Source organism: Cornus florida, unplaced genomic scaffold (genome assembly GCF_030987335.1).
Source record: "Cornus florida cultivar Cherokee Brave unplaced genomic scaffold, ASM3098733v1 CherokeeBrave_3.0.0_Hap2_Chr07, whole genome shotgun sequence".
In the NCBI taxonomy this organism is placed as follows: domain Eukaryota; kingdom Viridiplantae; phylum Streptophyta; class Magnoliopsida; order Cornales; family Cornaceae; genus Cornus; species Cornus florida.
In genome coordinates this window covers 48,270,499-48,342,587 of record NW_026775577.1, presented here as the reverse complement: position 1 = coordinate 48,342,587, position 72,089 = coordinate 48,270,499, and the positions used below count along the sequence as shown (strand labels likewise).

Here is a 72,089-nt window from a genome sequence, read left to right as displayed (position 1 = left end):
TGTTCTTCTCATTGGACATGCAAGGCTACAGGCGACCTTACCAACTTTGGTCTTGATCACATTAACGAAGAATCCCTTGTCTCGGAGGCCTTGATATTAAATTCTCCACTTCAAGAGAGAATAGTTGAGGAGAACCAGTTTTCACTATCGGGTCACAATGTTCAAGCGAAGAAAGTGTCATGGAGTATTCCCTGTACACCTTCTGCTGAATTGCCACACACCGAACTATATTGGGAATGGTTAGAAGATGTCTTGGCGCGCTTCCAGGACTTCTTATTAAAACAAAATCTATATGGTGCTCTATTCGCCTCCCTATTTTCATATGATCACCATGAAGAGGTATTCAAAGCATTCCTCAACTTTTGGTGCCCAGCCACTAATACTCTTTATTGTTTTATTGGCGAGTTGTCTATTTCCCTTCGAGATTTATATGCGCTAGGCGGTCTCATCCATCAGGGAAGAACTTCTGATGAAGTCATTCCGTGTGCAGATGAACATGCGAGAGCTGGCATCAACAAGCGTTCTCTCCCCTTGAGTTGTCAACATCTATTTTTGGCTTTCCACAGACTCCGCAAAAAGTACAAAGGAGAACAGAATGTAAAGATATCTGACTGGATTAGTTTCTGGTTTCAAGGTGCATCAAGGCATGCCAATCCCTCAAAGAAAATGAAAAAAATAAAGTTTATCGTCCAAAAGAGTGCAATCCCTCATGTCCGGCCAATGTCCACCAAAGAGAATGGAGTATTTATTAACCTTGGTGTAGATGAAGCATCGAGAGGCACCACTTATCTAGTTGCTTTTTTAGCATGTTGGCTCTGTAAATTTGCCTTGCCTGCACACCCTGGTAACGTGATTCGTCCTGGAACCTTCAAGGTTGCCAGCATGTTAGCAGATGGCTGCAACATTTGTCTTTCCATCCCAGTTTTGGCCAGTATTTACAGAGGTTTGAACGAGATTGTTTCCTCACCAGATCCTAGACGTTGCTCTGCGATATTTCTTGTACACTATGTATTCAGATGGTTGAGTGATTATTTCCAAACTAATTTCACCGTTCCCCATACCAAATACTAGCCTCGAATGACATTATATGCAGGAGAAGGAGGAGCAAAACATTTTGACGTTTTTGAAGCACAAAATTTATTCAGATCATATGAAGGAGTAATTTTAACTCATCTGTCTAAAAGATCTTTAAAACAGCGACTCATTGTGGATAATGGCCAAATGATAAAGCCTGACTCTGACTACCTAATCAGTCTTCGATAATATTATTTGACATTGCACTAAGATGACCGTCTTATCATTGAGCCATATAGTCCACACAGATTTAGTCGACAATTTGGATACCACCAAGATGTTCCTGGAAAATTGAAGAACGATATTCGTAATTGTATCTTAGAAGAACTCTTAAAGTGTTGAACTTCCTCCGTTCATTACTCTTCTGGTTTCGAAGCGTTACTTCCTTCAACATCTAGTCACCAGAAGTCCTCAATTACCAAAGCATATGCTAAATGGTGGTCCAACGTATATGTTGATCCATTTAAAAGACTGGTTTCATTGTCGACTAAGCGTACAATTTCTCTAAAGGAATCGCCAGCCAAAGTTAGAAAAGTCATTATTAGTGGACTCAAGTCGAACTCTCGTTGCAGACAAGAAGTCATTGAAACTCACAAGATCAACAATATCAATGCAGACCCGCCAACGGGGTAATTTCTATCACCAATAGAATCTCAACAACATTCTCAATTGTTAGTCCATTCAGATAAAGAAACTGACAATGAAGACCGTAACTGGAAATATATAGGTGTAAATAACATCCCATATGATCGGGTTGTTATTCCTCATAATTTAGACCGCTTGTTTGAAGGAGTTAATAGCAGTTCGGAACCCATCCAAGTAAAGATTTTTTTTTTTTTATCTCAAATTTTTTTTTTTCAGACAAAAGGCAATGAAGGCTTTCTTGGAGAGGATGTTGTTATGGTTACTAATCATGTATGCAGTGGGGAATCTACTTATGGACCCTATGCATTTGATTTAGCAGCTAAAAGAAACCGTACAATTACTCAAGATGAGAATAACCCTCTCTTACAAGAGGTGGAATCCCTTGAGAGGCATTCACAATCCCAAGCCTCTTTGATTGAAAAGGACATCCAAAGCCAACAAATGATTATGAATATTGAAGAGATTCCTACAACTGTTACTGCATTATCGACTAAGAGTCATCACCTTAGGGATGCCCAGACATCTCACCGAATCACACCCTCTGCAACTACTTTTGACCCGAGGAGTGCCATTTTTGAGATTAAGCACATGGCGGCCAAAGCATTTGGGAATATCATTAAGAGTAAAGTAAGGTGTACACCGCTTTCGAAGATTTCATCTCTTAAACCAAAGTTTGACGAGATCTTTCTTGAAATTTCTAAACAATGTGTGGATTTTCTGGAGTTCCGCCATAGAATTGATGCATACATTCAAAGTGGTGAAGAATATAACAAAGTTCGATTCAAGCGTGATCATGCCTTATCTGAAGAAGTACGCTCTCGACGTTTAGCCAATGTTGGTTCTCACCTTAAAGAAGCTTTTGCTTTAGATTGTGCAATAAGCTCAAGAAGTTCTGCATAATTGTGGGAGAGAAATCGAACTTTTGCATGCTTGTATGGAAAGACATAAAGCCACCATTGAAGAATCTAATAACCGAATTCTCCAAAGAAAAACTAACATTGCAAAATTCAAGGAGGAACAACATTCAATCGAAGAGACCTCCATTGTCACTGATGATGATATAAAAGCCTTGAATTTCATGGAGAAACTGTTACAAAATGCTCAAACTGAAATTAAGGATCTCCCTTTGTTGCCTTAATGAGAAGTTTTTTTTTTCCCACATACCTTGTAATAAAATATCATTTTATTATGACAAAGTAATGAATTTGATTTGTTTATTTTGCCATTCACAGTTTATACTCTTGCGGGCCAGGAGTGAATTTTTTTTATATATCACACTAAACTTAGAATGAAATTCTAAGCTCCCTACGTACCCCCAAACGAGGGATCAAGTCATCACGTAGTTCAAAAGGGGTATGAAATTTTTTTTTTTTTTTTTTTTTTTTTTAGGCCGTACACAGTTTTAGCTCATGCCGGCCAGGAGCATAGTGCAGTTTAAGCTCGTACGATCAGGAGCATTGCCTTCATAGGTAGTAGCACTTCAGGAATTTGCCATTAATGGGCCCCACTCTTACTCTATCTTCATCAATAATGAGATATGCACCGTTAGTATAAACTTCACGAACAACATATGGTCCATCCCATTTAGACACAAATTTACTTCCCTTGCGATTCATGATAATTGGTCTCCGAACAGCTAATACTAAGTCTCGAACTTGAAATGACCGAGGTCGAACTTTCTTATTGAATGCTTTAGAAAGTCGAGCTTGATAACACTCTAGCTGTTGTTGAGCTTCTAATCTCTTCCCATCCAATGCTTCCAGTTCTTGAAGACAAAAGATGGCATTTTCTTCACTTATAAGGCCTTCCTGTATGGCAATCCTTAATGAAGGGATCTGTTGTTCCAATGGAAGAACCGCTTCTACACCATAGACAAGAGAATACGGAGTCGCTTGAGTAGCTGTACGATGTGTAATGCGGTATGCCCACTGTAATACCCCTAATTTCAAAAGGATAGTCCTGGTATTTAATTTATGTTTTAATTGACTTTTTAATTATTTGACTTACTTGACTTATTTGTATTATTTGAATTAATTATTTGGTTTACTATTAATTATTTGAATTATTTACATTAATTGTGATTATTTGAGTTAATTGTTTTAATTATTTATTTGGCTTTAATTTTCTTTAAATTGTATTTTATTTTTTGTTTTACGTTAACTTGGAATTTTATTGTTTCTTTAATTGAATTAATAATTAAATATTTTAATTAATGACTAGGTATAAAAGTGTGGTTAGGGTTTTAGTTCTGTTTAGGTTTAATTTAATGAGCCGACAGGGTTTATAAACTAGGTTGTGTTTATGGGCCGAGTTTCAGACTTTGGATATAATTGGACTTAGGTTTTTGGTTACCTATAAATATATAAGATAAGTCTACTTAGGGTTTTAAGGAAAGTAAAACCTAAACACGTATGTGGAAATAGAGATGAGGAACAGAGGAAGTTTGCAGTAGGAATTGCCGGAGATCGTAGAAGACAACGTGGAGATTTTTAACAAAAATCTCAAAAAGGCAAGTTCTATCCTCACTCTCTCCCTTAGGTTTCGTGTTCTTTGCATTCTTCAACAATTTTAGGATTAATCAGATCAATTAAAACATTCTTTGTTTGTGCTTAAACCGAAACTGGTCTGTAAGTTTTCACGCTTTGTAAAACTGTTAAGAACCTGTTGTTTGCTTGCATGAATCTCTGTTTAAAGCAATGTGTGTAATGTTAACTGGACTTAAGCACGAACTGGGATGTACTGGGAGTGGGTTACAGTCTCCAGAAATCATGGCGTGAGGTAGCAGAGGCATAAAAACGAAGATAGAGGGCGAAGAGATGAGACAGAGAGGGAGAGAGCCGGCTCTCCCTTGGAGGGAGCCGGCTCCCTTTTTAGGTGGAGGCAGCTCCAAAAAGTGGAGCCGTCTCCAAGGTCTAAAGGAGACGGCTCCACTTTTTGGAGACGTCTCCTTTGGTGAATTTTTATTTTTTCTTCGTTCTCCAGTAAGTTTTGCATGCTGTAGTTGTTTCCGGAGTATTCAGTTGAGTGCAGGGTGATTATGGAGGGTCTAATTGATATATTTGGTTAGATTAAAGTTTCTGTTGTGGTGTTAATTAAGTCTACTTGCTTAGATTAGCTTGGACAGTAGGGACTTAATCAGGTATTTAAACTATGTTTAATTCTGTGAAGCTAGTAGTGTTTAACTCTCTCTGTAATAGAAATCTTGTGAGATAGATGATATAACTGGAACTTGTTAAACTCTATAACCTGAGCATGTATCTGGATTATACTCTTCTGGGATGTGTTAGAGTTGAATGAGATTAAGTCTTAAACTTGGCACTAAAGGGAATTTTGTAAAATAACTTAAATTAAGCATGTTTATATAGATACTGTGGTTTCTGTTGTTGATGTTTATCTTAGCACTGCTAGTATCACTTAGTGGAGGAATGGACATAGTTAATGGTTATCTTAACTGATTGTAATACCAACTGCTGGATGTTGGATGCTAATAAAATTTAAACTTAACACTAGATCAGATTTTGTGGAACACTATAAACTGAGCATGTGTAGAAAAATAGTTTAACTGTGTTTAATTGATAGTATCAGTAATGGATATAAAACTGAGTCTGTTTATGGATATGGTTGATTGTGTTTATTGATGCTTAAAATATGACTGTTAGTAACATAAAGAGAGATATGGATTGAGTTGATAGTTATGGTAGTTGTCTGTATTATCAACTGTTGGATGATTGGATTGTATACACCGGTATGGGACGATGGTATACTAGGGACGGTTTGGATTCAAAATGCCAAAACCTACCGACTCTGGATTAAGAATTGGATTAACTAAAAGTTAAGTCCTATTGATTGTAGTGTCATGGCAACAACTAGTTGAGCGGCACTACTAGGATTCAGGATGGATTCTAAATATATTGTTATGGTACCCCGATATGAGCTTGAGTCTCAGGATTGACGGTTAGGGAGCGTATATGCATTGGGATGCATAGCTGGATACGATGGTTAGAGGTGTACTCTGTTTAGGTTTAGGTACACATGCCGACTTCGTGTGCGTTTTTAGTATGTTACCTCTATTCAGGTTAAGACCGGCCTGTAGTCCAGTGAGAGTCCTTTAGTGTGACTATATATATATACACTTACGGACTATTAGCTATTGTTAAATTATTTAGGATGTACATGTTTATCGGGCCTCTGTTTGGATTGTAGTATTATAGAACTTGCGCGTGGGCCTGACCCACTTCTATTTTTCAGGTACACGACAGTTCCAGGCTTAGACGTGTTCGTGCTGAGCAGAGGTCTCTATTCACTTCCGACGATGTAGGGCTCTCTCCATAGTTTTATTTCTGGATGTTTATTACAGTTGTTTTATCTTCCGTTTGGATGTTTAATAGGGGTCTACTAGAGATGGATTCCCGAGTTGTAAACTGATGGAGTTTTGGAGTTTGGGTTTGATGGATTTTAATAATTATATTATTTTGTGGATTCTATTTTTAGTTCCTTTCAGCTTTAATTTCATTTCTTAATTCATTTTGTATTCTGTGTTCATTATAAAATATTTATTGTTAGATATTCCCTCGGGTTTGGGCCTGGGCCTGATCAACCCGTATCTCGGATCCGAGGGGTATCACACCCACAATGCTTCTTCCATTCGCTCATGCCAATCTCTCTTTGTCTAGTTGACTACTTTCTTCAATAACTCACAAAGAGTTTTATTGAATGCTTCCGCGAGACCATTTGCAGGGGTATTGTACATGGAGGATTTACGTTGTTTGAAACCAAACTTCTCACAAAGGTCAGTTACCCAACTATTTTTGAAATTCGTCCCATTATTAGTGATAATGTGTCGAGGAACACCATATCGATAGATAATGTTAGACTTGATGAAATCAACCACTGTTTCCTTTTTCACATGTTTATAGGGTGCAGCTCCCGCCCATTTGGAAAAATAATCAGTGGCAGCCAAGATATACGAGTGGCCCTTTGAAGACTTGTCTAGAGGACAAACTACATCTAATCCCCATGCATCAAATGGCCATGACGTCACAATAAGGTGCAATGGTTCCGGTGGTTGGTGTATGAAGTTAGCATAGAATTGACAGGCTTGATACCTTTTTGCATACTCCAAGCAGTCCTTGACCATGGTGGGCCAATAATAACCCATTCTTTTGACATGAAAGTGAAGTTTTGGTCCAAACTGATGGGCTCCATAAATCTTAGAATGTGCTTCCTTCATTGCATGGGTGGCTTCATCATTTGTGAGGCAGCGAAGGAAAAGGCCCTCATATGAATGCCTATATAACGTATTATTGTAATAGATGAATCAAGGTACTCGTCTTTGTATTTCAGTCTTGTGGCGTTGATCTTCAGGAAGCTTTCCATGTTCAGATAATCAATGATAGAGAGTCTCCAGTCTTCTTCCTCTTGTGTCCAACAAGAAACCAAATTACTTTCTTCAAATTTATCTTCCAAGACTTGTGGCAAGACCCATCGTTGACATACAGGAACATCAACCAAATCCTCAGCAGTTAATGCCAATGTTGTAGCTAAATTTGCCAAAGCATCAGTTATCCGATTTTCTTTCCTCGGAATGTGTTCTAGCATGACGCTATCAAATCGTTCCAACCAATGAGAGGCATAACGATGGTACGGCACTAGATTATCTTTTTTAACCTCATATTCTTGAAGAAGTTGGTTAATCACCAACTTAGAGTCTCCATATACTTCGAGATCCATGATCTTCATCTCATTTGCCATTTGAAGGCCGATAATCAAGGCTTGATATTCAGCTACATTATTTGAGCAGTTTTCAGTGAGTGCAAAAGAGTACAGAATAATATGTCTTTTTGGAGAGACAAACACTACTCTTGTTCCGGCCACGTCTACTCGTGCTGCCCCATCAAAAAACATCATCTATGGAGGGAGGATGTCCACAAGGAAGACTTCTTCATCAGGAAAATCTTCAGAAATTTCCCAATCGGCAGGAATAGGATGGTCAGCCAAGAAATCTGCCAGGACTTGTCCTTTTACTGCTTTTCGTGGCACATAAACAATTTCAAATTCGTTGAACAAAATTGACCACCTCGCCAAGCGTCCGGAAAGGATCGGTTTAGACATGACATATTTGAGAGGATCAGCCCTTGCAACAAGATGTATCGTATGAGCTAAGAAATAATGCCTCAATTTCTTAGAGGCGAAGACAAGTGCGAGGCATGTTTTTTCAATTGGAGGATAATTTCGCTCCGTTGGGGTGAGTCTGCGACTTAAGTAATACAATGCCTTTTTCTTTATGTTCTTCATTATTCTGAGCAAGTAAGGCACCCAACGATTCTTCTTGCGCAGCACTATAAAGTATGAACTGCTTTCCAGGTACATGTGCTCCCAATACCAGAGAATTGAGAAGGTACTTTTTGATGCTATCAAAAGCATTTTGGCAAGATTGGTCCCAAATGAATGGGGCGTCTTTCTTCATGAGTCGGTTAAAAAGCTGACAACGGCCAGCCAAATTTGAGATGAACCTACGAATGAACGTAAGTTGACCTTGTAAACTTCGAAGCTCGTGTAAATTCTTTGGTGGCGGCATCTTTTTAATGGCCTGCACTTTATTAGGATCAATCTCAATACTACGATGACGTACAGTGTATCCCAGGAATTTCCCTAAAGTCACACCAAATACACATTTAAGAGGATTCATCTTAAGTTGAAATTTTCGGAGGTGATTAAAAACTGTACGTAGATCCTGTAAATGATTCCTTTGTTCTTTCGTCTTAACCACCAAGTCATCAACATAACATTCAACAATCTTGTGGAGTATTTCATCAAAGATCCTTTGCATGGCGCGCTGGTATGTTGCTCCCACATTTTTGAGTCCTAAGGGCATAACTTTGTAGCAATATATGCCTTTAGGAGTGCGAAAGGCAGTTAGTTCCTCATCTTTCGGAGTCATTCTTATCTGATTGTACCCAGAGTAACAATCCATGAACGAGAAAGCTTCATGCCCTGTGGTTGCATCTACAGTGAGTTCAGGGATGGAAAGAGGAAAATCATCTTTTGGGCATGCCTCATTTAAATCACAAAAATCCACACAAATTCTAATCTGTCCATTTTTCTTCTTCACTGGAACAATGCTCGAAATCCATGTTGGATATTTGACCTCACGAATGAACCCTACTTCAATCAATTTGTTAAGTTCTTCCTCTATCCTCGGAATTAGCTCTGGACGGAAGAAACGTTGAGACTGCTTAATCGGACGTGTCCCATGTTTGACAGCAAGATTGTGCACTGCAATTTTAGGATCAAGACTAGGCATCTCTTTGTATGTCCAAGCGAAGACATCCTTGTACTCAGATAACAATTGAAAGTAATCATTTTCTTCTGAGGGCCTTAGGAATGCACTAATGAAAACTGGTCTGGGTTGATCATCAGTTCCTAAGTTGATTTCTTTGAGTTGATCAATGGTAGCCTGCCCCCCGTCTTCTAGTGTTGCTGGTGCTTTCTCGATGTCATCTAGTTGTTCAGCGTCAGGTTCCTCTTCAATAGTGATGTGGTATGAAGTAACACAAGATGATTCGCCAATGTCTTCCACTTCTTTTGCTTGATTAGTGAATACAATGGTTCGCTTTCTAGCTTTTAATGTAACATCATTGGTGACATCTACCTCTGTCTTACGTTTCATTCGCGAGGACACTAGGCTCTGAACTTCACTATTGTTCACCACGTCAATGCTTATTTCCTCTGACTTCCCACTCTTACTACTTTTTAGCGGTGCATCATTGATAGTACTAATTTGAGAAAATACTGACTTTCGAGGTTGAGGTTTTAGAGATTTTCTTCCTTGGTCATGAAAGCTCATTCTATTAAAAATAGAGGCACGAGGCAAACTGCCGACATGAGAACTTGAAACATTTGATTCTTGGCTTGACAACCTATTGAATACAGATATTCGATCACATGGAGCTCCAATACGATCGAAGACCGATTTTTGATTTATAGTCTGTTGATCTTGTTCATTCGCAACTTCTTCAAACCCAATGTAAAAAGTGTTTGACTTCTTATCTTTTTTTGTGATGTGAATTTGAAGTGGCTCAGAAAGTACGAAACCGATACCAGACTTGGGTGGAATGATTTTATGCCCTTGATCTTTCAACTTCTTCTGTGTCTCATTGAGGCCATGCATTTTCTCACCGGTGACCTCTGAATTTAGTTTTCTAAGGTTTGCAGGATTTGTAAAATCATACCCCGACTTAGCCATGAGTTGGTATGCTTTAGGATCAAATCCTTCATCAGTCCTTTGTTTTGGAAGTGATCCATGATTGACCAGAGATTGAGAAGGCCGCATGAATCCTTTTAACGGAGACTTGGAAGGTGAAGACTTTTGAATCTTGGGGAGAGGAAGAGTTAACTCTCCTTTCAGCTTTTGCATATCTTCTTTCTCTTTGGTTTGTGACATTTTCAATTTAAATTCCTTGGTTTCAAGTATCTCAATGACAGGTGACTTCCCTTCTTGTCATTGAGATTTTGGAACATACTTTAAAATAGGTTTCGTCCGATGTGCTTTTATTGAGACACCTCGTGTTTTAGCTACCTTTACAATGTCTGTCACTGAAACATCTAATGGATCACTTAACGCTTCTTTTGTTTTTGTAGATTGAACCTCTTGTGTAGATGGATGGCTTGGGATGGGCACTTCTGAAGGTGTATCATGATCGATATAGAACTTGGCATCAGCAAAATGAGATTCTGCTTCTGTAAATGGTTTATGGTCCGCCACAACTATTTGTACGCCATTCTTGTAGAATTTGAAGCACTGATGAAGAGTCGATGGAATGACACCATTACTATGTATCCAAGGCCTTCCTAACAACAAATTGTAGGACGTCTTTGCATTAATAACATGGAATAAGGTTTCAACTTGGAGCTCGCCAATAATTAGTTTTGCTCGAATCATGCCAATAGCTCTCTGTCATCCTTGGTTAAAACCTTGAATAATAAGACAGCTACGAGATAACTCGTCGACTGTGATGCTGAGATTTTTCATTGTAAATTTTGGCATGAGATTCGCCGTTGATCCACCATCAACAAGAATTCGAGTAACTCTTTGTTCCTTTACGTAACCGGAAACGAAAAGAAGACAATTGTGCGGCTTCGAACCCAACTGAAGATCTTCTTCAGTGAAAATAATTGGTGCATAACATGAATCCAGCGTACCTCCAACTACTTCATCGTCATCGAACTTTTCAATGATGGCTACATCCTTTGCGTAATTCTCCACAGTCTGGGCTTCATCTTGATCCTTGCTATTCTCACCATCGGGGCTTCATTTTAGTTGAAACCATGTAAGCTATCACAACTTCAGCATCTAGATATCCTTCTAGAAAGAACTCTTGCAAAGTAATGGGCTTCTGGATCCTTTTGCTTATAGAGGCGTATTTAGTTGACTGTGTCTTCTTGACCCATTTTCTGTTATGGCCAGACTGCTTATAGTGATATTGAGGTTTCTTCATCCTTTACCCCCTATCAGAATAACTAGTCTGAAAAATGTCAGCTCATTGCTTCCGTGGTTTCTTTCTTATCACCAAAGTCCATCCTTCTTCATCATCCTGAGGAAAGACCCTTGCAAAGGTTGAAACGTCAAGTGCACTCCCTTTGCAAAGAGAGATGGGGATTGGTTCCAATGAGCCAAACTGGATGGTTGTGTAATACATCTCAGAAGTTGAAGGTTGAGAATGAGCACTCCCCACGACAGAGGTTGTCACAGTAGCAGTAGTATGATTTGAAGTTACAACTTTGTCCGTATCCAACAGTAGCAGTAGTATGATTTGAAGTTACAACTTCGTCCGTGTCCAATAAGATTTTTCCTTGTTTTGCCAGATTCATCACCACCTCCTTAAGATAAAACACTTCTCAATTGGATGACTGACAATACGATGGTATTTGTAGTATTTTGGATCGTTGAGACGTCCCATCTCTTGAGGGCGTTTGCATTCAGGGAGTTCTATAACTTTACTTTTGAGTAAACATTCCAAGATGCCAGGGACATCGAAATCGGGGAAGGGGTATTCCTTCTTCTCTAACTCCTTTAGCGTAGGACGCTGTTTTTCCCTCTCTTGAAACTGGCGAGGCTTTTTATCATCTTTCTTATCATCTTTAACAGATATCTTGATTGGGGTGGTTAAGATAGCCATGGAATCTTTAACAGCGGTCTTTAACGACTTATCACCCTTCTTCCAATCTTTCTTATCCTTGCATGGTTCTATGGCCACGGGACTTTTGCCGTCATGGGATTTCATACTGATCTCCATGTCATGGGCACGCGTAGCCAATTCTTCAAATGTGCAAGGTTTTATACCTTGCAAAATGTAAAGAAGACCCCAATGCATTCCCTGCATACACATCTCTACAGCAAAGGTTTCTGATAATCGGTCCTTGCAGTCAAGACTGAGTGCTCTCCACCGATTAGTGTAGTTGATTACAGGCTCATCCTTCCATTGCTTCGTGTTAGTCAACTCTATCATACTAACAGTACGACGAGTGCTATAGAACCTATTCAAGAATTCTAGTTCCGTTTGGTCCCAACTATCAATTGACTCTGACTTTAGGTCGGTGCACCACTCAAGCGCGTTTCTTTTAAGGGAGCAAACAAACTGTTTAACTAGTAAGTCCCCCTCTGTTCCGGCATTGTTACAAGTCTCGACAAAATGGGCAATGTATTGCTTAAGGTTACCTTTCCCGTTAAATTGCTGAATCTTCAGAGGTCAGTATCCTACATGCATCCTCATACTGTCGATTCTTCTTGTTTAGGGCTTTGAGTACATGAGAGTACTCTATGAGACGCCTCCATATTGGGCTCGGATTGTATTCGTTACCATATCTTGCAATTGTGCGACAGATAATGAAGAGACTGAAGAAGAATAATTGGTTTGACTAGCTGCATGTTCTGTCACCGACGTCTGGTTTTGATTAGCCACATATTCTGTGACCGGCGTCTATTTGGGGTCCTTCATATGAGTACCTTGCACGGTAGAATTAAGATTCTCCGTCGGTATAGCTGTGGAAGATGTAGGATTCCCAGACGGTGGTGGTGTGAAAGTTGCACGATTCCCAATTGGCGGTGGTGTGGAAGATGCAGGATGCCCAAATTATACTGGTGATTCACCGAAGGTCTAAACTTCCAATTTGTTCATCAACGTAGTGATTTGTAAGTCCTTCTCTTCAACAGTCTTTGTGAGGTTCTCAATGGCACGAGACATAGTTACTAGTTGTTCCTCCACCGTGGCAGCTCCAGTCATCATAGCAGCGACCACATCTGAGTATGATAGGAGTTGAGAGTCAATGTTTCTTGAAGTGATTGAATACTCTAAAGTCTGACGTGGTGACTCTGGGGGTGAACCGACACTAGAGCGAGCATCATGGATGGAATGAGGTGAATCTGGTAGCGGAGTCTCCTCTGGAACAACGTCAGGGTTCTTGACATGTTGGGTTTTCACGTTTCCCGACTTTGCAAGATTGGTTTTCACCAAGTCTTGCTGATGTTTGGATGAAGCCATCGCCTGGGACTTGCTATGTGTCACAAGGCCCGCCAAGGTACTTCCATCACTTGATTTGGCCTTCGTGCCACTTTTCATGGTGGCTTTGGCGTCGACCTTTGTGGTAGCGATGTTCTTTTGGGCTTTTTTGTCTGTTGGAGTCTTAGGGGGAGCCATAGAATCTGACAGAGACGAAACCTAATGGTAGGAGAAAGAGATGAAAGGCAAAAGAGGTCCCACCGGGCGTGCCAGATATTTATACACAAATTTTGTAAGTCTGTAATAGAAACAAAATATAAAGCAAATAATATAATTTTATTAATTTGAGAAATTGAGGTATAATCCTCTGTAATATTCTTTACAAAAGAAAGAACTGATCCTCTGATTAAATCTCCTTTTTTTTGTTGGTTGGTTGGATCTAAGGGCTGTATGAGCTTGATCTTGAATCACCGTGGAATTTGGATGACAAACGGCACGACTTTGGATGTGCTTATTGTTGATTACCGTGGAATTTGATAAAGACCGGCACGATTTGATGTGTTTGGTGTTCTTCGCCTTTGGGTTTGGTTGTTGGGGATGAGAGCTTTTGTATTTCTCTCTGGAATTCTGAATTTTTGAATTCTGAATTTGTGTCCCCCTTCTTCTTTCTCCAGATCTCTATTTATAGGCTTCTTGGATTAATAGGATGATGACACGTGTCATCTCCTGATAAAGATAAAATTATAACTGGGCCGGGCTGGTTATATTGTGATAATTATCCTTAAAAATAATTATTCCAAATATATTTTATTAGGAATAATTATCTTTCCATTTAATCATCTGGGCTGGGCTAATTAAATAATTTAAGTGGACCAAGCTTAGGCCAATTAAACAATTTAATTAAACATTAAACCCATATTGAATGGGTTAATTTGTCAACACCAAAGTCCATTAAATTTTTAGTGTCTACACTTGTAAAAAGTCAAAATTTATTCGTTTTGTTTGCTTTATGTTGCTTCTTTTGTCGTATATCCGTTTTTTGTTGTAATATCAACAGTAGGGTGTATTGCCCCCTATTATGACAAGAGAAGTAAGGCCCCACTCTACTAAAGAAGTAAAGATGTGCAAAGATGTGCATAACTTCAAGAAACTTTTATTAAATAGGCCTATAGGCAGCCATACTTGGATAAAAAATAGACGTATGTAGTCTGTGAATAGAAAGTAAACAAACTATATCATCTAATTATAGTACCTTTTTAAGTGTATTGCATTCCATGGACGCGCAATTGGACGCCCATCAGCTTCTGCCAATTGGTAGGCTCCTTTTCCCACCACTTCAGTGACTCTGTAAGGTCCGATCCAATTGGGTTGCAACTTTTTTACATGGGCCGTTTCCTGTTTCAGCACCCAATCTCCTTCCACAAAACATCTGAACTTAACGCGCTTGTTGTAACTGTTACGCAAATGTTGCTGGTATGAAGCGAGCCTAATGGTCACAACATCCCTTTTTTCTTCCAAGAGATCGAGGCTATGCTCGAACTGCTGGTCATTATTACCTTCGAGTACCAAGTAAGTCCGAAGAGTCAGAACTGCTGATTCCGTAGGTATGACAGCCTCTGACCCATAAGCCATGGCACAAGGGCTTTCTCCTGTTGGTCGGCGAGGGGTGGTTCGATATAACCAAAGTACCTGAGGTAGATTCTCGTACCATTTGGACTTGAGCTTTTCCAACTTTTTCTTCAAACAGCTGAAGATGGTCCGATTAGTTATTTCTACATGTCCAATCCCCTGAGGATGGCTAACTGCGGCCAACTTCTGCCTAATCCCATGCTCGGCAAAGAACTTTCTTGTGCTGCTGTTATCTAAATTTGGGCCATTGTCCATCATAATCACATGTGGCACCCCGAATCAGCAGATTATATTATTCCATAGAAAACTCTTTACTTGCTCATAGGTCACACTTGAATAGGCTTCAAATTCTACCCATTTAGTGAAATAATCAGTGGCTAGCAACACATACTCTTTCTTCTCCACCGTTTTGGGCAATGGCCCAACCATATCGATCCCCCACTAAGCGAATGGTCATGGATTCACCATTGCGTGCAAATCTTCAGCGGGTTGATGCTTTATTAGACCATGTCGCTGGCACTTATCACACCTGCTAGCATACTCTTCAGTATTCCGAGCCAAATAAGGCCAGAAATAACCTTGAGTCAGAACTTTATACGCCAAAGATCTTCCTCCGGAGTGATTGCCACAATCCCCATCATGAATTTGCTAAAGTATCGTGAGAGCCTCTGTGGGGCTTAAACACTTCAGGTAAGGACCTGAGAATTATTTTCAATACAATTGGTTATTGATGATAGCATATTTGGCTGCGGTGAGCCTTAGTTTTCGTGCCTCGGCCTTCTGATTCGGGAGAGTCCCCTCCTTAAGGTAAGCTTCCAATGGATCCATCCAGCATGGTTCGCGTGGGACAATTGGGATCACCGTTATCTCCTATCGAGGGCTTATACTTGGTTCGTCCAATATGTCGATTGGTACAATCCGGACCAAATCTTTATTTGAAGAAAATGTTGCTGCTGCCAACTGATCTGCTTCAGAATTCTCCTCACGAGGTATTTGATGAAACTCGATCTGGTCGAACCCTCATGAGACAATCTCCACAACTTCTCTGTAAGCCTTCATTCTATCCTCCTTAGGCTGGTACTGGCCTGTTACCTGATTCACACTAAGCTGAGAATCACTAAAAACTTTTAAGCACCTTATCTGAAGCTGGTTTGCCAACCAGAGTCCTGCTAGCAGGGCTTTGTATTCCGCCTCATTGTTAGTGGCAGGAAAAGTCAGCCGAATTGACTACTGCAGTTTGGTGCCTTCGAGAGTTGTGATAATGACTCCTGCTCCAGCACTAATCAAGTTCAAGGAACCATCTACCCAAAGCTCCCATTGTGGTTTGGAAGGGCCTGGCTCCTCAGATTTATCTTCATACTCCATGAGGAAATCAGCTAGCGCTTGCCCTTTGTGCGACACCTTCGGTTCGTAGGATATGTCAAAAGAACTAAGCTCAATCGCCCATTTAGTTATTCTTCCGGACAAATCCGGTTTAGAAAGAATGACTCGCATGGGGTAGTTGGTAAGAACTTTGATGCTGTGTGACTCAAAGAATTGTCGAAGTTTCCTTTTTGCGTATACTAATGCTAGTATGGTCTTCTCGGCTTTGCTGTATCGCAATTCTGCATCTGTCATTGTCTTGCTGGTGTAAAAGATTGGATACTGACTCTTACCTTCTTCTCTGATCAATACTGCACTTATAGCTATGTTGGAGATGGCTAAATGCATGATAAGAGTCTCACCAGGCTTCGGAGCTGACAGAATTGGAGGTTTCGACATGTAACATTTCAGTTGATTGAGAGCATCTTGCTGTTGTGGTCCCCATATGTCTTTGTTTTTGGACTTTATTGCATCAAAGAATGGCTTGCACTTATCGGACAATCGAGAAATAAATCGACTGAGAGCTGCGATTCGGCCAGTTAGAACTTATATATCCCTGCGGGTCTTTGGTTCTTGATTTTGTATGAGGGTTTAAGCCTGAGCCGGACTTACCTCAATTCCCCCTTTGTTCACGATATGGCCAAGGAACTGTCCTGAAGAAACTGCGAAGGAACACTTTGAAGGATTTAACTTCATGCCATATTTTCGTAAAGTATCAAAGACCTTTTGGAGGTGTCCAGGATGCTCATCCTTCTTCACACTCTTAACCACCATATCATCGATATAGGCCTCGACCGTCTTTCCCAACATTTCATCAAAGATCTTGTTAACAAGGCGCTGGTAAGTTGCTCCAGTATTTTTGAGCTCGAAGGGCATCACTCTGTACCAGTTAGTACCCTTCTCCATTATGAAAACAGTCTTCTCTTCATCCTCCGAATTCATAGGAATTTGGTTATAGCCGGAGTACGCATCAAGAAATGTGAGCCTCTCAAAACCAGTAGTGGCATCAACCATTTGATCAATCTTGGGTAACGGAAAGCTGTCTTTAGGGCAGGCTTTGTTGAGATTGGTAAAATCTATGCAACCCCTCCATTTGCCATTCTTCTTCTGAACTACCACCACGTTGGAGAGCCATTGTGGGTAGTACACCTCTCGGATGAAACCTGCTTGAAGGAATTTGCTTACCTCTTCAGCTATTATTTGGTTACGCTTTGGAGCAAACCTTCTGTGCTTCTGCTTGACTGGTTTGTATGCTAGATCCACCTTTAGGCTATGACATGAGACTGAAGGATCGATCCCTACCATGTCTAAATGCTCCAAAGCAAATACATCTGCATTTTTTCGAATGACTTTGATTTATACTTCTTTTTCTTCGGCTATAGAGGAAGAACCTATGTAGGTGATTTTCTGTGGATCACCGAGGATTACCTCGACAACTTCTAGAGATTCCTCGGTAGGCTTTTCTACTTTGGCCTCATCCTCTACCCTCAGATACCTAGGCAGAGGATTCTGTAATTACTATTTGGATTTGCTTCTCAGAGGTGTGATCGGTTGGGACTGTTTCACTACCTTCTTTACCTTACTTTGTGTTAACATATAGCACTCTTTAGTAACTACTTGATCTCCCCTGAGGTCTATGACCTCTTCCCATCTGGAGACAAACATCACATCACCTGGTGAAGGGTAGACGGAACTCCATTCATTCAGTGGATCCAACCTCTTCCCATAATAAGATTATAGGAAAGGTGGATCTCTGTTAAGACAAAATTTTCCTTCAGAGTCCTCTTTGCCGCAGTTACAGATAAATAAATCACCCCAAGGGGATCCACTTTTGTACCATCGAACCCCATCAACAGCTGGAGGTGGGCCGAATTGATGATGACGGGATCTCTAGCTGTTCAAAGACCGTTTTTGTGATGATGTTGGCATTACTTCCTGGGTCTATCAGAACCCTCTTAATCATGCACTTTGCCACAAGGAGACTGATGACCAACGGATCTTCGTGGGGAAGTTGAACTCTGGATAGATCTCCATCACCGAACCTGATGTTGATGCTTCCCGAAGCAATAGTGTTTACCGAGGATAACCTCCTTAGCTTATGGGCTGTTCTCAGTCGGGATCTATAAACGTCCTCTGACTCCTGATCATCTTCCGATCTTCCATGTATTGCATGGATGACCTTTACTTGGTTACCTTCGACTCTCCGAGGGTTGATCTCCCGAGGCTTCACGTACTCCTTTGTTGTAAGGTAATTTGCCAATTCACCCCTCAGTATCATGTTTTCCACCTGTCGCCTAAGGGATCTGCAATCATTGGTCGTATGCCCATAATCTCTGTGGTAAGCGCAATGCTTGGACTTATCTCTCTGTTCCAACGGTTGCCTTATTGGCTGAAGGACTACAAACTTCATTTTGTTCTCTTAAAATAACCGGGCCAAGGTTGTGCGAAGGGGCGTGATTCTTTCTTCTGTTTTTTACCGTTTTTCGGGTATTTGAATGGCTGGTGCTGAAGCATGCTGGCTTCTTCGACCTTTTGAGCCTGAAACCTTTTCCTGAGGCTTGTTCTCCACCGTGACGAGGGTGGCATGTTAAGCTCGGTGAGCCACATTCTCCTCCTTAGATGTAGATCTGTGCTTTAGCATTGAGAGTCTGCATGTCCGGAGGAGAATACTTAATCAAGGACTTATGAAACTTGGTTCCCTGAATCATTGCAAGCTTGAATGTTTCTATTACGGTAGCAGGGTGGCAATCTATTATTTTCGAAGCCTCCATATTGAATCTAGACAAGAAGTCTTGAAGCGTTTCGCCCTTCTTTTGCCTTATAGTAAAAAGGCTAGCAATACTCTTCTTTTGCTTCTTATTACAACAATACTGCGCTAGGAACATAGCGCATAGAGTTTCGTAATCTGGTATAGACTTGTGCGGCCTATTCCTAAACCACTCCAACGCAGCCCCAGTTAGACTGGTAGGGAAGACTTTGCACATCCATGGGTCATTGTGATCATCCAGAGCCATATTTTACGCATAGTGATCAAAGTGCCAGGAAGGATCTCATGTACCATCAAACTGGGTAAAGGATGGCATAGTGAATTTCTTAGGTCTCTCGACGAGGTACACATCGTCAGTGAATGGAGTCTTCACGAGAGAGTTCTTATGTTCCCTGGCCATCTCTGCAGACGTCTGAACTCTCAAGAGTCTCTTCTCGTTAAAGGCCTCATTTACTCCTGATCCATCTAGAACACCATTAGACCATACCGTGAGTTTACGGCTGGATTAGGCATGTTCATCCTGCGTGCGACGAGGAAGATTGTCCGAAGCTACAGCCTCGGATCTGACCCTCTGGACTTGCTGAACTTCTGTGGGTCGAACTTCACTAATCCGAGCCCCGTTGACCTGGGGCTCGTTTTGATTGGGATGGGGCGCAGCTCCATCAACTAGTGGTGGTTGAACTTCATTGGGCCGAACCCCATTGTCCTGAGGTTCGATTTGGTTGGGAAGAGGTGCAGCCCTGTCAACTGGTGGTGGCTGGGGTGCCAACTATGCCATAGCCATTTGAAGGGTGTCGTTCTGCTGTTGAAGCAATGCAATCTGGGCTACGTTGGCTTCATTCGCCTGACGAAGCGCTTCGAACTGGTGCAAGAACTCTTCTCCCATCTTTTGCATTAACTCCATCTGTTAATCTGCCACCATTGATTCTCCGTTTGACATTCCGGATCGTGGAAACAAAAACAACTTGAAACAAAAAGTGGGAGTATCTTTCTATACGTTTCCCACAGATGGAGCCAAAATGTGGGTGTGAAATTTCTCTCTATTATAATAAATAAAAAGAAAAATACAACTCACTCAAAAACAAGCAAAAATAAAACTCAGAATAAGTATATTATGCTTGATGATTTTATTAGAGGTTTAGGCCTCTATTTATAAGAAATACAGTGGTGAATTTTGGTAGGATTCGCATAGCTTGTCCTCTAATTCATTCCATATATGATTTTCTTTACATCTATAATCCTTTCCTTTGTACAATTCTTTCTATGTTGAATTTTCCTTGTATAGAACTTGCTCTCTTTTGTGATTCCTTGGCCTAGCAGGACATGACTTCCCTTTATCAAGATTGGGCTGAACGTGGGCTGGCCCTAATGATTCGGCTAATGGGCTTGGATCTCGCTATTGGTATGACGAGCTGTCGCTGCCTGGGCTTAGAAGTTGGGCCAGGTGGTTCTGGTCTTCGATCAATGTGGGAGCCGAGGCCTTGTCTGGGCTTGCTCTGGACTGGGCTGATCTAATTTGGGCTTGGTACCGGTTGGGCTATTGTGGTATCTTAATCAACTTCGTAGTGTGATGACGTGGATGATTATTACTGGAAGGGGGATTATTTCCCTCCACAATGATGATTATTATTAGTAGGTTCTGGTTGTTGACAATTAAATAGATTGATATTATTATCATTGATGTATATTAACATCAATTGGTTGTTAATTTATTCATCTTTTTCATTCTTCTATGTTGTTGCTGTCAAAGTTAATTATGGAATTGTAATTATGGAATTGTAAGAATTTCGTTGTATAATCACTTCATACAAGCTTTATCTTGAAGAATTTTGATGATAAATCAGTCCAGCCAACATAATTTTTTGTTCTTTTAATCTATAGATATATGTGTTCAATTTGTTTTTTAATTTTTTTTGTAATTTTGCGTTTGTAATCTTGTATAATTCTTGACAATATTGTTCATTACCGTTAATTTTCTTTTTTCTTCCTAGTACTCCACATTGAGTATTCAAGCTACCCAGTTTATTTTATAGACAAAAACCATAGTAGTATCTATTTCCTTTCCTTCCATTGAACCAGAAAAGAAAAATAGAGATATTTCCTTCCCTCGGTCATGTCTCACTCATCCCTCCTCTGTCACTCTTTCATCCATCTTTCTATTCATTCTACCAAACAAGTTAAATTTCGGAAGCTTAATCACTTCATTGTGGGATGTTGATTCCTATTTCAAATCGTTTAAAGCAAACAATTGTTTGCTTAAACATGTTCGAATTTTGGATTCGTATACTCTTAGCCTAATGGTATATTGTTAATCTTTAGATATTTCATACGGTTAAAAAGAATCATAAACTCCAAACTAAGAAATAGAACAATTTATTTAGTAGAGATACCAGTCCAACTTAGGCCAAAGTCTCGTCAATAATTGAAACAAATAGTTGAAAATGGAATATATATTTGGTTGAACAAAGAATTTTTTTTTTTTTTTTAATGAATATTGAATTCTCTGCGTCCAAATCGTGGGACTTCATAAATAGGCCTAGAACGTCTATAAGTAATGTAGGGGCAATATTTAGGCACCTAACAACTTCGATACAATTTTAATTTCTTCTTAGGTTATGTTCGGTTACATAAAATTGAAATTTTAAAATTGAAATTAGTAGAATTGGAAAAAAATCAATTCAGAAAATTGAACCCAAACTTTTTCGATTCCAAAACTCCGATTCCAACTTTATGCTCTGTTTGGTTGGAGGGATGAAAAATTGGAGGGAGAGGAAGAGGGGGAGGGATGGATGAAGCATCCCTAGGGAAGGAAAGGTTTCTCTGTCACTTTTTATTTAGCTGAACAGAATGGATAGTAGAAAAAATGGATATGGTAACATTTTTTTCTTATTTAGTTGGAAAGGAGGGAAAGATAGTTTTTATATTCTTTTTATTAATATATTATTTATAATTATAAAAATTAGATATTCATTTTAAATTTTTAGAAAGGTTAAAAATGTAAATTACTTAATAATTGTTAGTTATCTTTTTTTTCCTCTCCTCTTCCCCCAATTTTGGACAGGATAGAAAATTACAAAAGGGCAGGATGGATGCTTCATCCCTCCTTGATTCCTCTCTCTTCCCTTTTCTTCAACCAAACAGGAAAACATTATTCCATCCTTCATCTCATCCATCACTCCTTAATCCTTTCCTCCAACCAAACATAGTATTAATGTCATTTACAATTCTTTCTATTTCAATTCCTATAATTTTAATACAACTTTATATCAATTTCTTATTATGTTTGGTAGACAATCAGAGGTTTAAGTCTCAAAAGAGAAGTGTATATGACTACCAACTAAAAAAAAAAATTAGAATTAAAATTAAAAAAAAAAAGGTAACTTAGTAAATTGGACCAATTTTTTTTTTAATTTCAAGACTCCAATTTCAATTACAATACTGGAATTTCACTAAACAAAGTCTAACTTTACTTGCCCTTATTCTTTTTCTTCGAGAACCTTGGAAATCTTGTTTGATACTTTGAGTCTTCCGAAGACTCTGGTATGCTTGCGTTCTTTCTACAAAACTTTTGTAGAAAAGTAAGGCATGTGATTGATTTTCTAATTGGACCAATTTTTTTTTTAATTTCAAGACTTCAATTTCAATTACAATACTGAAATTTCACTAAACAAAGTCTAACTTTACTTGCCCTTATTCTTTTTCTTCGAGAACCTTGGAAATCTTGTTTGATACTCTGAGTCTTCCGAAGACTCTGGTATGCTTGCGTTTTTTCTACAAAACTTTTGTAGAAAAGTAAGGCATGTGATTGATTTTCTAATTTTCACCTTTTTTATTATTATTATTATTGTTTTTTATGCTTTTCTTCCTTAACACAATTTCCTCGAAATTCTTGAGGGGAGCACCGTGATGATTATTCTTAGTTGGTTTGGTGTTGACAATTAAACAGATTGACCGAACTAAGTTATTTTTATATTTTGTTACGGGTTTTGTTTTAATAAAAAATAAAATAAATATTTTGAATAGTAAGTAATTAAAAGTATGTTTGATAGCGTTGATTTATTTCAAAAATTTTGAAAGTAAAAATATGAAAACATATTTAGTAAAAAAAGTGTTACAAGTTTTAAAAAATATAACGTTTAGTTTTAAAATATCATTTATTTATTTATTTTTTTTTATTTTTTATTTTTTACTATTAATCAAGTTTTAACAAATAATTGGGTGGGCAAACATATAAAAACACCATATGTTTCAATTTTTGACAATTATTTACGAAACATTTCATGAGCAACCATCCCATCCTTAATACGCAATCCAATTGGTGCATGACACACTTTAGTTCAAAAAAAAAAAAAAAACAAAACCTTCTAATTTTTAACAAAATTTGTAATAAAAAAGAAAAATATTAATTAAAATTTCATATAGTGTATGCTTTTATTTATTATTATTATTGATTTTGAAAAAGGAAAATTTTTTATTGAAACAGAACAAGAGGATAACATCAATCCAAAAAGGAGATTCGAAAAGCTCCTTTATATTATTCTATCATGTAATATGGTACCAGCTTTATTTTAGTCCAATTTAATTCTACTAAATATATGCGGTCTCTATCTTGGCTTTTTTATATTATAATTGATCTATCTTTTGTTTTCGTAAAACACAGTCACTCTTTGAGAGTTGACAAAAATATATTTAGAAAAAAATTTACTTATTTTTTGGATAAAGATACCCTCTAAAAATTAAAAAAAGGACAAAGACACCTCTTTACATTAGAAATTGACCAAAATACCCTTTGACCATTTATGAGACTTTTTTAACTTTATAATTTAATAAATTGGACCTAACTACCCTCATGAATAATTTATGCATAAAGATAAGTAAAAAAAATAAATAAATAACTTTATATTGTTAACTTTTTTTTTGTTATTTATTCTATAAATGTCCCAACTTCTTAAAAATGTAGACGTCTAAAATAATTTTTTGATTCAATACATATATTTCAAATAAATTATATTTTGTTATTACTTCTTTTCTTTTTCTTTTTTATTTTTAAATTAAGATACTTAATTCTTTCATCTGAAAAAATTAAACCGATCTATTTTCTTTAAAAATAAAAAATATGGTACCAGTATAACTTTATGCATCTTAAATTATATATCAAATATTATGCATTTTCCAACATAAAAGAAAATAGGTACCAGTATAACTTTATGCATCTTAACTTTATGCATGCCTTTGTTTTTTTTTTCCTCTTTGTTTTATCTTTTTCCGCTTTGTTTTATTATTATTTATTTTCCCTTTTATGTTGGGAAATGCATAATATTTAATATATAATCTAAGATGCATAAAGTTATATTGATGCATAAAGTTATACTGGTACTATATTTTTTATTTTTAAGGAAAAGAGATTGGTTTAATTTTTTTAGATGAAAGAATTAAGCATCTTAATTTTAAAATAAAAAAGAAAAAGAAAAGAAGTAATAACAAAATATAATTTATTTGAAATATATGTATTGAATCAAAAAATTATTTTAGACGTTTACATTTTTAAGGAATTGGAACATTTATAAAGTAAATAAAAAAATAAAAAAATATAAAGTGAACAATATAAAGGTTTTTTTTTTTTTGGTTACTTTTTTTTTTATGCATAAATTGTTCAGATTGGTTCAATTTATTAAATTGTAAAGTTAAAAAAATTCACTAAACGATTAAAAGGGTAATTTGGTCAATTTCTCATGTAAAGGGGGTGTCTTTGTCCATTTTTGAACCTTCAGGGGGTGTCTTTGTCCAAAAAATAAATAAGTTTCATCTGGGTGTCTTTTTACTAAATCTTAAAGAGTGTAACTGTACTTTACCAAAATAATATTATGAGGATTACTTTCGAAAATGAAAAAGAAAAACAATTAGATTCTCGTAGGAAGACGCAAAAGTCACTTTTGCTTTCTTCAGAAACAATTAAAAGTACCTTAAAAAAAAAAAAAAAAAAAAGAACTAGTTTATGGATTTGTGGAGAGAGAGCATTATATGATAATTGAACCTCTGTGTTTAAATTCAATGAATATATAAAAAAAATTAGTTTAAAGTTTTAATTAATTTTAAATTCAAATAATTGATTCTATGTTTTTAAACATAAATTAATATTTTTAAATAGTGGTAAAGTTACAAAACTTCTTTTTTTTATCACTCGTGATGGTTGTACTACAAGCTGGCAAGGCAATAGATTGTTAAGAGGAATTAGTGTCCGTTTGGGATGGCTTCTATACCACTAAAAATTGCAATCCTTTTACCTAAGCTAAAAATTGCCAGAAACGTTTGAATTTTGTCCACTGTAATTTCATTTTATTATATCAACAATTCACACCATTTTCACTTGTCAATAAACTCTCGCCAATTAAACTCACACGTGACCAAATAATTGTCAAGACTTTTTTTCAACTAAATTCATGTGACTTGTGTTGATGATCATGCTTAAGTGGCGTCATCTTTGCAAATTAGGCACACCTCGCCAACGCTTATTTGGCGTGCCCTACCATTTTTAGATTCTCTGCATTTAATGTCGGCATATCATTTCAGATTGTTCAAAAACATCAAAACCCATATATTTCAATTTCCATCTTCCAGTTCGGGTTTGCAAGCTTCAAGCGCTCTCAACTCATGGTTAACGGTTCTCATAGAACCGAAACGGTTTGGTTCTAATTATACAGTTTCGATTCCGGTTCCGTTTTTTAGAAACCATTATGAACGGTTCCGGTTCCGGTTCCGACCAGAATCGTGTGCACCCCTAAGCTCATATAATACCTAGGTCGACTTTTTACCGTGTGCACCCCTAAACTCATACAATACCTAGATCGACTTTTTCTTTTTTAATCTTTGTATTAAGAGAATCCTTTATGTTATTTGAATCTGCACTTAAATACTGATCTCAAAATTTTTAACTTATATGAAAGGATACTCTTATCCTACTTCGGATCCACCTTCAACGACTCCTTAGTCAAGGTTGTCAAGACACTTTTACCAATTTAACTCATCCAAATATATTTCAATAAGACGTTAAGACTAATTCGCTATGTAATCTCTGCATTTAATGTAATGGATAATTTCAAAACAAAATAATTATTCTGGCACACATAAGTTATACTACACTGAGTAAGGTGTCAACTCAAAATAGTTTAAAAGGGATTTTTTTTTTTTTTTTTTTTTTTTTTTTTTTTTTTTCATATAAGAAGAATTAATCAACTTGTGTTCACACCCTTTTTTGACATGCCACGTGGCAACCACCTAGTGGTTAATAACTATGGGATAAACAAGAAAGCCTATAAACAGGTAGTAGGCTTGATAAGACTCTAAAATATATATATATGTCTTTTATGTTTATCATGTTTATGTCATATATATATATATATGTCTTTTATGTTTATCATGTTTATGTCTAGCAAGACCTTTGGAAGAGTATCATAAGAATTTGTGAAGGGAATGAAGTCTTCTTGGTGAGACCAAGTAACTGAAAGCCAATATTTAGGTGATTATCTTAGTATATCTGATAACTGTATACCTTTGATAAAGGGACTGAAAATTTAATCATTCAATTAATTTAATTGACAGTGACGTTTTTATAGTCACTTATTAGACCATCGATGAAATCGGCCACTTAGGTGATATATCTTATTATATTTTCCAATTTGATAACTTTAATTGACAGTAAAATTTTCATAGCCACTTATTTTGACACTGATAAAATCAGTCACTTAGGTGATATATATTATTATATCTCTTAATATGAGAACTTTAATTGTCTCTTAATTTGATAACTTTAATTGATAATGATGTTTTCATAGTCACTTATTTGACACCGGATAAAATCGGTCACAAAAATTCACAGGAAGGGATTTTGCACCCTTTCCAGCCTCTTCATGCGCAATGCAAGAAGTGCATGACACACTTTAGTTCAAGGAGACATTAGAAAAAACTCTAATTTTTAACAAAATTTGTAATAAGAAAGAAAAATCGTAATAAAAATTTAATATAGTGTATGTTATTTATTTATTATTGTTTTTGAACCAGGAAAAATTTTTATTGAAAAAGAACCTTTTTATTATTCTATCATGCAACATAGTACCAGCTGATTTTAGTACAATCTAATTCTAATATTAAATATATCAGTCTCTCTATTGGTCTTTTTATATTATAATTGATCTATCTTTTGTTTTCGTACATAGTTGGTCATAATAAAATAATATTAATTGTGAGGAATAATCTCGAAAATGACAAAAGAAAAGCAATTGGATTCTCGTAGAAAGTAGAAAAAGTGATTATCCTACTCACTTTTTCTCTCTTCAGCAAAGACCGAAAACAACAAAAAGTACCTTGCAAAAAAACAAAAAGAAGTGAGATCTGGGTTATGGATTTGTGGAGAGAGATAATGTATGTGATAATTGAACCTGTGTTTGGATTCAATGAATATATCTTTGAATTTGAAATGGAAACAAAATTTAGTTTAAAGTTTTAATTATTATTATTATTTTTAATTTTAAATTTAAACAATTAATTTTGTGCTCTTAAATTTAAATTAAAGCAGATTATTTTTGAATAACGATTAAGTTCTTAAACAAAGTTTATCACTCATGGTTCTTGAATGAATGAACATGATGATTGTATTACGAGTTCGCAAGGTCATAGATTGTTAAGAGGAATTAGTGTCAACTTGGGATGGCTCCTGTACCACTAAATATTGGAATGGATTTAAAAAACTGAGCTTAGATGTATTTGGTGACCATAAACAAATACATTAAGCAATAAAGATTAAAAAAAAAAAAAAAAAAAACCCTTTTACTTGAAGCTAGAAATAATAGCTTTTAAAATTAAGTTCTTGACAGAAACGTTTGAATTTTGTCAAATATAATTTTATTTTTTTATTATTATTTACTAGCTTTTAAAATTAAGTTCTTGACAGAAACGTTTGAATTTTGTCAAATATAATTTTATTTTTTTATTATTATTTTTATCAACCTAAATACAACTATCCAGACTTGTACCAACAATTCACACTATTCTCCTAAGACTTGTTAGTCACACTTGTTAATACTCTTTCCCTAGCTAAACTCGCATGTGACTCGTTAGTCATGGTTGTCGAGACTCTTTCGCCAGCTCAACTCACACGTGACTCATTAGTCACAATTCTCAAAACTCTTTCCCCAACTACACTAACTGTAACGCAGTCCAATGAGACGTTAACTCTCATTAGCCACGTAATCTCTCCATTTAATCTTTTATGAGTAATTCCCAAACAAAATAATGGTTCCGACAAACATAGGTTATTCTCATGGCATATGAATCCGGCGATAATGGTTGGCATAGGTCGCATATTGGTGACACCGCGAACCATGGTTATAATAGATTCAAAATAGTATAAAGAAAATTTTTACCGTGTAATCTCTGCAGTTAATCTGAAGGATAATTTTCAAACAAAGTAATGGTTCTGACAAATGCAGATCGATTATACTGGAGTTTAGCCAAATTAATTGCAGTTAACTTGAGAATCATGAAGCGGTTCAAAGCCACTATCTGCAAGTCTGCAACAGAGAAATAAACAGAAAAAATATGGCAATAAACTAACGGTCAAAAACATGTCTTATGATATAAAAATGGTGGGTCTCAGCCAACAATATTTGTTTCCATTACTTGGATGCTCTATGCTTAAGTAAGAAGTAAGAACTACTGGTGAATAAATTCCAAAAAAATAAAAAATAAAAAATAAAAAATAAAAAATAAAAATAACTACCAGTGCGTAGGGAAGAAATTGTACAAGGTAAAAATGAAAAAAGAAAAAGTGTTCTTATAAGGGTCCATTAATGGGTTGTAAGTCAAGGATTTGTGTTTACGTGTTATTCGCATGTTCTTACATGTATAATACAAAACAAATATTTCAACAAATACAATTTGTTTATTAAACAGGTTATATTTGTAAGTTATTTAATGTCATATTTACTAAAGCCAAACATTATATTATCTAGATTTATAATCCTCAATCAAACAATAAATACTAAAAATAAAAAAAAGTTCTAATCCAACCAAATTACTAAATAGTTGTTAATTCACAAAAAAGTAAATTATAAGATACAAGTTTAGATAATTATTACAAAACCCGAATAGAAAATTTTAATTAGTCTCACATCTATAGAATAATAAATTTAAAGATACAAATTTAGATAATTATTTTTTAAAGTCAAATACAAATGCCTAACTAAAGAAATAAAAAAAAAAAAAAAAAAAAAACTAAAAACTTGTTCCAGTGTTCCATAAATCTAAATTTACAAAGGAAAAATTACTAGAACTATACAGTTTGAAAATATTAAATCATTTAAATAATCAAAACTTAAGTCACATAAAGCAGGACGGGAGTAAGAACTAATTCGAGAACGAGACAAAATTAAGTCCTAAATAGTGAGAATTTGGGGCAGAGCGCGCACAAAACGTGAGAGTGAGAATGCGCTCCGTTTTTTATTCCCCTTTCAATTATACTTTGTAAAAAAAGACCCCCCTTTTTCTTTTTTTTTTTCTTTTTTTTTAACTCTAACGTGGCATATTTCTATCATTACTCATTTTATTATTAGTAGGTTGGTGTTGACAATTAAATAGATTGACGATGGTAGTAAGCTACGAGGATATTTTATTATTCGATTTATTTAGGATTTGTTTGTTATATATATATATATATATATATATATATATATATTTGTTTTTGATAATTTTTGTTTTAACTTCAAATAAGAATAAGTGTTTAGAATAGTAATTGAAAGTATAAAAGTATGTTTAGTAACATCTATTTGTTGCAAGATTTTTGAAAGTAATAAAAATATATTTGGCAAAAAAAAGTGTTTGTAATTTAAAGATATAAATAGTTAGTTTCAAAATGCCATTTAAAAATTTTTCAAGAAAAAATTTACAATACAAAAACTTATAAAAATACTAAATTGGTGTTTCAATAACCAAAATCCAAACGCGAGCCCTTAATTTCATAGTGAAAAATTTTACACTGCAAAAACTTATGAAAATACTAAATTGGTGTTTTGATTACCAAAATCAAAACACGGGCCCTTAATTTCATAGCATATTTTAAAATGTACTAGTGCCAATTAATCTCATATTTCCTTGAATTATGAAATTCTCAAAAAAGAAATATTCTAGAAGAATAATTTTTTATATTATTATTATTTTGGCAAAGAAGGATTTTATTGAACAAGATCCATAATTACCGCTCACAAAGCATTTTGAGGATAACATCAATCCAAAAGAAGATTCGACAGGCTCCTTTTATATATTTTCTATCATTTGACAAAGTTGATAGAACCAGCTTTATTTTAGTCCAATCTAGGTCTACTAAATATATTAGTCTCTCTCTTGGTCTTTTTATATTATATAATTGATCCATCTTTTTTATTTTCGTACATAGCTGGTCATAATAAAATAATATTATTTAGGAATAATTTCATCTGCCATATCATTATTTAGGAATAATTTCATCTGCCATATCATTGTAATTTGCAACACAAGAAAAAGTCGGTCTCGTACTCACTTTCTCTCTCTTCAGTTCTGTTCCCTCTTTGGTAAAAAGACCGAAAAGTACCTTTAAAAAAAGAAAAGAAAAAGAGAGTGAACTGGGGGGTTATGGATTTGTGGAGAAAGAGCATAGTTACTTGATCAATGTGTTTGGATTCGATGAATATATTTTTGGACGTTTTAATTATTATTATTTTTTTAAATTTTAAATCCAAATAATAGATTCTATGTTCCTAAACATAAATTAATATTTTTGAGTCCATAAACAAAGTTTTTGATCATCGGTAGTTGTTGGATGAATAGACACATATGGTTGTTATAGGTTGTTACGAGGGAATTGTTTCTCCATTAAAAATTGGTGATGGTTTTAAAAAAAAAGTACGTCTAGGAGGAAAGACTGATTTTTTTTAAAAAAAAGAAAAAGAAAAAGGGCTTGAAGCCAGATATTATAGCTTTTGGATTGTAAAACCGCTTGAATTTTGTCCAACCGTAATTTAATTTTTAATTTTTAATTTTTTAGTGACCTACATAGAACTATCCAGACCTATACCAACAATTCACACCATTTTTGTTAATCACAAATGTCAACACTGTTTAGTTAGCTAAAACTCACACGTGACTCAATTAGTCACTGTGAACACTCTTTCACCAATTAAAACTCTCACGTGACTCGTTAGTCATAGTTGTGAACACTCTTTCGTCAGTTAAAACTCATACGTTACTAGTTAGTCATAGTTATCAAGACTCTTTTCCAAACTAAATTCATTATAACGTAATACAATGAGACTTTAAAAAATGTAGGTCATACTAGACTCAATAAATTCAGCGTGGTGTCAAACTCAAAATACTATAAGGAGGATTTTGCTTAAATTTTTTTAATTTATTTTTTTCATATAAGGAGGAAATAATCAACTTACGTTGTGATGTAGGGTATTATTTTTATTGTTTAATTATTATTATTATTTATTTTTGTTTGAATTTTGTCAACTAGAGTGTGTAATTTTATTTTTTATTTTTTTTATTGGCCTAAATAGAACAATCTAGATCTATATGTACCAAACTATTCACACGATTCTCACGTGTTTATTATTCACCTGTTTAAGACCAAAACTCAATTACTTTTATTTATTTATTTTTATTATTTATTTATTTTAATAATTTAAAAGTTTCCTGAAGTTAGCTTAGGCCAAAAGAAAAACAATTCGATTCCGCTAGATAGACAGAAAGCGTCGGTCTCGTCCACTTCCTCTGTTTTCCCTATTTTTTGTCAATTTCCAGCTGTGTTTACACACACAAACACACACTCCCTCGCTCTCGAGTCTAGACGTTGCCGCCTTTTCTACGTTCTCACATTTTTTTCTCTCTCCTCTCACTCTCCGGTCTTCCATTGTCTTCTAGGGTTTCTATTTCCCCCTTTCTTTTCCCTATGATCAACACAGCCCCCTCTCCGATTAACACCGTGCGCGGCGGCAGTACGCCGATGACTCGCCGGAGAGGCGATGTCCCGGCCAATTTCCGCTCAGTCCGACCACCGTACCAGGCGAATTTCGGGATAGACCGTCCTCCGGGACCACCGGCCGGTTTCTTCAACCTCTCGAACTTCACTGTCGATCTCCGTTCAGAAAATCAGAAGTTCAACGTAGCCGATGTCGAGTGTTTGATCGCCAAATGTAATTTCAAGGCCGAGAATTTCACCGTTTACAACTCAGGTTCGGTCGCGGCTCGATTGTCTTTCCTGGAATGGTCGGACACACTCGAAACCATGGTGTATCTGTGGAGAAGTCGTCTAAACGGTACTCATTCACTCACTCCTTGTCTCGTGTCTCATGTATATGTGCCTTCAGATATCGGCGAGCTCAAAAATCGACTCAAAACCCTGTTTTCGGAGCATGTAAGGGGATTGATGGAAGGTAATTTGGTGCGGAAGTGGAAGAGGAAGATGGTTCATGTTTCGGAGGAGATTGCGAGTGTGAAAACTTCGCTTAAGAAGCTGAATCGGGTTAGAGTTTACGATGAGCTTAAGATGAGAAAGGAAGGGCTTGTTTCCGATATTGATTTGATTGAGAAGAAGATTGTGGAGTTCAAGTCTGCTATGAAGTGTATACTTGCTCATCTTGATGGGAAGTCGTCCGGGGATGACAATGATGAGGGGTTTGAGGTGTTTTGCTTTGGCAAACAATTTGAATGGGAGACGATTCACTCCCTGATAAGGAGAGAGTGTCAACGCCTCGAGGATGGCTTGCCCATTTATGCAAGACGGCAGGAAATCCTGAGACAAATCTATAGCCAACAGGTGATTTCTTCTTTAGTTTTATGGTTCTGTCTTAAATGTTGTTTGCCACTTTATTGTTCTTTCTATCTAGAAATTGAGTAATTAACATATTGATTCGAAGAAGTTTCTAAGAATTGGTGAGGAAATATATTAGGTTGTAGCTTATCTAATCATAATGCTAGATTATGTTATCTATAGCGTATTTTCCCTCCCTTTTATTGATAGAGATTGAATGGTGGTTCTCTCCACATCTGACTATAATCAAGACTCTTGTCATGGGATATATTATGGTCATAATATGAAACCCAGGATAGTGGCATTTAGGGGATTTTTAAGAAACATAATGGTGATCTCATTTTTTAAAATTTTCCATGCCATTTGGCAGGCGTTGCTGTTAGTGCTGTATCTTTAGCTTCCATGGTTTGAGGTTAGTTGAAGGTCTTGATTTCAAAGTCCTTTTGGTGGAAGGTGATTCTTAGTGTGAGGAGGTTTATCGAATAATATTTGGTGTAGAAATGCATAAGAAGTTAGGGCTTGTGTCGGGGTGAGATTGCAAGTGTTATGACTTTGCTTAAGAAGCTTAACTGAAGTAGCATTTTTGATGAGTGCTCAAAGAAGGAAGGCACCGCTTGTGTGACTTACAAGTTAAGAATTTTTGGACTGGTTACCAAGCTAACCTTAACAATTATTTGCAGACAGTGGTTATCCTGAGGTGTAACCTTTGTTCCCACGCGTGGAGATCTTCATTTGTTTTTGGGTTGTTGAGAGTCATATTTACCAGATATCACTTTTTGGTAGAAGCATTGAACTACTTGTAAAAATCTTGAAAGTCAATTCCAGTGAAGCATTTATCCTATGAATTCTGAAACCTGAACAAACCCCTTTTACATTTGCTTCTATAGGTGTGCACTGTGCGCTATACATGATCACTCACCCAAGTTAGCTTATTAATGGTGAGGCAAACATCCTAGAAAATCCCTCTGTAAGAGAGGTTTTCCTCTCCAAATGTCCTTTCTAGATTTCAATTGGCTCACAACTAGGGATGGCAATTTGCCCCGCCTCGCCCCATTTTTGGCGATTGTGGGGGTCTGTTTAGCTTATTTGGGCGGTGACGGTTTGATGTAATGGAAACCCGCACGAGTTCGGTGTGGGGGCGGGGGGAGGTTGCCCCGCCCCGTACCGTTTAGATAGGTAAATTACTTAAGTACCCCTATTTCATTAGATAGGTAATTAGGGAACAATGCAATTTGGCTTGTCTGGTTTTGGTATGTTAATACTTTTATTAAATTGCTATTATAGAATGTTTTTAATGTTGAATTTTATATTAAACTTTTTATTGTCCATTTTTTATTTTTATTTTTATTTTTTATGAATCTTTTCAATAATTATATAATTTTAGTTGATAAAAAAAAAAAAAGTAAATGGAGGAGAATTTCTGGTCTTAAACAGGGTAGGGTGGGTACCCGCGGGGGTAAAGATGTTAAACGGGGGCGGGGATGGGGTGGAAAGTCCCCTCGTTTTTGCGGTTTTGGGTGAGGACGGGGGTGGGGTTTTTAAACTGTTGCGGGGGCGGGGGAGGGTACACCCGCCCAAGCCCGCCCCCGTTGCCATTCCTACTCACAATTACTTAAGAGCGCCTTTTGTTCCTTAGGGATAGCAACAAACGAAGTATAAGATGGAACACCTATTCTTCACAACACACAGTTAGAAAGTGCTTTCATCCTATCCCTGCCTGCACCCCAGACAGGTTTCTTTTGTACATCCCATCATACCCCTTGTGAAACCGTTGACTCTGACTTCATCCGACCCACCTTGTCATAACAAAGATTGAAGAAATTCCATGCAACAAAGATCAAAATTTCAAATACTCAAAATCACATCATATTTTTATTAACGAGTTGGGTTAAAGATTGAAATGCTCTCATGTTAGAACACATGCATGAAAAAACTAGAATTTGTATAATAAAAGGGGTGGGATTCAAAAAGGTTAATCACTCACATTGTTAATGAAGTTATCAAAGACATGAGATCAATTATACTGTCCCAAAATTTGCAAACTGGATTTGCATGCTAAAGTAAGAACAAAAAACTAATCTTGGTAAGCTAAAGTGATGAATTTCAGTTGTGGAAGATGATGGTAGATTTTTTACCGCTAGCTATCACTTTTGAGAGCGTGCATGAGATGAGACAAGAGTAGTCAATGAATCTTAAAATTCCTTAAAAAGGTAGTCTAGAAATATTTTGATAAAATTAAGGGCATTCAATTAATATAGATATAAATCCAGGGTAGGGTGGGGCCAGGTGGGCCCCCCCGAATGCACTTCCAGCTCAAACCCTAGTTGAGTTTCAATGTTCTAATCCAAACCACAACACTTGCCCTGATTAAAATCCTTCCAAATTGTTCCAATAAGGGCTGGTTGGATTGGGTTATCTATGTTCATGTTGGATCCATGATGGCCTTTAAAATTTGTATAGCATAATCCTCTTCACATCGTTGGGGTTCCATTTACAACCACTTGATGATAAAAATTTAATTTATTATCATTCCTAAATGTCTTAAGCCTCATACTCCTTCTGGCTCATTTGAGTCCCTAAATCCTAGACCTTGTACTCGCTCTAGTTAATATATGAAAACTTAAAGGGTTAATTTCACTGACACCCCCTCAGGTTTGGCTAAATATCACATAGAAACGTCTTTCGAAAATTACTATCACTCAGACCCCAAATGACTTTTCTGTCAATGACACCGTTAAAAATGTTTGAAAAGACAAAGTTACCCCTATTTTTTAATGACTTTTATTATAAAATATCAAAAAAAAACTGAAAGGACTAAAATGCCCTTACCCTCACTGCAAATTTCACACTCCCCCTTTCTCTCGCTACAAACCCTAATTATCATAAACTCGCCTGAGTTTAGTATCTAAGTCAAAAACCCCCAAGTTGAGATATTCATGAAGAAGTGGAAATGGAATTGAATGGAATTGATTGCAAACAAGCTGTGCTATCTATACGAATGGAGCATTAACTGTGATAATAGAACTCATATTATTATTATATATGCAATTAGTGAAGCACAACATTGGTTGACATTGATGACTTTGGGTTCACCCAAAAAGGTCGTATTGACTGCAACGCAATGATCTTACTGTGGGTCGCCATAATGGCGACCCATGCTGCTGATAAAGGTCGGCGACCACCGGGTCGCAGTCCATGGAGATCAAACCAGGTCGCCGCCGGTGACCTGGTACAAGGAGAAAGGGCAGCGAGTAGCACCAAGTAGAAGATAACCAGGTCGCTGGTGTATGAGAAGAAACAGCGACCATGGTGGTCGCTGTTATCGTCATTCCGGCATCGAGAGAGAAGAGGCGACCACTTGGTCGCCGGTGATGAGGAACCATTAATGGCCTCTCTGTCTCTCTTCTTTGCCGACAATAATGAATAAGAAGAAAAGAAAATAAAATAAAAAAGGAAAAAGAAAAATTCTTTGCCGGCAGTAATGAAGAAGAAACGGAAATTAGAAAATAAAAGAAAAAGATATTGAAAAGGTGGAGAAAATTGGTGGTGTACGAGAAATATATATATATATATATATAAAGAATAATTTTAAAAAATAACTATAATTTAGTTGTTTTAAAAAATAACTATAATTTAGTTGGTGTACATAATGAGAAATATATATATATATATATATATATATATATATAAAGAATAATTATAAATTTATATAATAAAGGTCAAAGGGATTCAAGTCATTTCAACACTTTTTTAAGTTAACAGATAGTTAAAAGGGTAGTAATGTCATTTTACATACAAAAAGGTATTTGACACACTTGAAAACTAACTTTTGGGGTGCAAGTGAAAAACGGAACAAACGTTTGTAATGCGAGTGATAGTTATTTTCGAAAGATATTTCAATGTGATATTTGGCCAGACCTGAGGGGGTGTCAGTGAAATTAACCCAAACTTAAATCAATCAAATGTAGTATGTTACTTGAATTTATTCCCTAGGGAAGCTTCCCTGTGACTCTAACTGAGATATTTGAGCTTAAAAGCTTTAGAGAAGAAATGATGGTGATTGGAAGACTATAAAACAGGTTCCTGTTGCTCATACCTGATAGAGAGGAGAGCATATTTTCTTCCTTCCAGTCACTGTGACCAAACTACAATTTCCTTGAATGATAATCCTAATGGCATTGGCTTTATGAGGTGAAAAGAAGGAAGACAGTCAAGTCTGCACCTTATGATTTGGTATTACTGTGATAAGGTATAAGGACATTTAGCAACATATGCAGCATAGTGGGTGTAGTGTTGCTCAACAATACTACAGCTGAACTTGTGAGTCATGGTTCAAAATACTGGTCTGTGCTGAAACTGATGTCTAACAACCTTTTGGTCCATGTAAATTTTGTGGGATATGGAATGGATGTGGCGGTGTATCTGTTGAAATATTAAAACATTATTTGATTGTAAATGTAAAAATGTCATCCTCTTGGGTTGTTCTGGTGTCTTATAAAACAAGTTGCCAAACTAGATTTTCAAGTTACTATGTCAAATTTGAAGATTAGGCTTTAATTTTTGGATAAATTTATTTAGTTTGAAAATTGCAATAATTGTATGTGCTAGTTTCTTTCCATTGACTAGTGCAATGATAAAAAAGTTTGAGCTGATAAGTGAAACGTAAGGATATCTAGACAAGGTTGAGAGCTGTCACTTTATGAAAAATAATGACACAGGTAGGCATATATCTAGTCTTTTCCTCCTAAGGGTCATTGCTTGGTGCAATGGTAAAAGCTCAGGCTGATAATCGTAATGGTGAGGATTTGGGCATGAGTAGTCACTTTGTGCAAAATAATGACGAAGGATGGTCTGTCTTCAATCTTTCTCTCCACCACTCTGCATAGGTGAGACCAGTATTGGGGAATGGCTTTTTAAGTTTCTTTCCATCTTATGGAATGTATCTGTATTAGGAGTTGTGAGATGAACCATCTCACTATCTGAGACAAACCATCTATCAATGTTAATACTCTTTGCATTTGATTGTATGGAGAAGCAGCCACTATTGCATCTCTAGTGGCATGAGATGGTGGTTTGTTCTTCCTCGCTGATTATACTCTGATAACAGAAGACTCCTCAGATGGGTTGGATTAAGCTCAAGTTTAATGGATGGTCTTTAGCCTTTAGCAAACCTGGGATAACAGCGTTTGAGTATTTTTTAGAAACATAATAGTGATGTTGTGCTGTAATTTACCATTCCAAGTGGCAGGAACTGGTCTTAGAGTTTTATATTCAGCCAGTCTCCATAGTTTGGAGTTTGCATGTGATATTCAGGCAGTATCCATAATTTGGAGTTTGCTAAGGTCTACGGGGCACGATTGCAAAGATCTATTTATGGAAGGTGAGGAGATTGGGGTGGGTGCGAGGTTAGCTTTGGTATTAGGACAATACTTTAGGTGAGCATGTACGCGATCCTGAACAGTGATGTGGATCAAAAATAAATAGACAAGTTCTCTTTTAATTTTCAAATTAGAGATGACAATTAATACACCCTCTCTGATTTGGTAGGTGAGTATATACCCTACCATCTCTGATTTGGTAATTAAAAAGGACGTGTTTATATATTATTGGTCCATATCAACAGTCAGGATGGTGTACATCCTCACTGGTGAGGACCAAAGTATTGTCCTTGGTATTATATGAGAGAAGTTGGAGATTTTATGTGATCAACTGAGGATCTCATTTTCATGGGTATAGCGTACAGCCAACCTGGATGTGGACTCTTTAAACACTAGTTAAATGTCATGTTATTTCACCAGAATATTTGATTGATCGTGATTTCCATCTTGATTACAATTTTTGTTGCAATATTTTCTCGTGTTCATACTTTTCCTTCGTTTTGTTTTGCTGCTGCTGCCTTTTTTTTTTTTCCTTTCTTTCCTTTTTGTACTCTCCCTGCAAATAGGTTTTTTATTATTTATTTTTCATGCGAAAGAACAGTTCCTTTGATATTTCTATGATTGATAATTAATGTTAGTTAGCTCCTCTGATATTTCTATGATTGATAATTAATGTTAGTTCTTGCTTTTTTACCTGCATGAATTTTAAAATGCCAAGTGATATTCATGGTTGAAAATAGAAGTGAAGACGTAAAGGAAGACAAAATATTAGTATGGATGTTTCTTTGGGTTAGAGTGATGTCATAATGTTCTTCTTACCTCATCATTTTTTATTTTTATTTTTAACCTTATTGATTTCAGTTATGTTCTGAACATTTCAGTGTCAATGTATACATGAGTTGTTTTCTTCTTGTTGAAGATTTATTGGAGGAATCAGCGGAGGAAAATCCTCCAGTATTGATGTTCTTTCCTATTATTGAAGATTTGCCGTTACTAGAGATATTAGTGGAGAAAAATCCTCTAGTATTGATATTGTTTCCTATTTTCTATCTCTTTCCATTATCATCATTTCTTCTCCCATATAGAGGAGCCGCCTCCATTTTATTGAGTATGAAAAAGAGAATTTATAATAAAAGTGATGTAGCCCTTAGGGTTTTGTGTGTCGTAGTGGCTGAACCACGTATATTCTTGCCTTGCGTTCTTCATACTTTGTTTCTCTAATCAATTTTTTAACACTTCTCAAGTCTTTTTTGGTCTCTCTTTCCTTTGGAATTTGCACAGATAATGGTATTGATTGGAGAGACTGGATCAGGAAAGAGTACACAGTTGGTTCAGTTTCTCGCTGATTCAGGTGTAGCTGCGAATAAGTCCATTGTATGCACTCAGCCTCGGAAGCTTGCAGCCATCTCATTGGCTCATAGGGTTCAAGAGGAATGTTCTGGTTGTTATCATGATAATTCAATCATGTGCCATCCTACATATTCATCTGCTCAGCAGTTTGATTCTAAGGTAATATACATGACAGATCACTGTTTACTGCAGCACTACATGAAAGATAAGAATTTATCTGGGATTTCATGCATCATCGTTGACGAGGCACATGAAAGAAGCTTAAACACTGATCTCAATTTAGCATCGATTAAAAATTTACTTCAGCAGAGGCTTGATCTGAGGCTTATCATAATGTCTGCAACAGCTGATGCAAACCAGATTGCGGATTACTTTTTTGGTTGTGGAACCTTTCATGTGGTGGGAAGAAGATTTCCAGTTGATGTCAAATATGTTCCTTGTGCATCTGAAAGCACTTCTGGTTCTGATATTGTTGCTTCATATGCTTATGATGTTGTGAGGATGGCTACTGATATTCATAGATCAGAGAAAGATGGGACTATTCTTGCCTTTTTGACTTCTCAGATAGAAGTTGAATGGGCTTGTGAAAAGTTCCAAGCTCCCTCTGCAGTTGCACTACCTTTACATGGAAAACTTTCTTATGAAGATCAACATCGCATCTTTCTCAACTACCAAGGAATGAGAAAAGTCATATTTGCCACAAATCTTGCTGAGACATCATTGACGATTCCAGGGGTGAAGTATGTGGTCGATTCTGGCTTGGTAAAAGAGAGTAGGTTTGAACCCTGCACAGGCATGAGCGTCCTCAAAGTTTGTTGGATCAGTCAGAGTTCTGCTAATCAGCGAGCTGGTCGTGCTGGGAGAACTGAACCTGGAAGGTGTTATAGACTCTATTCAGAAAATGATTTTCAGCTGATGTCTCCTCATCAGGATCCTGAGATTCGTAGGGTTCATCTTGGTGTTGCAGTTCTGAGGATTCTTGCTTTGGGCATCAAGGATGTTCAGAATTTTGATTTTGTTGATGCACCTTGTGCAAAAGCTATTGAGATGGCTGTCAGAAATCTTATACAGTTAGGAGCTGTTACATTGAAAAATGATGTCCTGGAATTAACTGAGGAAGGACAATCTTTGGTTAGATTGGGAATTGAACCGAGGCTTGGAAAAATAATTCTCAATTGCTTCCGTCATGAATTGGGTAGGGAAGGCCTTGTTCTTGCTTCTGTTATGGCGAATGTCAATAGCATATTTTGCAGAGTTGGAAATGAAGAAGATAAGCTAAAATCTGATAGCCTTAAGGTGCGGTTCTGCCATCACAACGGTGACCTCTTCACTCTGCTCTCTGTATACAAGGAATGGGATAGTTTGCCTCGAGATAAGAGAAATAAGTGGTGTTGGGATAATAGCATCAATGCCAAATCCATGCGGAGATGCCAGGACACAGTCCAAGAATTGGCTACTTGTCTCCAAAATGAATTTAACTTTGTTATTCCCAGTAAATGGCTTTGGAATCCAGACATGCCTACTGAGCAAGATAGAATTTTGAAAAATGTCATACTCTCTTCCCTTGCAGAAAATGTAGCTATGTACGCTGGATATGATCAACTTGGTTATGAAGTGGCATTAACAGGAACACATGTTCAGCTACATCCTTCATGTTCATTGCTAGTTTATGGTCGAAGACCAAGTTGGGTTGTGTTTGGTGAGATTCTGTCAATATCTAATCAATATTTGGTCTGTGTAACTGCTTTTGACTATGAATCTTTGTCTACTCTTTGTCCTCCTCCACTGTTTGATGTCTCTAAGATGGAGAGTCGGAAGCTGCAAGTGAAAATTTTGAGCGGCTTTGGCAATACATTACTTAGAAAATTCTGTGGGAAGTCCAACAATAATTTGCTTCATCTTGTTTCACGTATTAGAAAAGAATGTATGGATGAACGGATTGGTATTAAAGTGAATGTTGATCAGAATGAAGTTCTATTATATGCATCTTCATTAGGCATGGATAAGGTTTATTGCCTCGTTAATGAAGCATTGGAGTACGAAAGAAAATGGTTGCAGAACGAATGCATAGAGAAATGTTTGTATCATGGAGGACACGGTGTCTCAACTTCTGTAGCACTCTTTGGTGCTGGCGCTGAGATAAAACATCTGGAGCTTGAAAGGAGATGTTTGACTGTTGATGTATTTCATTCAGATGTTAATGTTGTTGATGATAAGGAGCTTTTGATGTTTTTTGAGAGAAAAATCTCTGGTAGCATTTGTGCATTCCACAAGTTTACATCCAATGGCAAAGATAGTATATACAATACTAAGTGGGGCAGGATAACGTTTCTTACTCCATCTGATGCTATGAAAGCTGCTGAGTTGAATGAAGAAGAATTCAGTGGTGCGTTGCTGAAGGTAGTTCCTTCACGTAGCACTGTTGGAGGTAATCATAAAATGCTCACATTTCCTGCTGTTAAAGCCAAAGTGTACTGGCCTCGTAGGCACAGTAAGGGGTCTGCTATTGTCAAGTGTAGAAGCCAAGATGTGAATTTCATGGTTACAGATTTCTCTAATGTACTAATTGGAGGAAAATATGCTCGCCCTGAAGCTAGCAATAAATACACGGACAGTGTGGTGATAAGTGGTCTTGATAAAGATCTTTCGGAAGCTGAAATTTTAAATGTATTAAGGACAGCAACACCCAGAAAAATCTTGGACTTATTCTTGGTGCGAGGGAATGCTATAGAAAATCCTCTTTCATGTGATGCTTGTGAGGAAGCAATTCTCAGATTAATCTCCCCTTTCATCCCTAAAAAGAACAGCAATGGTAATTTTGTCGGAGTTCAGGTCTTTCCCCCCGAAATGAAGGATTCGTTCATGAAAGCCTTGATCACGTTTGATGGAAGTCTACATTTGGAGGCAGCAAAAGCATTGGAGCAAATTGAAGGGAAAGTATTGCCTGGATGTCTTTCATGGCAGAAGATAAAGTGCCAGCCGATGTTTTATAGCTCTGTGTCCTGCCCAGCACGTGTTTATCTTGTTATCAAGGAGCAACTGGAGTCACTACTTGCAAGCATTCAGCACCGAAAGGGTATTTCATGTGAATTAGAAATTTTGTTTCTATTCTTTAAATACTTGTTTTATTTCTTTGTTCTTAGAATTTGGAATTTTGTTTTTCTTTATTTCTCGTTATTCACATGTTTGGAAGTCATGAAATTATCTTTTCTCTGGGTCTTTTTCCTGATTTTTATATTTGTTTCTGTTGGATGCGGATTTGAGTCTCCATGCAATCAATTTGAAATAATACCAAATATTGAGTCTTTCTGTAGTCTTTTCCTCCCATCATCTTGCGTAGCATGTAAATTTCTGTTGGAACAAAGTCGTGTGTTATTGCTTTTCTTATATGCAGGTGTGAACTTGAATTTTATCCTGAAACCTATTGGAGGATAGAACACTTTGAACACTGAACATTACTGTCAGTTTGTGTTTCTATTTTTTTTTTTTTTGTGTTGTTACTGGAGTTGTGGAAGCAGAAACCAAGCCATAATCATAGTTATCTTTTCTCCTGTTCTCTTAGTGGGTTGTTGGGTTTATATCTGTATAACCCTGCTAAACCACAAATTCAATAACAGGAAATATGATCACACTTTAGTATCTAGTCTTTGTGGGAGTCAATCGTCGATTTTCAAGTGTCCTTAGTTCTCTCTGAAGGTACTTACATTAGTAAAATCATACTTGTGGGTATAAGTTCTACAACCATTTCCTTACTCTTCTGCTGCAAATTTCATTGAAATACACAATATACTAGTATTTTTCTGGGTAGTGGAGGATAGAATTCCGTAATTAACATTAGAAAGGTTATACTGCCCCAGGGACAAAAAGTGCATGGAAAGTGAAAGTAAACTTTGTAAACAAGGTTAAACTGAGGTCTGTTGTCCCTGAATTTATTTATTTTCCATGCTTTGCCCAATGGTTGACATTGTGGCAATAGTTATCAATATTTATAAGAGGTTGGAATGGTTTTTAACAGGACAGACCGAGAATAGTTTTGTTCTTAGGGGTGTTTGAAATCATTTCTTTGTCCAATAAATTTTTTGTTTATTCGTGTAAAAAATAAAAAGTTATCCTGTCGTTAAGAATGCCAAAAAACAATTGTTCTCATAGATCTCAACTTTTAGCAGTACTGGCAATTTTAGTGGAGGATGTAATTTAGAAGCTTTAATGTATGCTTTGTGAAGAAGAAAGCTTAAGTGGAAATCTCTAATTTTTGTCATCCCTCATTTGAGTTGACCTCCATTTTCCCCCAGTTGTCTTGCAAAATATTTTCCTTAGCTGTTTGAGAGGACCTTGTACACCTTTTCATCTGTTGTTTGCTGTTGTGCTATGTAGCAATTTGTTTGAGATGATCTAAGAATGTATTACTAACTGAAGTTCAGTTCGCTATAAGGTGATTACATTTTTTTCCCATTATTGTTAAATTGCATCCAGCATCCATAAACTTGTGACGTGTCATCTCTTGATAAACAAATACTTGACTAACGTAATATGTGTGTGTATATGTTTGAGATGAGTAAAATTGGTTGTCTTTAGTAGCATGATAGAAAGGTCTCTGCCACGTTGTTTTGCAATATTTTGGTTCCTAAGTCATGATTGTCATGTTCACAGGTGTAGAATTGCATCTAGAAAGGATAGAGAATGGTATATGGAGAGTAAGGATATCTGCCAATGCTACAAAAACTGTGGCAGAGTTGAGACAACCTCTGGAGCAGCTCATGAAAGGGAAGATTATATGCCATACCAGCCTCACTCCTACCGTTCTACAGCATCTGTTCTCCAGAGATGGGATCATGCTCATGGACTCGCTCCAACAAGAGACAAGAACCTATATTCTCTTCGATAGGCATAACCTTAATGTGACTGTCTTTGGCCCTCCAGAAAAAATTAATGTGGTGCAGCAGAGATTGGTTCAATCTCTTCTAACGTTACATGAAAGCAAGCAACTTGAAATACACCTCCGAGGTCGAGGTCTGCCCCCTGATATGATGAAGCTAGTAGTTAAGAAGTTCGGGGCAGACCTTCATAAGCTCAAAGAAGAGTTACCTGGGGGAGAATTCACTCTTAATTCCCGCCGCCATATTATCTCCATTAGCGGTAACAAAGAATTGAAGCTGAAGGTTGAAGACATGATACATGAGATAGCACGAACAAGTGACCCTTCAGTTGAGAAGTTTGATAATGAAGCTGCCTGTCCCATTTGCCTGTGTGAAGTGGAGGATGGTTACCGGCTTGAAGGCTGCGTACATGAATTCTGCCGGTCGTGTTTAGAGGAGCAATGCGATTCTGCAATAAAAAACCAAGACAGTTTCCCAATCCGCTGTGCCCATGAGGGTTGTGGGGCTCTTATTTTGGTCAGTGACTTGAGGTCTCTATTGCCAGGTGAGAAGTTAGAGGAGCTTTTCAGGGCCTCTTTGGGGTCATTTGTGGCAACAAGTCGGGGCACTTACAGGTTCTGCCCGTCGCCTGATTGCCCTTCCGTTTATCGAGTAGCAGATCCTGGTACGCCCGGCAAGCCATTTGTATGTGGAGCATGTTACATGGAGACGTGTAATCGTTGTCACTCGGAGTATCATCCATACCTCTCGTGCGAGAAATACCAGGAGTTCAAGGAAGATCCAGATTCGTCACTGAAAGAGTGGCGCAAAGGTAAAGAGCAGGTCAAGAACTGCCCTGTATGTAGCTTTACAATTGAAAAGATGGATGGGTGCAATCATGTGGAATGCAGATGCGGGAGTCATATTTGCTGGGCCTGCTTGGACTTCTTTAGGAGTTCTGATGATTGCTATGGTCATTTGAGGTCTGTACACCTAGCCATTATTTGAATGTTAACCAACATACACTGATGTAAATATGTATATATATCGGCTTATCATATATATATTTATATGTGTATTCCCCAAATGTATAGCATGCTACAGGCATGTAAAATAGGATTAGTAGTAATTGCTGTTGCTTGCTTCTGTACAGTATCTAGCGGGAATGCAATAGTATTATGCTCTCTCTCTCTCTGTGTCTCTCTCTCTCTCTCTCTCTCTCTCTCACGCACACACACACAATCACACACACTTTGGCAAACAATATGCTGTATTCTCCTCAAGTTCAGGTAATTATTTCAAAAACTCATTCATTGCAACAATTGTCTTCTGCAAATTAGATGTGAATATCAACCAGGTACATCTAGGCATTTGGGGCTTGTTCCTGGGCTGATCTGTTTTTGGCTTGGTCCTTTTTAGGCTCCATGAGTGCCCCTTCCAACACTTTCTCTGCATCCTGTACCTGCAATTTCATGAAAGATTATCATTAAATCCTTAAGACCTTACCAAGGTTTTCTATCATATATTCGTTTCTTCCTTCCCTTTCTGTATTTTTTTTTTTTCCCAATTCTATTAGTTGCATGTGGTAGTCTGTGCAAATTGTATTTGTGACACAGCAGATTAATCTGACTTTGGTTTGTGCATGCCCATCAGAATTAGTTTGCAAGCTAATTTGAAATGCTCTTCCTCCGGTGGCTTGCTTATTAGCAAGCACGAACAATTCTCCTTGGGGGCATTGGACACTATGGTCTGTATACGGCTAGAAGTGTTCTCAAATTTAAATTATTATTATTTAGTTGGGCTCGACATGGACGTGTTTGCGACAACGCGAGACAATTTTGTAATTATATTATTATTTTGTATATATCTTAGGACTTGTAAGTGAGCCGATAAAAAATGTATATGATCAACCGTCATCACCACCAGTTGACCAATTAATTATTATTTTTTAACTAATTTTTTTTTTAATTTTTTAAAATTTTAATTATTTTTAAAATTATTTTAATTATTAATTTTTTTAAATTTTTTTATTATTTATTTATTTATTTTTCTGGAAGGTTTTAAAATTTTATTTAATAACAAATAAAAAATAATAATCTCAAACTCAGCAAAATTTTTCTAACTCTTCTAAAGAGAAAAACTTAGAGAGGGGATTGACGAGAGACAAATTTAGAGAGAGTGAGAGGATCGTGAGTGAAAGAATTTTAAAGGGAGAAATGAATTAAGTGGTTGTATGTTTATTATGTGATTGGTGAAATATACTATATTCAACCGTTTTGACCCTCAAATGATTAAAAATTATCTAATTTATTTTTGATCCATTTTAAATATGATTTATCCAAAATTATTAAAATGTGAATGAATATAGATGAGATGATGGGTTGGGTTGTAAACCCATCTTACCATCCGTAGTATGTTTTTATTTTTTTAGAAGAGATCATGCAGCTAAAATCGATGAGACTGTGTCAAGAGATGTCCAAGAGAATGGTGGGGATTCCCATGATTCACATTGACAAGCTCATTCTAAGAGCGATGATGACTTAGCATTGATCAGCTCATTTTTTTTTGTGGCCTTTAATTCTGTAAGCATCAAGAAAAAGTTAGCTATGTGGTCCATCCTATATTTGGATGCACTCGCATGATCTTTTAGCACGTGGTTCTGCTGAAAAACCTGGTTAAAAATTCTGTTTCGTAAATCGTTTTTTATCCAATAATAATTAAGGGTCTGTTTGGTTATTTTTTGAAAGTAGTTTTTTATTTTAAAAAAATTGAAAATTAACAAGTTATACAAGAATTTGTTTGGTTCATCATTTCTCAATTCGGTTTGAAAAAGACATCATTTACACTTATCTTTAAAAAAAATTTTAAGTTTTTAAAAATTAATTTTAGAAAACTAAACCCAAAAAACTATAAATTTTCGTCTTCTACATCAAAATCCACTTTCAAGCCCAAGTCATTCCATCGTGTGGATAATTTGACCTATGAGCTAATAACTAACAATATAACCTTCAAAATCAAAACGAGGTTATACGCTATACACCTCTTTTCTATCATTCAAATTAGAACATTGAGCTATAAGGAAAGGGTTAATGGTTATAGAATAGGGGAGAGTGCAAGGCTCGAATATGGAGAGCAATGCAATCGCTCAACAACACAACACTTGCGATGTAGGGGTAAATTGGGTGTATAAGTTATACGCAAAAAAAAAAAAAAAAAAAAAAAAAAAACCCTCCAAAATCAGAAATCGTCTAAAGTAAATATAATGGCAAAGATAAATAAATAAATAAATAGGGAAATAAAGGGTTAGACCTTATTAATGAGGTCTTGGGCTAGGTCAGCCTCCTTGACTGCTTCTCTGGCTAGTTTTTCAATTGAATCAACAGCTTCCCTGAGCTTTGTATCCTCAGGAAGCTTGTCTCCAATCTCATCAGCTACCTTCTCTACTCCCTCAGCTACATCTTCCACAATCTCTGTCAAACTTTCCACTGTTTCTACTGCTCTGTCCACTCTACCTACATACATCATACATACAATTCCCAACAAAAAAACAGCTAAAGAATTAGGATATATTCTATTGATTCTCACAGTAATTAAGAACTTTTATACTTACTTTTAAGTATCAATAATGGCCCCCCTTTGTGCCTGTATGTTGGTAAAATTATAGATAACATTATTCCCACCATCCACTTTTTCCTGCCCACCACAAAAAAAAAAAAAAAAAAAAAAAAAAAAAAGAAGAAGAAGAAGAAGAAGAAGAAGAAAAAGAAAAAGAAAAATTGTTAATTTCATGTGAGAGCACTTTTGACATACTAATCATGATGTAAGAAAAAATAACTAACCATGCTGCAGGAGGAGGTTTTGCTGGAACTGGAGATTCCGGTTGAATATCGTCGGAGGGACCCTTTGCCCTAATCCAATGGTTACACGAAAGGCGATCCAAAAACCAGTTAGCAGCTAGCTAAAGCAGATGAGGAAAACGGAAGAAAAGGGAACTAAAATGACAAGATGTGATGAAACTTACATAGTTACTTTGTGTTTACTACCATTAAACTTGTATGTGATGTTGAATGGATTTGACTTTGATTCTTGATTCGGCAATACATGGTAGGGGTGCTTGATCATGGAGGGGTAACATGAACTGAAAATTAGAAGATTAGACTTCCTTGGAAGCCTGTGAATGAAATTGGTGTGGAAAGATAGATCTGAACTTGTGATTGTGTTGGACATGGTTGTTGGTACTTGCTATATCAAATGACCACTTCCCAAGCTATATAGAAGAACAACTAGCTAAGATTTGTCTACTGACAGGACTGCTATATCCTAGTATAGTATATAGCACATGTAATGTGGGATTAATATATTCTTTGGTTGATCGGTGATGTAGTCCTGATTGATGAAGTCTACATGGTCCGTTTGGATTGGTCATAGTGTCAAATGGGCATATTGGCACGATTTTTGCAATCCAAACGAGCTATGTAGGTTTCGGGGAGCTATAGTACTCTACAGATAACGACATCGGAAAATTTCTTCTAGGGTATTAATGAAATCACTTAAAGGGGTTTCTTAATTGAAGTGGTCACTGTTTATGGACCCATAGTTTAAGCAAAATCTAGTGGTAGGGACAATTTGCCCATCATTGTCAAATTTGTGTGGTGAAGAGGCAGTACTTAGCATATTTGGAGCTGCAGCCTAGCCAATTGTGAAGGAGCTGCAGCTTGTAGGTAGAAGAAATTTTTGTGAAAAGTCACAATGAGTTTTTTTGTTGCTTTGGTTTGATCAAATGTGGGTTGTGGTGCACAATAATGTCAATGGGATTATTGATGGTTTGATATTATGAAAACTAGCGACAAAATAAATCATCTTGATTTGTCAACTCAGCCATTTAAGTATAACAAATTTCATTTGGATTGTCACATAAAATTGAGAATGTTGTATTCTAAATGAATGTGTGAAATGTGCTCGGGTAGATGAATTTATATTGGGTTAATTTTACCTACACCCTCTGACGTTTGCCTATATTTTACATACACTCTTTTTACGTTTCATAATTTCACCTACACCCCTGTCAATAACCACCGTCCACTTTACCAACGAAAATGTGTGATTTTACCGTTTTATCCTTAAATTATATATTAAAATTTATAATTTAAAAGAAAAGACTTTAACACCCTCACACATATATACATACATACACTCTGTGTGTGTATATATATATATATATATATTTTTTTTTTCATTGTTGCCGATGACGAATAAACTATGCCACCGATAGAATACACAAACAGCAACCACATAAAAAGATGGTTCTTATCACAACCGAGCCGTTCTCCTTACTGCCCGCCGTTCAATTGCAAGGACACACAGCCGTTCAATTGCAAGGACAGTTCGCTGGTTCTTATCACAGCCGCCATCATTGTCGTGAGACCACCAACGTGCAGTGAACAAACAACGAAACTTCGCCAGACTGAACTGGGTCGAGTTAGCTGTGAACTTCGCCGCCATGGTCTTTGATCTGGCTTACCTCGTTCTTGTCTAGCGTTACGACGATGACTACACACTCTCTTTGTATCACAAAAAACTAATCTTCTCAAGCTCATCACAAATAAAAATAGGGAGTTTAAAGCACTGAAATCCTCTAGCTTTTCTTCCATTAGGATGATGAGTGAAAGGACCCATAAATCGAGCTATTTGTTTTCCCCTCTAAAACCTTGCATATTTGATATATTTTCTAGCAAACAGCCCAGAACCTGGGTGTCAAGTGATGAACCCATCTTCTCCGGTGACAGCATCTTCAACACTAACGGCGAGAGCAGAAACTTCCCGGCGTTTTCCAATGGTGCATCTGTGCTATTACAAACTAATTGAATCTTTACATTCTAACTGTTAAAGTCAGTTTGGAAGGGATTTCATCATCAGAGTCCTTGATATCACTGAAAGATTGCCGGCTACTGACGATGTACCACGGACTGCTTTATTCCCCAAGATCGGGATTCGCGACACCTGAAATTTTCTTGAGCAAACCACTGAGGAAACTTCTTGTTTTTACCTAGTCGAGGAAAAAAACATGAAAGAGAGAGAGTGATAAAAAGTTGAAAAACCCATCTTCTCTGGCGATGGTATCTTTAACGACGACGGCGAGAGCGGGAAGTTTCATCGTCTGTCAGTTCAATCTCGCCATTTCTCACCATATGTGCCCCAAAAAACTCCAACTTCAAACCCAAACGGCCAATACCCAAACCAGAAGCCTTGATTACTTAAACTCTGTCACCACCGATGAAGGCCTCGAAAACGTGATCGAAGAATTTGATTGCCTAACCATCGTCGCTCGCGAACTTGTCACGGATTGGGGTTCATGAGGAGGATCGCAAGGCGACAATGATGGGTAGAATTGAAGGGCATCCTAATCTCGTGCTGCGATGTCATCCACGAGATCTATCCTGGTGCTGAAAATCTCACCAAGAAGCTCATCAACATTGGCAAGTTCATTATCGTCGACGAAGAACTTTAAAATATGATTGAAGGATTCGATCGCCTAACCACTGTCGCTAGCGAACTTGCCGCCGCTTCGGGTTCACGTGGAGGATCACAAGGTGGTGATGATGGCCGAAATTGAAGTGCATCCTGGTCTTGTGCTCCGATGTCATCCTCGAGATCGGTCCTGGTACTGAAAATCTCGAAGCTCATCAACGCCGGCAAGTTCATTATCGCCGTTGAACTTGACCCTCGTAATGTCCTCAAGTTGGAGTGCGTGTGTATAGTGAATATTAGAGAGAGACCCTAGGTGAAGCTCATCAACGCCAGATTAGAGAGAGACTCAGTTATTGTGTGTGTGTACAGTGAATATATGTGTGTAAAAGAGTCAGATTATATGAAGCGTATGATATATTGTTGTTCTTGTCACAAGGGTAGTTTTGTAACTCTACAGTACTCTGTGAGGTTAAAAACGTCATTTCAGACATTGTGAAGGGCAAAATTGACCTTGTACTCATTTATTCCCCTTGACATCAGCCCTAGCTGTCTATTACTTAACGGCAAGGGGTAACTTGGTACGTCTGGTCAAAGGTTAGGGGGTATGTGTGGAATATTGAAACCTAGGGGGGTGTAAGTGGGATATAGTCAAAGGTCAGGGGGTGTAGGTGGAATTAACACATTTATATTTGTTGCCAACAATTGCATGCTCTGATACCAATTGTTGTGATAGAAACCTTAAACAACAAGATCGGAGGAGTAAAACACATAAATAATCATGTAGAACAAAAGAACACAATCAACATAAATATGTGTAGTTCACCCCAAGTTAAGACTACGCACAAAGGAGCAAAAAGCTGCTCTTTTAACCAATTTTAATGACATAAACTGACTTTTACTATTTAGTGAATAGTAAAAAGTGTTTTTCACTGTTCATGAATAGTATTTGGATTAGATTGAATATGTTTTTACTGTTCATGAATAGTATTTTAAGGCTACGCACAGAGGAGCAAAAAGCTGCTCTTTTAACCAATTTTAATGACATAAATTGACTTTTACTATTTAGTGAATAGTAAAAAGTGCTGTTCATTGTTTATGAATAGTATTTGGATCAGATCGAATATGCATTTACTGTTCATGAATAGTATTTTGTCTTTATTTTTCACTCTTTATGAATAGTAAATATGACTTGACTTAATATCGTGTACTGAATTGTTTTGTAGTAGTCTGGTAAGAAGTCCGTCATCCTTTCATTGCGTTGATGCTTAAATAGAAAAACATAAACTGACTTTTACTATTTAGTGAATAGTAAAAAGTGATTTTCACCGTACATGAATAGTATTTGGATAAGATCGAATATGCTATTACTGTTCATAAATAGTATTTTGTTTATACTTTTCACTGTTTATGAGTAGTAAATTTGACTTAACTTCTTGTCGCATGCTGAATTGTTATGCAGTCGTCTGGTAAAAAGTCCGTCATCCTTCCATTGTGTTGATGAGGTTGTGGAGTTCATACTCATCTAATGGTGGTCCTAATGTGAGAAACTAAGGGCTGCTATACATTTCTTAATGGCCAAGGCTGATATATACACCACTACACAAGCTGTAAAGTTGCTTGCACTAAAAGACAAAACTGAGAGCTGGCAGGAACAATGTGGTCCTTTCCCTGAGAGAATGTCAGAATATTATCTGACCAATGATTGACTGATGGTGCCATGTAAATTTCCTATTTAGCTTTGGAGTAAAAGACAATGTACCATATATAAACGTTGTTATAGAAATGTGCCTCCTAAGGCCTTAAACAAGCATCATTGTGAGCATCCTTGTGAGTACCCTAATGAGCACCCTTTAAGTTGCATTGTGACACACACTCGAGACACCAAGAACAATGGATTTTCATTGAGTTTTTAAGTCTGAATCAATCTAGAAATCCTTACACTATGAGTGTGCATTTGAAGAAGATGAACAAAGGTGGTTGTTGTTGGTTTACTGGTGCTGAGAGCTGGTTCAGAGGTTCAATCTAGGCTTGAGGTCTTTCCAAGGGTTTCCAAAGGTTGAGGCAAGTTTGTTTACCTTTTTACATATGCAGAATGCTTATATGTGACCATGTTATTGCTGTAGTTGCATTAGATGTCTCAGACCTATGCATATGCCTATTTTGCTAGTTTGGTGTGTTGATTTGAGCTTATTTCCATTATAACTTGTAGTGAGTTGGATTATAATCATTTGAGCAAGTTTCTATAGTTGAATCAAGGCTGATGAAGTTGAGTTTTGCACAGTACAGAGGGTAATTAAGTTTTTGACCTTGTGAGCTTTTGAAGTTTCTACAGAATTAGGCTTATTTCAATGCTGTGAATGTATTTGCATGCTATATTCATCATGATAATCATCTAAGCATGTTTGTATTGATGATATAAGGATGATTAATTAATCTCTTAGTTTGTGCATACTCGAATATTCATATTTGCCCCTCAGACCTCTTTTGCTGCAGAATGAAGCTTAATGGTTGCTGATTGATACTTTGAGCTGCACAACTTTCTTATCTTGTGTGTATGCTTAAGTATTGTTGTTATTCATACATTTTGATGTATTTGGGGAGCTTTAAGAGCTTGCAAAAATCCAAGTATGATTGCTTAGGACAGGGGGAGTGTTGTTAAGCACCAAGTAGAGCTAGTGTGTGTGTAGAACTTGTGAAAACTAATGTTTCAACTTGTATCAGGGTGTGTGCAAAGTGTGAGACAGCTGAGTGTGTAACTACTTGCATACAACTAGTGGAGATTACATTGGTTGAGGCTAAGAACTAAGGTTTTTCCCCTATTGAAAGGTAAAACCATTGTGTACTTGTGAATGATTGAAAGATTCATCAAACAACCCCTCTTATCACTACATTGTTTCTGAAAATTTGATCTAGCAAAGAAGAAGTTAAATTAAAAGAACCAATTCATCCCGCTCTTGGTTCATCAGTTTTTTTAGGAGTTTTGATGATTGCTATGGTCATTTGAGGTCTGTACACCTCTCTATTATTTAAATTCTAACCAACTTACATTGATGTAAATATGTATATGTATCGGCTTATCATATATATATATGTATTCCCCAAATGTATAATATACTACAAGCATGTGAAATAGGGTAGTAGTAATTGCTGATGCTTGCTTTTATACAGCATATAGTGGGAATGGAATAGTATTATGCTCTCTCTCTCTCTCTCTCTATATATATATATATATATATATATCTTTCTCTCTCTCACACACACTGTATATATAAATTTCGTATTTGTAAATTAAAGAACAAAATATGGAGCAAAGAATAAATTTATTAATTTTGTAAAAATTGATGAGTACATCTTCTGTACATATCATAAAAGAAATTAAGAAAATACTATCTGATTCAATCTTCATTGTTGGTTAGATTCAAGGGCTGTTAGAGCTTGATCTTGAATCTGGTTGTTAAAAATCTTCTTCAAATACTTGAGGTTGGTGAAGACCATCAATGATTTCTAATCGAGGGCTGACGAAGCTTGATCTCGAACGATGTTTTTTGTGATTATTCAAACTTGTTGAATCACGAGGAAGAACACGAATTTGAATGTGCTTGTTGTTCTCCACCTTCTGAGTCTTCAAATTTGTTAAATTTGAAGAAGAATGACACGACTTTGGATGTGCTTATTGTTCTTCGTCAATAAATTTGAGGAAGAACGACACGATTTCGGATGTGCATGTTGTTCTTATTCGTCAAGACTTGAGTTTGGCAGATGTTTGATATTCTTTGAGTTTTTTCTTTGAGTCTTGATGTTCTCTCCCTCATTTTTTCTCCACCCCTTCTCCCTGTATTTATAAGTTTCCTCTACCTTTTTATGACGTGTTAGAATTATAACATGAGTCATCATTGATAGTTATCTCATTTATTTGTGATAATTAATCTAATTAATTATCCTTGATGACAATCATCTTATGGCTTATTTTATAAGTGGAACTAAATTAATTGTGTAATTTAAATTAACCTATTGACCCATATCTAATGGTGGGTCAGGCTGGTGGTCGCCCAAATTATAATTAACACTGCAATTATTTTAGTGTCTACACACACGGTCACACACACAAAGGAATGTGAAAACAAAATAGCCATTGGAAGGCATAAAGTCTTGATAGTATATGAAATTTCGAAGCGAGTTAACGTTTGGGAACAATATGTTGTATTCTCCTCAAGTTCAGGTAATTATCTCAAACTCTCATTCATTTCAACAATTGTCTTGTGCGAAGCAGCGAATTAGGTGTGAATATCCACCAGGTACATCTAGCTATTTGGGGCTTGTTATTGTTGGGTTGATCTTTTTCTGGCTTGTTCCTCTTTAGGCTCCATGAGTGCATCCTCCAACACTCTCTCTGCATCCTTTACCTGCAATTCCATGAAAGATTATCATTAATTCCTTAAGACATTACCAAGGTTTTGGTTTGTGCATGCCCATTTGAAATGCTCTTCCTCTCATGGCTTGCTTATTCGGAAGAACGGACACTTCTCCTTGGCGCTTTGGACATGCGGACAAGTGGTCAGATATGGAATGAAATTTGATTTTTTTCTTTTAGTCCATCGTTTTAGGACAAGGCATGTAATTATGTTATATTATATTATTATTATTTTAAATTTATTTAGTACTATTTTTATTTAAATTTATCGCATAGTCGGGTCCATATAATGTCATGTCTACAAAATGTTGTACACCTGTCGAAGCCATGGATAACATGTTTAACAAATTGTCAAGAGACATATGAAAGACAGCTTGAAAATTTAACGCTTAGTACTTACGTTAACCAACCCCTTACCATCCGGAAAAAAAAAAAAAACGAGACATAAGAGAGAATGGTGGGGACCACCATGATTCACGTTGAGAGGCTCATTTTTCTCAACTTTTTTGTGGCCTCTAGTTCTGTAAGAATAAAGACAAAGTGAGCTATGTGGTCCACCGAATGCATGTGTGGTTCGATATGGTTAGAATTCTGTGATGTAAATCGTTTGCTATCCAATAATTAAGGGTCTATTTGGTTCATCTTTTGAAAATAGTTTTAGTTTTCAGAAACTTAAAAAATCATATAAAAAGTTTATTTGGTTAATGGTCTCTTAAACTCGATCTAAAAAAAACTCATTTACAAGAACAATTTTTTTTTTTTTTAAATATTTTTTTATAAATTCTTTTAAGAATTAATTTTTGAAAATCGAATCAAACAAACCCTAAACCTATGGCCTTCTATATTTCCTCCATCGACCTTCTCAGTGACATCAAATTCCACAATGGAACCTAAGTCATTCCTTCGCATGGATAATTAATGTTTAAATTATACGTAAATCACCAAAAATTGTAATCTAGTGATACCTTTCCATCTTCTAAAGTAGGTCGAGGGTTCGAGTCCCCAACTTCTAAAGTTTTTCAAGGGTTTGAGTGAGAACCTCCGTTTCATTGCCAATGAAAAAAAAAAGAAAAAGCGCTCTTGGGGTTAGCCCTTATGAATGAGGTCTTGGGCTAGGTCAGCCTCCTTGACTGCTTCTCTGGCTAGGTTTTCAACCGATTCAACAACTTCCCTGAGCTTTGTATCCGGCCTCAGGAAGCTTGTCTCCAATCTTATCAGCTACCTTCTCTACTCCTTCAGCTATATCTTCCACAACCTCTGTCAAACTTTCCACTGTTTCTACTGCTCTGTCCACCTTACCTACATCATACATACATTTCTCAACAAAAAAGGGATGAAGAATTAGCATTCTATTGATTGTCACAAGAAGAATTTTTATACTTGCTTTTAAGGATTAATAATGGCCCCAATTTGTGCCTGAATGATGGTAAAATTACAGATAACATTATTCCCATCATCCACTTTTTTTGCATAAAAAAAAAAAAAAATTAAAATAAAAAACTTCCTTGTTATTTTCATGTGAAAACACTTTCTGATGTACCAAATTATGATTAAGAAAAATAACTAACCATGCTGCAACAGAAGGAGGTTTTGCTGGAACTGGAGATTCTGGTTGAAATTTGTCGGAGGGACCCTTTGCCCTATCCAATGGTTATGCGAAAGGCGATCCAAAAACCAGTTAGAAGCTAAAGCAGTTGAAGAAAATGGAAGAGAAGGGAGCTAAAATGAGAAGATGTGATGAAACTTACATTGTTACTTTGTGTTTAGCATTAAACTTGTATGTGATGTTGAATGAGTTTGGCTTTGATTCTTAATTTGGCAATACATGGTAGGGGTGTTTGATCATGGAGGAGTAATATGAATTGAAAATTAGAACATTAAACTTACTTGTAAGCCTGTGATTGAAACTGAAGTGTAAAGTTTGGTCTGAACTTGTGATTGTGTATGACATGGTTGATGCTAATTGCTATATCAAATGACCACTTCTCAAGCTATAAAGCTAGCTTTGATTTCTCTGCTGAGAGGACAGCTAGATACAAGTACAGTACACAACACATACTGTGGGATTATATATATATATATAATATTTAACCTTTGGTTTATTGGTTATGTAGACCAGGTTGCCGAAGTCTAGCCCGTTTGATCTGTCAGAGTGCCAAACCGGTCATTCTGATACGTTTTTCTCTGTCCATGCTTCAACAATAAGTTCTATATCAATTGGGTACTTTACATATAAGAAAACAAGAAAATTATTCTAGTGTTTTAATCAAATCCCTTAATGGGAAGTTGCGTTTGTTAATTGAAGTGGTCATTGTTTAATGTCTATCGACCCATGGTTTCAGAAAATCTAGTTGTGGGGACAATTTCACCTATTTACCTATTTGTATATGAAGTTTGACTGTTATTGTGATTCGTATTATTATTCGTTTCTCAACAATAACAAAGAACAACACAACTATTAGGCTACGAAAGTATTCGCTTCGCAACTTATTCTCTTTGCTTAGCAGTGAGAATGTTATTCTGAATGAAAGTATGAAATACATGGGTAGATTAATTTATATTTTTTCATGCCTAGTTTACCAATTAGGACCTTTAAATCATAGATACAGACAATATACTGTACAAATGAGATAATAGCACAAATTTTTTAAATATATATGGATAGGCAAGGTCATGACAATAGTTATATTTTAATACAATCATATATGTATAAAATACATATATATATATATATATATATAAATGTTTTTATGGTAAATTTAAATAATAATTGTTCGTGTAATATATACAATTATTTGGGAAAATATATATCGTTTTCAATATCTCTTTATAAAATATTACTTAATGGTTAACAAACAAATAAAAATTGAGAATTATATTGCATGATATATTTTGGAGTAAATATAATATATATATATATATATATATATATATATATATATATATCTTAATACTTTTTCTGATAAATTTTAAAATTTTAATATTATTGGTGAAAAATTTGCATTTTAATATTTAAAACTTGTTAAATATGTGCTTCTAAATATTTGAGAAACGTACATCACATACTTTGGCTTCTAAAATATTTAAAAATCATCACATATTTAGAATAAGAAAAATAAACTATTATTAGGGTCATGTATAGTGAATATATTTGGGAAATATAGCATACATCACTCATAAGGCATAAGTATTCATGTTTTCCAATATTGCCACGTGTCAGAAGGTAAGTTTATTCATACTTGACGTGGCAACATTTTACTTGTTACTGGTGGATTCTGGTCAGAACTCAAACGAGAGAACAGCCAACTTTATCTTGGCTTGGCTCCAAAACGATACAACCTCGCATGCTATTTTATTGCTTACCGCCGGTGGAGGATTCTGCTTCACCTTTGTTACATGACAAAAATAGAATTCAAGAATAATAAAATTTATCCACATATATCATGAGATTCATTAGAACAATGACCAAATTCAATTACAACCACATAAAATATTTATTTTGCAAAATATATATACATATTTCAAAATAAATATTTTTTTATTTTAATTTTTTTGATATTTGGCAAAGATTTACGTCAAGGTTGAGGTCAAGTTTTTCGAACGCAACATCTAAAATAACTTGTCAAAAATTGATCAATAAATTATTTTTGTTAAATTTGACAAATTGATCAATAAATTATTTTTGTTAAATTTTAATATATATTTTTTTATTTGTAAATATTTTACGACAATCAAATATTAAATATATATATATATATATATATATATATATATAAACAAACGGAGCCCAAATATCTTAGGAAAAAAAAAAAAAAAATTTCAACATATATATATGTATGATCAATCACTTCAATTTTTAGGCTCTTCTGCATTTGACCTGTTTTCTTAGTGATTGAAGATGTACTTTGACCCAAAATTTGCTTTGATGACTGACTTCATATCATTTGAAATCACCAAGGTCCTAATCTAGTGATATTTGTAAGTAATAATTGTCAAAATAACATATATTTGTATATACATATATACACACCCACACACTTCTCAAAAGGACAATATCCATATTCTGGAGCATGCATGTCACATTAAATGCATCAAAACCGAAGCAAGCCACGGTAGAATAATATATACAAGGGTAAGTGTAAATAACACATCTAAAAAATGCTTATAGTGTATTCACACTCTTCATGTGCATAAAAATATCTCTAAATTTTTTAATTTGATGCAAATAAATAATATAACCACTTCATAAAATATTTAAAAATAAATGATTTTGTAAAATGATCGAAAATGATACTATTGGAGGATGCCCCTCACGTGTAAAAGAACTCTTAAAGTTTTAATTTGCACTATTGAAAGATGCTAGCAATGGACAAGTAAAGATTAAAATAGAAAATAAAAATAAAAGTATAAAAGAAAAGTAAAGATAAAAAACAAAAATAAAAAATAAAAATAAAGTGCAATCAAAAGAAAACAAATCTGTACCAAACTCTGAAAATCAGTGCACGCTGATATTGAGAATTTTTTTTTTGTTTAACAGTGTTGGTACGAAACCAAAAAAAAAAATTAGAAAGCTGAAATCTCAAAAAATTCAAATCCTTATTCTCAAAAAAAAATTTAGTAGAAAACAATAGTAGGCATTGCTTACAAATCACAAGTTTAGAGCTCATAGGAACTGATAGCTCCCAAATCACTAGTGTCGGGTGGACGAAGGGTTGAAGCCGGCCCTTAGAAATTGATTACATGACTTTACCCAAAAGGCGAAGAAAGATAATAACTTAGGAATAACAAACACAAATGTTCTATACATCATGAAATAATGATGTTCAACTAAATTACCCAGAAAAAATAATTGATGTTCAACTATGTAAATCAATAGCAATTGATCCATGATATATCTAAAGAGTTGTTTGAATAAAGAAGTTATTTGATATATATATCATAAGTTAATTATTACTTGTACAAAGTGGGGATAGAAATCCTGACAAATAACAAACTATTGTTTGTAAAGCTCTTCCCACCATTGATGCTTCATTGGTCCCTCTTTTGATTGATGCCTGACCAATCTTGGTCCACCTTCTATTGATGCTTGGTCCCCCTACTGATAATAAAAAGAGACAAATATAAATGAATGATCGACATAAATAAAAAGTGTTATCATAAGTAAAAGTAGCTAATGTAATATATATATATATATATATAGAGAGAGAGAGAGAGAGAGAGAGAGAGAGAGTAATATTATATGATACTAGTGTTGATTGACAGAAAGAAAACGACAAAAAGGAGAATGACGAACTTTTTCATTCTAGTGTATATCAATCAGTACATACACATGCCTTTTATAGGCTTAAAAGCAAGCTTCCTCTATACGCCGCAGCTTATGTCCTACTTTGTAAGCCTCAAAATATGATCTCATTAATGACTTGACATATTGGGGACCCATACACATATATATATCTAGCACTCTTCTTTGGAGTCCACAATACTACACTAAGAATATGTCCAGTTAAAACTCTTACTAAGGAAAACTCAATAGGACAAAACCCTAACGAAGGAAAAAGAGTACAGTATTCTTGTGTATTTGAAAATGAGAAAATGAGTATAGTATTCTTGTGTATTTTAAAATGATATTACATAAATTAAAACTGTCTCATTAAAACCTTGCCAGGAAAAACCCAGTGGGACAAAACCTGAACGAAAAAAAAAGAATACAGCATGCCAATACCTCTTTGATCAATTGCTCCTTCATTAGTTTAACTTTGAAGATCCTTTAGTCGACGCATTCCAATGTTGTATACCAACTTCTTGAATGTTGTAGTTGGAAGCGTTTTAGTGAATAGATCTGTTAAATTTTCACATGAATGTATCTTCTGAATATCAATATCACCATTTTTCTAGTTTTCATGTGCAAAAAAGAATTTTGGTGAGGTGTGCTTGGTCCTATCACTTTTAATATACCCTTCTTTCATCTGTGTAATGCATGCCACATTATCTTCATATAATATTGTTGGGTTTTCTTTTATTGATGAGAGATCACATGTTGTTCGAATATGCTGGATCATTGATCTTAACCAAATGTATTCCCTGCTTGACTCATGAATTGCGAGTATCTCAGAATGATTTGAAGAAGTTGCAATCATTGTCTGTTTCATAGATCGCCATGGTATAGTAGTGCCGCCACAGGTAAACACATGTCCTGTTTGTGAATAAGTTTTATGTGGGTCAGAGAGATAGCCGGCATCTACATATCCAATTAATGGAGAATTTGGTGCATTCGAATAAAACAATCCCATATCAGTTGTGCCACGAAGATATCGCAAGATGTGTTTGATTCCATTCCAATATTTGCGGGTTGGAGCAGAACTGTACCTTACTAATAAATTGACTGAAAAAATTATGTCAGGTCTTGTGCAATTTGCAAGAAACAAAAGAGTACCAATTGCACTGAGATAAGGTACTTCAGGACCAAGGAGTTCTTCATCATCCTCTTGAGGATGAAAAGGATCTTTCTTGATGTCAAGTGATCGGACAACTATTGGAGAGCTCAATGGATAGCCTTTATCCATATGAAAGCGTTTCAAAATCTTTTCTGTATATGTTGATTGATGGATGAGAATACCATTCGAAAAATATTCAACCTGTAGCCCAAGGCAGAATTCTGTCTTTCCGAGATCTTTCATTTTGAATTCTTTCTTTAAATAAGTGGATGTCTTTTCCATCTCGTCTAATGTTCCCACAAGATTCAGATCATCAGCATATACTGTAACAATAACAAAACCAGATTCTGATATGTTAATAAAAATGCATGGACAAATATGATTGTTTACATACCTTTCTTTGAGTAAGTAATCGCTAAGGCGATTATACCACATTCGTCCTGATTGCTTCAATTCATATAAAGATCGTTGTAATTTTATTGAGTACATATTACGTATTTTGTTTCAGACATTTTAAATCCTTTTGGAATTTTCATATAAATATCACTATCTAGTGACTCATATAAATATGCTGTAACCACGTCCATTAGATGCATATGCAATCTTTCCGTTACTGCCAAATGTATTATGAATCTAAATGTGGGTGCATCAATCACAGGGGAATATGTTTCCTCATAATTAATACCAGGTCTCTGTGAGAAACCTTGAGCCACTAGTCGGGCTTTGTATCTTACGATTTCATTTTTCTCATTATGCTTTCGTATAAACACCCATTTGTACCCAACAGGATTAACACCCTCAGGTGTCTGGACTACTGGTCCAAATACTTTGCGTTTAGCTAATGAATTTAGCTCTGCTTATATTGCTTCTTTCCATTTTGGCCAATCATTTCTTCGTCAACATTCTTCGACGTTTTGAGGTTTCGGATCCTCATTATCAATATCAAGAACAACGAGATATGAGAATATGTTGTCGACAATAATTTCATTTCTATTCCATCTCGTTTCATAATTTAATGAGATCTCATCATTTTTAGGTACCTGTGCCTCATCAAGGGCCATATCATTATCTGTTGTCTTTGCCTCATCAATATTTATTATTTCATCGTTTTTAGGTAGCTGAGACTCATCAAGAGCTTTTGCTTTATCAAAGGCTATTATCTCAGATTGATTAATAATATCTGTTGCTCCTTTTGTGGTCTCTTTAGGAGTGCTAGCTTTTCTTTGTGATTTCCTCATACGAAGAGCAGTATCTTTTGCACCGACTGGTCTGCCATGCTTCAGGCATGTTTTAGATGCATTTGCTGTATTACTGACAGAAGGTCCCTCAGGGACAGCAATTCGAGCTGGAATATTTGTAGCTGGTAAATGTGATTTTATCACTTTCTTTGTATCAGTAAATGCACCAGGTAATTGATTTGCAACATTTTGCAAGTGAATGATCCTCTGAACTTCTTGTTCACATTAATTTGTGCGAGGATCAAAATGAGACAATTCTAGGACATTCCAAGTAAGATCACGTTGCTACTGTACCTTTTCTCCCCCTAATGGTGAGAAGACAGTCTCATCAAAATGGCAGTCAGCAAATCGTGCTTTAAAGACATCACCTGTTAGGGGTTTAAGATATCTAATAATAGATGGAGAATCAAAACCAACATAAATTCCAAGTCTACGTTGAGGATCCATTTTAGTGCGTTGTGGTGGTGCAATTGGAACATATACAGCACAACCAAAAACTTGTATGTAAGAGATATTTGGTTGTTGACCAAAAATAAGTTGCAATGGTGAGTATTTATAATAAGCAGTTAGTCGTATACGAACTAATGATGCAGCATGTAATATAGTATGTCCTTAAGCAGAAACAGGTAATTTTATTCGCATAAGCAAATGACGACCAATTAACTGAAGTCTTTTAATAAAAGATTCAACCATACCATTTTGAGTATGAATATGTGCAACATGATGTTCAACATTAATTCCAACTGACATGCAAAAATCATCAAAAGCTTGAGAAGAAAATTCAGCGGCATTATCAAGACGGATTGTCTTAATTGGGTAATAAGGAAAATGTGCCCGTAATTTGATGATTTGAGCAAGTCTAGTAAATGCAACATTACGAGTAGAAAGCAGATAAACATGTGATCATCGTGTTGAGGCATCAATTAAGACCATAAAATAGCGAAATGGTCTACAAGGTAGTTGAATTGGCCGACATATATCTGTGATACCCCTCGTTTCTAGAGCCACGGGTGATCAAGTCCGAGTGCAGATCCGAGGGATACCAAACAATTTAGTATATAAACAAGCATTTGAATACAAAAAGAATAAGAAAGAAAGAAAGAAATAATATAAGCTGAAGGAAACTGAATAATAATTAAAAATCCCATACTAAAATTCTCTAATCCTCTGATACCAGTAATTAATTAAAATTATAACTCGGGAATCCATATTGTGGATCCCTAAAAATATCATAACTAAAATAACTGAACTGAAATAAAACTAATAATTAAACCATGAAGAAGAGTCCTACGTAGAGTCGGAAGAGTGAATGACTGTTCTCTGTTCGGCACAAACAATCTCTAAGACTGGAACTGATGAACACCTGAAAAATAATGGTAGGTCAGGCCCACATACAAGTTCTAATCTACTACATCCCAAACAGAGACCCGATACACGTACACATCCTAATTAATTCAATAATAACTAAATAGTCCATAAATAGATATATACACACTAAAGGAACCTCACTAGACTATAGAGTTGCCTCAACTTGAATAGTAGGCAACATGCAAAACGCACATATAATGGGTATGAGTACCTAGACCTACCAGGGTACAAAAGTACACTATATCTAGCTACACATCGCTGGCAATATATACACCCTAACCACTGATCCTGAGACTCAAGCTCATATCATGGCGTATAATTATATATGTAAAATCCGTCCTATCCAATCATCAAAATAAACTATCGAATTATTATTTTAATAATATGTCATCCAACTATTTCGTTGACCTGACACGAATAAGTAGGACTTAACACTATAGATAATCCGTTCCTTTAATAAAAATAGGTAGGACTTAACTTTTAAGTTAATCCGTCCCTAATATGCTCCCATCCCATAATGGCGCATTAATCCATATCATAATCAAATAAAAGTTTTCAATCCAAGGATAATGTAAATAATATTTACACCTAATAATCCAAATAAACATGATATAAATCTTAAACACATCATTTGCATTTACTTGAGCAAAAATATCAATTCTAAGTAGCATGCATTTAATTTACATTACAAGAAATTAACATGCATCTCAACTAAATTGTACATCTCCAAGTTCTGATTAAATTAATTTAAATCTAAACAATTGATTAAAATAATTTAATCCAACAATATTTAATTAATTTATCTTTTTAAAATTAATTAAATTCCATACTTAGCATGTAAACTTAAATCATGCCTTCTAATTCTTAATGAATCTATATACATTAATTAAATATTTAATATAGATTTATCAATCCAAAAATAACAAAACAATAATACTAATTTAATATTTCAGCATTAAACAGATTTACATACAAATTTATTTAATGCAAAACCAATTATGTACCAAACTGATTCATTCCTAAAACAATTGTCCTTTCATTCTCCTATGGTGTGCACAATTGACTCTAATTACAATTGCATTACAAATTGATTCATTCAAATCAGTATGTTTCTATTCCTTGTTCGGCGTACATTCACAAAGAAAACAAATTCAAAATTTGACTTCATATACATACAGTGTACAAATTGATTCATGCAAACATTCGCCTCATTCGGCGTGCATTCATAAAGGAAACAGATTTTAAAATTTGATTTCATAAATCATAGTATACAAACTGATTCATGCAACCCATCACTAGCCTCGTTCGGCGCGCACCCTTTTGTTTTGAAGACAACAAATCAACATTTATCCAAATTGATTCATGCTACAATTAATTCATGTGTAAAAAAAAAATAGATAAATTAAAATAAAAACTAAAGCGATCAATAGTGCTAAGTTCGGCGAAAGAGAAGAATTAAATCCCATTATTTAAACATGAATTTAAGTTTTCAAATTAATCAAGGAAATTTGATCCAATTAATTTATTTAAAGAACCTCCAATTAATCTAGCATGCATAGAGTACGAATCAAAGGAGAAGAGAAGAATTAAAACTTACCTTTAGGGATTTGATAAAAACCCTAACCTCCTTTTTCCTTTTTCTCTTCCTTCTACTTTCTTCTTTCTCTTTCTAAAATATACTTCGTGATTTATTTTCTAACCCTTTTTACAACCCTATAGTTATATATTTATAGGCAACTAAAATAACCCTAATCCTTTTCCCAATCCAAGTCAAACTAATTAAAAATAAAATAAAATAAAATATAAATACTAAAAAGGTAACTAGAATATATATATATATATATATATATATATAAAATATGTAAATATATATCAGATTATTACTAAATCACTTTCCTTATATGTATATATTTATTATACGTACATATACAACTATCTATGAGTAATTATCCGTACCCATTAAACTCTTTATCCAAGTAGTCTATGAGGCCCAATTAGTTGATCCATTACTACTATCCATATCTGATTTCTTAAAAAAATATAAAAATAAAAATAAATAAAAAGAATAAAATAATTAAATTCTTAAATAAATACATATCATCATATACAATTTAATTTAAACAAATAAGTCAAAAACACATAATTTTAGCACACCATTTAATTTAAACAAACAATTCAATTAACACATAAACAATCAAATCAATTAAAATAACTAAAAAAAATACCGAGACTATCCTTTTAAAATCAGTGGTATTACATTCTTCCCCCTAATAAAAGGAATTCCATCCTTGGAATTCGCCCTTACCTTCTTCCATTATATATGGAAACTGTAAGCGAATGACATCCTCTTGTTCCCAAGTAGACTCAGCCTCATTATGGTGACTTCACTGGACACGTACTAATGATATGACTTTATTGCGAAGAACATGATCCTTACGGTCTATAATGCGACATGGTGGCTCCACATATGTTGCATCCGGCTGTAACTCAATCTCTCCAATATCGATATGCTGATACCGATCTTCATCTCGCAGAAATTTCCACAACATGGATACAAGAAATACATTGTGCACTCGATCCAAATGATCTGGAAGTGTTAACCGATAAGCTACAACTCCAACGCGATCGGTAATCATGAATGGACCCACAAACCGTGGTGATAATTTCCCCTTCTTTCCAAAGCCATTACACCTTTCATAGGAGACACTTTGAGTAGAACCTGATCCTTAACCTGAAACTCCAATGCACGTGTACGATGATCCGCATAACTCTTCTGTCTGCTCTGGGTAGTGCGCATGCGATCCCTAATAAGAGTAATCTTCTCAGAAGTATCCTTAATGAACTCAAGACCCAAAAATCTGCTCTCGCTAACCTCTATCCAACAAACAGGAGATCTACATGGTCGGTCATATAATGCCTCAAATGGTGCCATACCAATAGTCTTCTGAAAGCTATTGTTATATACGAACTCCACAAGTGGCAAATACTCCTCCCAATGACCCTTAAAGTCAAGGACACAAGAACGAAGCATATCCTCCATTATCTGATTAACCCTCTCAGTTTGTCCATCAGTTTGAGGATGATAGGCAGTGCTAAGATGCAACTCTGTACCCAAAGCCTGCTGAAAACTCTTCCAAAACCCTGATACAAAGCTCGAATCCCTATCCAATATAATAGATAACGGAATGCCATGCAACTTCACAATCTCTATAATGTAAAGTCTCGCCAACTGTTCCGAAGTGTAATCAATGCGAATAGGTAAGAAATGAGCTAATTTGGTCAACCTATCAACGATGACCCAAATGAAATTGTGATTTTTGAACGAATTAGGCAATCCCTCCATAAAATCCATGGAAATGTTCTCCCACTTCCACTCCGGTATAGGTAGTGGCTGTAGAGAACCTGGCTGTCTCTGGTGATCGATCTTGACCATCTGGCAAGTACTACATTTAGAGACAAAGATAACAATGTCTTTCTTCATACCTGCCCACCAAAATTACCGTTTCATATCCTGATACATCTTGTCTCCTCCTAGATGAACGAAAAACTTAGAATGGTGAGTTTCAGTCATCACATCCTTCCTCAAATCATCAGCAGAAGATACTACTAAACGCCTTTAGTACCTCAAGCCTCCATTAGTCCCCACATAATAAAATGGAACCTCTCCAGAAGCTATCTCTGCAACCTTATCAATGCACTGCTGATCTGTGAGTTGTGCCTTTAGTACCTTGTGAATAATAGAAGGTGTAACTACCATACAAGCCATAAAAGCATCGAAAAACTCATCAACTATCTTCAAAGCATCCCACTCAGTGGCGAATAACGCAGAAAGGCTAGCACTGGGCCAGCGACTGAGCGCATCTACCACTACATTCGCTTTCCATGGATGATACTGTATAGAGAAATGATAATCTTTCACAAACTCTAACCATTGGCGCTGTCTCATATTCAGCTCCCGCTGAGTGAACAAATACTGCAGACTTTTATGATCACTAAATAATCTGAAAGACTCTCTCAATAGATAATGCCTCCAAATATGTACGGCAAAGACCACAGCTGCCAACTCTAAATCGTGCGTTGGATAATTAAGTTCATGAGGCTTAAGCTTACGAGATCCTTACAAAATTGGTCGTTCCTCCTGCATTAAAACATACCTAAAACCTTGCAAAGAAGCATCTGTATAGACAAGATAATCTATCCCGCCTTGTGGTGTAGACAGAACCGGTACAAAAGTCAATTTGCTCTTTAGCTCATCAAAAGCTTTCTGACAGTGTTCATCCTATACGAACCGTACACCCTTCTTAGTCAAATGAGTGAGTGGTCCCGCTATCTTCGGGAATCTTTGAATGAACCTACGATAGTATCCTTCCAATCCAAGGAAACTCCTAATCTCTGTTGGTGAAGTAGGCTATCCCCGCTCTACCACTGCTGAGACCTTGGCTGGATCTATCACTATCCCCTTCTCTGACACTATATGACCCAGAAACTTCACTTTTCGCTGCCAAAATTCACACTTCTCGAATTTGGCATATAACTGGTGTTTACGAAGCGTCTGTAACACTATGCGAAGATGTCTAGCATGATCATCCTCCGACTTAGAATAAATCAAGATATCATCAATGAAGATGATGACAAATTGATCTAAGTAAGCTCTGAAGACTCTGTTCATTAAATCCATAAAGACTACTGGTGCGTTAGTCAATCCGAAAGGCATAACACGAAACTCATAAGAACCATATCTAGTGAGAAACGCTGTCCTAGGAACATCTTGCTCCCTAACCTGAAGTTGATGATATCCAGAACGCAAATCAATTTTAAAGAAATAAGTAGCTCCCTTTAATTGATCGAAAAGATCATCAATTCTGGGTAACGGGTACTTGTTACGAATAGTAACCTTGTTCAACTCTCTGTAATCTATACACAAGTGGAGTGAACCATCCTTCTTCTTCACAAACAGAACTGGTGCTCCCTAGGGTGAAGTACTCCTACGAATAAAACCCTGGCTGAGTAATTGCTGAATCTGATCCCTCAGCTCTCTTATCTCCACTGGTGCCATCCTGTATGGTGCCCTAGGAATAGGCATAGTGTCTGGAGCCAAGTCAATCACAAAATCTATCTCGCGACTAGGTGGCAACCCTGGAATCTCTTGAAACACATCCGAAAAGTCCTGTATAATTGTTATGCTATCCAATGACACAGTAACTTCCTCCTCCGTTTCTTCCTCCATATGGAACAAATAAGTGCTAGCAACCTCGTTAGAACGTGACATAGCGACGACGTACATATCCTGACCAGGTATAGTGAAAATAATAGATCTATCATAACAATTAACTTGGGTATGGAAGTGAGATAACCAATCCATCCCAAGTATCACATCATAAGTGTGCATATCCAGGACCAATAGATTGGCTAGAAATCTGAGTCTACCAATATCTAGTGTCACAGGCTCATCATTCTCATGTAAAATGGCAGTATTGCCTAAAGGTGTAGATATACCATGAGGTCTATCGCATATTCGCGTCGTCATCCCAGATAATGCAACAAAAGATTTAGACACGAATGAATGTGTAGCACCCGTATCAAATAAAACATGACTATGTGTACCATAAATAGGAAACGTACCCTCAATAGCCTAGGGTGCCTGAACAGCCTGTGGCATGGGGTTATGATGAGTACTGAAAAGTGCGCATTTAAACCCGTTAAGCTTAAGCATTCTAGTACCTTTATCTATCTTACTTTGCCACTTTAGACTTATTACGTGTTATTTATATTTTCAGGCACTAATCCCAAAATTGAGCTAACTCAGCCAAATAAGAGCTTAATTGAAGCAATCTTGAGATAAACCAAAGGAGGGAGCAAAGTGGAGAAAGAAATGAGCAAAAAGGAATCAAAGTTGTGCAGCTGAAAAGTTCGATCGATCCAACTTAAAGTTCGATCGATCAAACATCTATGATCGATCACAGTACTTCTCGATAGATCCAACCTTGGCCTTTGCTGAAATTCCAAGTTCAATCGATCCAACATCACCTTCGATCGATCGAACCCTATTTTGTCCTATTCAAATGATTGATCTTATCCACAGCTGTACGTCTACCAACCACTTTTGTCCTTTTCCCCATAAATATCTTCAAAATATCTCAGCCTTGTCCTTATCCGGAGGAGTCAGACCACTTCAATCGATCCAAGATGCAGTTCGATCGATCGAACCCATCTTCAATCAATCCAAGTTAAGGTTTGATCGATCGAACTTCCTCCAGCGAGAAAAGTTAAATCCAGCTCATTTATTCCGTCCTTCATCCAATCATTAGAGAATATGCCTTGCACGACCACAGCTCATCATAGGGTATATTTTGACCTACCTATATAAGGAATATGATACATTTTGGAGAGGGCTCTAGAGTCTCTTGTTACACATTGAAAATCATCTTGGAGGCTATTCTTGGAGAGGAAGAAGGGAGGAAGCTAGAGCAACCATTGGAGGAGATCTTCATCAACAAGGAGCAGCCATGGAGTTAGCCCTTGAGGGTTGGATCATCACTACCATGAGTGGCTGGACATCTTCTTGGGGCTAGAGTTAGCCCCAAGCATGCTTTCTATACTCTAATCTTGTGTATTATTGAGGGATTAGTGTTGTATGATACATCTTGATATTCATGTATATATAAATCTTGATTATTTCATGGTTTGTATGGTTTAATGCTTCCAATTGACTATTCTATTCTACCCATATGTCTATGTATGCTAGAGTAAGATATTCATGTACTTATCTCTAGATTTAGTATTTTTGATGCATGTCTATGTGTATTGATGCTATAGATCTAGAGATTATCAAGATGATATGCTTAATGAATGCTATTTTGGTTCATTTGATGGTTTATGCCTATTCTTGATGGTTTGTGCCTCTCCCCTAGTCTAGATAGCTTTATTTTCATGCTAGTAGTGTAGATTTAGTGTAGTGGTAGTATAATGTTAGATGGGAGGACAATCTACTCTTGATGTTTGATGTTCCATGCTTGTGAGTCCAAATGGCATAATCCTCTAATATTGTGTTGCATGTGGATTGTGAGCTTAATGAAGGATTAATGACTTGTTTTGATCTATTGTGCTATCCCCATGTTGTCTAGACAATATATGCTCTATTGTTTAGATATATTGTGCTCTTCACATGATGTTTAGACAATACTTGCTTGATTTGTCATCCTTGCCAATTGAATCAACCTAATGCACACACACCCTTATCATATTGCAATACATCCATTACCCTCAATTGATCACTTGTTAGTAGTATAGAAAAGTATTGCTTGGTGGTGATCTCTACACCCCAAGACCTCTCTCTCTCTTGTTTACCTCATATTATTTTATTTAGTTGAATTCAATTTAGCTTAATCAACCAACCAACCAATTGTGTGATCACTCGACCTACTAACCCTAATTACCATAGTTTCACAATTCGATACACCATCAAATCCCTTGGGACGATCCCTACTCGCCCTATCTATATTTTATATAGAGAAAGGTAGTAGTGGCTTTCTATAAATGTAAAACTTGGCCACCTCCTAAATTCTCACACAACTTTCAAGCTTGACTTGGTATCGCGACCCTTGTAAAAGAGGACCGGTCAGGTTGTACACCCTTCCATAATGTAACTACTGCGGTGCCTGTCCTTGTGGCTGTGGCGGTGCTGGTAAAGCCGGGAAGGTCTGTCCCTGAATGCGCGGAATCTGTGGAGCGGGTAAAGGTAATGGTGCCCTCTGTCCCTACTGCACTTGCT

At 36.1% G+C, this 72,089-nt stretch overlaps 3 protein-coding genes across 3 annotated transcripts; 1 reads left to right on the top strand and 2 right to left on the bottom strand.

Moving 5' to 3' along the window:
- Nucleotides 1-18,057: 18,057 nt before the first annotated feature.
- Nucleotides 18,058-18,618, bottom strand: LOC132316695 (uncharacterized). The gene has a single exon (XM_059815169.1). The coding sequence runs from the start codon at nucleotides 18,616-18,618 to the stop codon at nucleotides 18,058-18,060; it is 561 nt and encodes a 186-aa protein (XP_059671152.1).
- Nucleotides 18,619-31,711: 13,093 nt separating this feature from the next.
- Nucleotides 31,712-45,585, top strand: LOC132267159 (ATP-dependent RNA helicase DEAH11, chloroplastic-like). Its single transcript, XM_059768236.1, has 3 exons — nucleotides 31,712-32,821; nucleotides 39,475-42,619; nucleotides 44,194-45,585. Exons 1-3 carry the CDS (start codon nucleotides 31,955-31,957, stop codon nucleotides 45,405-45,407), a joined length of 5,226 nt encoding a protein of 1,741 aa, XP_059624219.1. The 5' UTR covers nucleotides 31,712-31,954; the 3' UTR covers nucleotides 45,408-45,585.
- Nucleotides 45,586-45,651: 66 nt separating this feature from the next.
- On the bottom strand, nucleotides 45,652-48,899 carry LOC132267160 (uncharacterized). The gene is made up of 5 exons (XM_059768237.1): nucleotides 48,421-48,899; nucleotides 48,239-48,307; nucleotides 48,010-48,092; nucleotides 47,709-47,911; nucleotides 45,652-45,861 (listed from the first exon to the last, which is right to left on the bottom strand). Exons 1-5 carry the CDS (start codon nucleotides 48,624-48,626, stop codon nucleotides 45,763-45,765), a joined length of 660 nt encoding a protein of 219 aa, XP_059624220.1. The 5' UTR covers nucleotides 48,627-48,899; the 3' UTR covers nucleotides 45,652-45,762.
- Nucleotides 48,900-72,089: the final 23,190 nt, after the last annotated feature.

Bases quoted from the DNA above. Each gene is read 5' to 3' on its own strand.
- LOC132316695 (XM_059815169.1), bottom strand. From the start codon at position 18,618: ATGAAGTTTGTAGTCCTTCAGCCAATAAGGCAACCGTTGGAACAGAGA.
- LOC132267159 (XM_059768236.1), top strand. From the start codon at position 31,955: ATGATCAACACAGCCCCCTCTCCGATTAACACCGTGCGCGGCGGCAGT. The intron at 32,822-39,474 runs GTGATTTCTTCT...GAATTTGCACAG, and splicing joins GACAAATCTATAGCCAACAG to ATAATGGTATTGATTGGAGA. The intron at 42,620-44,193 runs GTATTTCATGTG...TCATGTTCACAG, and splicing joins AAGCATTCAGCACCGAAAGG to GTGTAGAATTGCATCTAGAA.
- LOC132267160 (XM_059768237.1), bottom strand. From the start codon at position 48,626: ATGTCCAACACAATCACAAGTTCAGATCTATCTTTCCACACCAATTTC. The intron at 48,093-48,238 runs GTTAGTTATTTT...TGTGGTGGGCAG, and splicing joins AAACCTCCTCCTGCAGCATG to GAAAAAGTGGATGGTGGGAA. The intron at 45,862-47,708 runs GTCTAACCCTTT...ATGAAATTGCAG, and splicing joins CCCAAGACCTCATTAATAAG to GTACAGGATGCAGAGAAAGT.